The sequence below is a fragment of the Musca vetustissima genome, unplaced genomic scaffold (genome assembly GCF_032173495.1).
Source record: "Musca vetustissima isolate MV318-11 ecotype Yass unplaced genomic scaffold, APGP_CSIRO_Mvet_v1 utg22990, whole genome shotgun sequence".
Classification (NCBI taxonomy): domain Eukaryota; kingdom Metazoa; phylum Arthropoda; class Insecta; order Diptera; family Muscidae; genus Musca; species Musca vetustissima.
This window is the reverse complement of record NW_026883958.1, coordinates 268,658-340,746: the sequence shown is the minus strand read 5'-3', so window position 1 is coordinate 340,746 and position 72,089 is coordinate 268,658. Positions and strand designations below refer to the sequence as shown.

The 72,089-nt window shown below is 34.8% G+C and overlaps 4 protein-coding genes across 4 annotated transcripts in view; 1 reads left to right on the top strand and 3 right to left on the bottom strand.

Annotated features, from left to right (window-relative positions):
• Nucleotides 1–9,767, bottom strand: part of LOC133330951 (dual specificity protein phosphatase 18-like) — an 11,950-nt gene extending 2,183 nt beyond the window's left edge. The window contains exon 1 of the mRNA XM_061539349.1: nt 9,652–9,767. Coding sequence (XP_061395333.1) covers nt 9,652–9,767 — 116 coding nt within the window. The remainder of the gene's footprint in view (nt 1–9,651) is intronic.
• A 9,796-nt stretch (nt 9,768–19,563) lies between these two features.
• LOC133330950 (sialin) lies at nt 19,564–36,337 on the bottom strand. The gene is made up of 6 exons (XM_061539348.1): nt 36,290–36,337; nt 22,063–22,366; nt 21,810–21,923; nt 21,312–21,738; nt 20,974–21,250; nt 19,564–19,894 (listed from the first exon to the last, which is right to left on the bottom strand). Exons 2-6 carry the CDS (start codon nt 22,357–22,359, stop codon nt 19,564–19,566), a joined length of 1,446 nt encoding a protein of 481 aa, XP_061395332.1. The 5' UTR covers nt 22,360–22,366; nt 36,290–36,337.
• A 13,382-nt stretch (nt 36,338–49,719) lies between these two features.
• Nucleotides 49,720–53,833, top strand: LOC133330949 (dynein regulatory complex subunit 2; the record flags this gene model as incomplete). Its single annotated transcript, XM_061539347.1, has 5 exons — nt 49,720–49,875; nt 49,940–50,053; nt 50,112–50,250; nt 50,859–51,481; nt 53,438–53,833. Coding segments are annotated over exons 1-5 (1,428 nt in total), but the record flags the coding sequence as incomplete, so codon positions are not given.
• An 88-nt stretch (nt 53,834–53,921) lies between these two features.
• LOC133330956 (uncharacterized) lies at nt 53,922–55,884 on the bottom strand. The gene is made up of 3 exons (XM_061539353.1): nt 55,698–55,884; nt 54,308–54,506; nt 53,922–54,244 (listed from the first exon to the last, which is right to left on the bottom strand). The coding sequence occupies exons 1-3, from the start codon at nt 55,851–55,853 to the stop codon at nt 53,922–53,924; spliced, it is 678 nt and encodes a 225-aa protein (XP_061395337.1). The 5' UTR covers nt 55,854–55,884.
• Between the last annotated feature and the right edge of the window lie 16,205 nt (nt 55,885–72,089).

The following is a 72,089-nucleotide window of genomic DNA, read 5'->3' as shown; positions in this document are numbered from 1 at the left end:
GATCGCATTTTCCGACCGAATTCGCTGAAATTTGGTACTTTGTGTTCTTATTGGATAGTAAATCTCCCTACCAAAAATTATAAATAACGGTCCATTTTTTCGCATAGCCCCCATATAAGGGTACCCCCAAATTTTCGGTATTTTGAGGTTCTTGAGCGCGTTTTTTAACTGAATTCGCTGAAATTTTGTACATTGAGTTCTTATTGGGTAGCAAATCTCCCTACCAAAAATTATAAATAAAGGTCCATTTTTTCGGATAGCCCCCATATAAAATAACCTCCAATTTTCGGTATTTTGGGGGTTTTTTTATTTTAAATTCACTGAAATTTGGTACTTTGTGTTCTTATTGGGTAGCAAATCTCCCTACCAAACATTATAAATAAAGGTCCATTTTTTCGGAAAGCCCCCATATAAGGGCACCCCCAATTTTCGGTATTTTCGGGTTTTTGGGCTCGTTTTATAACTGAATTCGCTGAAATTTTGTACATTGGGTTCTTATTGGGTACCAAATTACTCCACTAAAAATTATAAATGTAGGTCCAGTTTTTCTGGTAGTACCCATATAACGGTACCCCGAAATTTTTGGTATTTTGGGGGTTCTGATCGGATTTTTCGACCAAATTGACTGTAATTTAGTACGTCGAGTTTTTATTAGGTAGCACATCTCTCCATATAAATTATAAATATTGGTCAATTTTTTCTGGTAGCCCCCAGGTTTTGAGGTTCTTGAACCAAATTCTTTTTTCTGGTACAGGGTATTATGTTTTTGTGCATATGTTTGTACCATGCAAAAATAATCGAGATAGACCCATGGCTCCTTTTGAGAATATGCATAGAATCACTTTTTGAGTCGATTTAAGCACAAATTTGGCACAGCGTAGCAAATTAGGTCTAGAATGATGTGTGTAAAGTTGCCTGAAATCGGTTCAGATTTAGATATAGCTTCTATATCTGACCATATGAACAATTTAGTATCGGTTGCAGAATGACGTGTTTATGGTTCCAATTTCATTTTACTGGTCCTTTAAAAATGCGACTTCTGTTAGGATTCATCTGTTGAATATACTCAAAGTGGTGAAGGGTATCATAAAGTCGGCCCCGTCCGACTTTACTACTTTCCTTACTGGTTTAATGATACGAAGTGGTTGATGAAAAAATTAAAATATCAAACGATCCTTGGATATATCCCTTTATATGTATTTTAGGCATATGTGACTATATTTTGGCATCACGAAGTGGAAGTGGGCAAGATAAGTCCAGCCCCCATACAGAGGCCAAGAACCATTATCGCCATGAAATATCGAAATATATCGATCTTCCATGTTTTTACATAGCCCCATCAGGCGATGAAATATCGAAATATATCGATCTTCATATCTTGACTAACTGAATCGATCTAGCTTGGTGTGTCGGTCCATTATAATTTGCATGTAGGTCCGTATCTGGTCAAATGCAAACTTGTAAGTTCAATGGATCTTTGGTTATATCCCAAAAATTCAGCTCCAACTATATGGTCAAGATAAATCCAGAGGCCAAGAGCCATATCGAAATTCCATTCTTTAACATAGCCCTTATCAGAGGACGAAGTGTAGAAATATTGATCTTCATATCTGTAGGGTCTGACATGGTCGGCTTCGTTCTACTATATTGCTCCGCTCAGTGGTTGTATATATTTATTTATTTGATTTTTTTTTTTGTTTGTTAATGACTCATCCCTCAACCTGTCAAAATTATTTGCTATCTATTAATCCTTTAGTTTATTGAATGGATCATTCAACAAAAGATTTATTTAATTGAAATATTTGCAAAAAAATGAAACAAATTAGGTCATCAAGAAATAATATAATGTATTCAATAGTCTCATGTATATAATGTCAAGAACACTATAATATATTATGGCAATTTTCATAAATAAAAAAAAAAATCGCATACCACACGAATTTTTATTGTACGACATAGAGACAGAAAAAACACTTTAAATTTTTCTATGCCAACAACAAAAAAACATCGGACCTTGAAAATAATGTTTTTCTATGTTATCATTTGCAAAAAAAAAAAATTCTTAAATTGAAAATAAAAATTAATTCAATTAATTCGGGGTCAAATATAACAAAAAAAAATCTTTTTTTTTTTAATTTCCCCATAAAAAAACAAAGACAAAATTTATACAATTTGTTAATCAAAATCCAGGGTCACGGGAAATTTATTTCCTCTGTTCAAGAAAAATTCAATACCAAACAAAATATAACATTCGAAACAAATTAAATGCTTGTTATTGAAAAATATAGCTGCACAACAAACACACAAATGATGTACAATTATAGATAAAACATGTGAGCGGAGCAGTCGGATGGGCCGACCATATGATACCCTACACAACTGCCACGGAACTCAAACTTTCTGCAGATCTATATTCCAAGAATGGGCAATATTTGCACCCTTTTAACCGATTAGAGGTCAATATCTTCTATTTCTTGCCATGACATCTATTTCGAATTATGTTTTATATCATAATATCCAATTTTTTCATTTTACACCGAAAGGTCTTGGATGACTTGACCCGCTGAATAGTGACAGATCATTACAAAAGCATATCAAATTATTTGGCCAGATTAATTTTCCAGTGTAATATTCGGCTTAAAATTGTGGCATATAGATCGACTTGAAAAAAAAACACACAATAAAAATAAGTTTCGGTCCACTTCAACCCAAAATTATTATCTGATCATCACCGCAAATTATAGGCGTTGTCCTTGACCATAAACGGAACCGTTTAAAAACGATCAGCGCTATATTTCTGCCCAACAGTGTGGTAATGGGTTACTAAATAATATCTGACTACGTAAGCACCTGTAAATATTTAAGTGTAACTCTCATATCCGAGCACATACGACAATATAGTTGGTATCAATTTAAAGGCCAACAACTCCTCTTGGATATACTATCGGGTCTATGTCCTTCAGGAGTAAATATATATGCCATAGAATGCAAATTTTGTTCTTTTTCACACAAAAATTTGGGTCCATTTGACCCGCTAAATATTGACCGATCATTATCAAAACAGGCATGCTTATTCTTTGGCCCGATCTCCAATGTTTGGACCGATTCGCGATGTTTGGACCCTAATTGCGGCCTCTGGAGCGACCAGAAAATCAGACAAAAATAAAGTTGTTGGTCCATTTCCTCACTTAAATATTAACTGATCTCTACCAAAAAGAATAGGGGTCTTCATTGGCCAGAACCCATCCTACATGCAAAATTTCGTGAAGATTGGTCCATAACTGTGGCCTGTATCGTGTTTACAAATTATAATGGACAGAGGGACGGACGGACGGACACACATATCTAGATCGGGTCTAGGACCAATATTTCGCGGCGTTACAAACTTTTGGGGCTGTAAAAAGCTATAATACCCTGACAACATAGTTGCGTAGGGTATAAAAAATCACATATGTATGCATATGTATATATTTGGCCAAATTAAATCATTCATCTGCCCACATTAAATTGAAAATGAAATAATTTACTATGGTGCCTCTCTTTTTGAATATTTTAATTATATACAAATTTAGATTTTCCATTGTTCATTGACTTTTGTTCGAAATTGGTTTGGAATTTATCATCACTCAGCCCGCACAATTCGTCATTGGTAGTTTATCCAAAACAATTTGTGGTTCACACAAACATACACACATACACATGAACAGGCGGCAGACTGGACAATTTCCCATTCACAATTTTCCAACCATAAAACGCTCTTTTTTATTTAATATATTTTTCTTATGTTTTTCCAATCTGACATTTTGTTTACCTCTTGTTTTTTCACAAATAATTGCGTATTGTCGAATTATTATTTGTGGTTGGGGAAAACAAAAACAAACAAATAAAATAAAAATGGCAAAACAAAAACAAGACATGACCTAACAACACAACATCGTCAACTGACGTCAAAACGCCCTCAAAATTGGCGACGTCAAATCAACGGTGAGATAATTATTATTATTATTTGACTTGTTCCATTCTATGTTTGTATGTCTATATTTTCCAATTTCAAAAATAGAATGGAATTTTTTTGTTTTTCAGTTTTTAGATAAAAATATAACTTTTTCTGTATCCGATCTCTTCCTTTCGTTCCCAGCCCTAAATATAGAATAACGTAAATATGGAACTCGCACACACACTGACATCCCCAACCATCATAAAATTCATTCAGGTTAAAGAATTCCCATTCGTTCGCGGTGAAACTCACGTACCCACACAGAGTTTTGAGAACTTTTGTTGTTGTTGCTGTTTTCCTGTTTTTCTGGGGAAAGCGGGAAAATTTCTTGAATTTTTTCCCCCCAATTCTAGTGATCCGTTTTCCAATTTCATTGTTGTTGTTTTTTGTGTTTGTTCAGCAGGCCAAACGATCATGGACGTCATAGATTACTTTGAGTTTTCACTTTTCTTTTCAATTGGAAAATGTGTAGATGTTCGAGTGTGTGTGTGTGTGTGCGTATGTGTGCCTGTCTCAACAACTAACAACAAATAAAATTTATGTTTTCATTTTTCATTGTGGAATTTGTACAGTGGATGCTACAGTTTTTGTAGAGGTATATTCACATTGTTAGAAATTTAAAAAAAAAAAAAAATTATAAAAAATAAGAAATAAAAATTATTTATAAATGCGCCAACGAGGTCGATTAAATCCAGCCCTAGGATGATTCTATGGACAATTCTAAGAAACTTTGGTGATGGAACCATAGGTCTAACACGATTTTCGAGTCTCCCACTTTTCAAAAAATAATTTTTTCATTATAACACGATTTTGATAGTCGTAAAGTCGATCAGGACCGATTATATGATGCCCTACACAACTACCATTCAACTCTATCTTTCTGGCATATTTTCCGAAAACCGTTTTGCAGGAAGGTGAGGGTTCGTTTTTTTATTTTACACACAAAAACTTGGCTAATATCACCAGCTAAAAATTGACCGCCTGTTTTGATAATCAGTCATTAATTAGTTGGTCAGATTTCTTTCCCCGTGACCTATAATGCGATTAGAAAACCATACAAAAATTAACTATCGCCGGAAGTTATAGGCGCCATCCTTGATCGTAACCCGAACATCCTGTAAAATGTTAAAGCGATCAGTGCGATATTGCCGCCCTCTTATGTGGTAATAGAAATACTAAGCAATATCACAATATGTAGACTCCTGAAAATATTTGGATGGCAGGAACATTACATGGGTACAATATCCATACATATTTATAATTTTTGGCAAGAAAATTTGCTATCCAAAGAAAACCGAAAATATCAAATTAAAGCCAATTAATTAAAAAAAAAATATCCAATTGGGGCTATCACAAAAAGTTGGGCCAATATTGACACTTTTTGATAGGTATATTTTCTAATCAATGAGATTCCAAAACTTGCCAAATGTCGGCAAAATATCGAAATTTAGAAGGTACCGCTATATGGAGGATACCCTAAATATGGACCAATATTATTAAAATTTGGTAGAAATATTTTACACGGAATGAGAATAACGTCCCAAAATGTTGGTGGGTAAAAACGAAGACCAATATATCCCATTTTCTATATTAAACATTCTAGGAGTGGTAGCAGTTTCTTGTTCCAATTCCAGGTTAAAAATAGATTTTGGGTCATATAGAGATATACAAATATATTGTGACTAAATACATATTTTTTTTTTTTTTTTGAAGAGATAATGATGATCAATTTTGTCGGTGACAAATTTGATAAATAAAAAAACATTTTCACCTATGTTTTCTATGATATCTCTATGTCTAGAAACCACTAGAATTGTTGCTAAGTTGTCGACCTGTATAATTTCCTTATAATAGAAGAAGGAACAATCGTGTTTTTCTTCTAATTATAACGTGTTGCACCCGTGTTTAATCTGGCAAAAACCCTATTTCGAAAAATAGAATTTGAATTTATGCCAAAATGAAATAAATGCATGTAAATATTTCTAGAAAGTTCATCGAAGTCACATTCGGAATTCATGATAGCAAATTTGTCATTATTTGTCTAAAGTGTCAGACAATTGAAAAATAATTATATACATATGTTTGGCAAACCTATTCGTAACAATTTGTTGATATCAGAGACATAGTCGACGAAAATGTTAAAGAGAGAGTTTAGGGGTCCACATTTTTATACCCTACACACCTATGTTATTAGGATATTATAGCTTTGTGCAGCCCCAAGTGTTTGTAATGACGCGAAATATTGGTCCTAGACCCACCCACTAGCTGAGTCGAACTAGACATGTATGTCCGTCCGTCTGTCCATTATAATTTGTAAACACGATAGAGGCCACAGTTATAGACCAATCTTCACGAAATTTTGAAGGATGGGTTCTGGCCAATGAAGACCCCTATTGCTTTTGGTAAAGATCGATTATTATTTAGGGGATGAAATGGACCAAAAACTTTATTTTTGTCTGATTTTCTGGTCGCTTAGAGGCCGCAAACCGAAAATGTATTGTACCCTTCACCACACTGTGCAACAGGGTATTATGTCTTTGTGGATATGTTTGTAACAGGCAAAAAGAAACGAGATAGACACATGGTTCCTTTTGAGAATATGCATAGATTCACTTTCTATGTCGATTTATGCATATCCGACCGTCCGTCTGTTGGTGTAAAATTGTAAACAAAGTACAGGTCGTATTTATAATCCGAATTGAATGAAATTTGGCACAGCTCATTTATTTGGCCCAAGGACGAACCCTATTGAAATTGGTAAAAATCGGTTCAGATTTAGATAAAGCTACCATATATATTTTTGTCTGAATGGTGCACCAAAGTCCCTATATATCTTTCGATTTCCACGAAATTTAGAATGACGTACTGAATTGAGCCTAGAGTGATGTCTGGCAAGTTTCGTGAAAATCGGTCCAGATTTTGGTATAGCTCCCATATATAGTTTCGTCCGATTTAATGTAAATGGTGCATCAAAGTCCATATATATCTTTCGATTTGCACGAAACATGGCATAAGGTGCTGAATTAAGCCTAGAATGATGTCTGCCAAGTTTCGTGAAAATCGGTCCAGATTTAGATATAGCTCCCATATATATATATACGTCCGATTTAATGTAAATGGTGCACCAAAGTCCCTATATATCTTTCGATTTGCACGAAACTTGGCATAACGTACTGAATTAAGCCTAGAATGATGTCTGCCATGTTTCGTGAAAATCGGTCCAGATTTAGATATAACTCCCATATACAGCTTCGTCCGATTTTATGTAAATGGTGCACGAAAGTCCCTATATATCTTTCGATTTCTACGAAATTTCGCATAACGTACTGAATTGAGCCTTGAATGATGTCTGCCAAGTTTCGTGAAAATCGGTCCAGATTTAGATATAGCTCCCATATATATATATATATATATATATATATAAATATATATTCGTCCGATTTTATGTAAATGGTGCACCAAAGTCTCTATATATTTTTCGGTTTGCACAAAATTTGGCATAACGTGCTGAATTAAGCCTAGAATGATGTCTGCTAAGTTTCGTGAAAATCGGTCCAGATTTAGATATAGCTCCCATATATATATATATATTTTCGTCCGATTTTATGTAAATGGTGCACGAAAGTTCTTTCGACTTCTACGAAATTTCGCATAACGTACTGAATTGAGCCTTGAATGATGTCTGCCAAGTTTCGTGAAAATCGATCCAGATTTAGATATAACTCCCATATATAGTTTCGTCCGATTTTATGTTAATGGTGCACCAAAGTCTCTATATATTTTTCGGTTTGCACAAAATTTGGCATAACGTGCTGAATTAAGCCTAGAATGATGTCTGCTAAGTTTCGTGAAAATCGGTTCAGATTCAGATATAGCTCCCATATATATATTCGTCCGATTTTATGTAAATGGTGCACGAAAGTTCTTTCGACTTCTACGAAATTTCGCATAACGTACTGAATTGAGCCTAGAATGATGTCTGCCAAGTTTCGTGAAAATCGTTCCAGGTTTAGTTATAGTCCCTATATATCTTTCAATTTGGACGAAATTTGCCGAAGCGTACTGAATTGAGTCTGGAACGATGTGTGCTATGTTTCGTAATTTAACGGGCATGTTCTGGCATTCACTTCAACGGCAGAAGTGTATCGAACACACGCCGAGGTGTTCTGTAACACACTTTACACCCATTTGAGGTGTATTCTTTACACTTACATTTCCATAGTGAGAGTCGGGTGTATTCCTGTTTTTTCATATAAAAGAAAATCTTTTTTGAAATAAAAAACGCACATTATGATAGATTGATTTGTTATTATTGCGTATAATTTGTTTAAAATCACAAAATGAACATGAAACACCATTAACAACAAATTTTAAATAGATACTAAGGTTTGTCTTAAATTTTCTTCAATTGAATTTCTTGCTTGACACAAACAACTGATTGAAGTAAGGCCGAAAAAGATAGGGTTACCAAATGTTCCGTTAAATCAATCAAGAAATTAATGTTATTACAGAGGTTTCATACATATATTTTATGTTGCGAATAAAAAAATATTAAAAAATAATAATAAAATTGTCGTTAAAATTAACGAAATTACTAAAAAATTACAGAAACAATGTTAAAAACAAATACAGTTTATATTGAATGGCAACACTATTTCTGCAAAGTACCATGTCGACGTTTATTTTTGTCGCAGTTCAAAATTTCAATTCACGTGAGAAGCAGAACAGGAGGTAGCTTCTGAGGTGAAGTGTATGTGTAAAGTGAAAAGAACACGCCGTGAGTTCCAGAACATACCCGTAAAATTTATTTTTTTCCTCCAAATATTAATTTCCCATCTCTGCTCCCATCAGAGACATTGTAGCGTATATCTGGCAATCCGTATTGACCGGCAAATAATTATTTTTGTATTCCGTTTCTAAAATAAACAGTTTCGAATGTTGGCGTACAAAATATGTGACTATTTTTAGTAAGTCAGGTGGATGGTTTGTTGATGTTTATTTGGTCGCCAGAATGAGCAATAAAATCAACGACATCATCATAACCACCACCCACCACCTCCACCAATTCCTAATCTGCTGACTGTAAACATTAATTCCTAGCGACTAAGTGAATATTAGACGCCAAACATTTTCACTGCTTATGACCATCAAATTGCCAAAAAGGTGGAATGTGGGCAGAAGGGCCAGCCAAGCGGGGACACTTATTTTATATGACTTTTTTTACAGCTTATGAATTCGCACATTCGCAACAGAATGACAAACATTTGCTGCTGCTGCTGACTAACAAACAAAAAGCATATTTTCTTCTTGTTCCGTTGAATGGCCATTCGATTTGTTGTGCGATTTTTTGGGCATTTTTTCGATTTTTGTTTTTGGTCAATTGCCAAAAGAAAATTATTGTTGTTGTCATTAAGGGGTAACGACGCATACACTCGTTGGTAGGGGGAAACGGCAGAAAATTCTTGTCAATAACAACATTGTTGTTGATATTTGTCAAAAGTAGCAACAACAACACCAAGAAAAAACCACTTTCACTGTTAATTGAAGAATGTGGCGGCCTGACGCATACTAATCGCGGATAAGAACTGGGGTGGGGGTGGTGTTATGGACCACACCATTACACATGTTTGTAATACAATGAACTGCCAACTTACCTTGGTGGAATTTCTTCGGTTTTGTTGTTATTGCACGCCGAGGTGTTTTCATATTGCTGGAAATTTTCAGGGCCTGCCGATGCCAAAACGGGGTCCCTTTGTTCCAGAATTTGCATGTTTTGTTGCGGTTGTTATATATTTTTTGACGATTTTTTTTTTTAATTTTTTTTCAGGTGTTTGGTAATTTTGTTTTATTTTTTTCTCTGTTTTTTTTTTTTTGCGAAAATTCACGATTATTCTTTTGTTGTTTTCAAATTTTTATTTCGTTTTGCTTTTGGCTTCTTTTCAATTTAGCACGTCTTTACGGCTCTACGTTTAAAAGTGAACTGGTCTGGTTGGCTGGCCATCATCATCATTCATACATCTATTCACTTGGGTATGCGGAGAGCACAAAAAATTCGAAACAAGAACAACAACAAAACGTAAATGTTTCAAACAAAACATTGCTGACGTTCTGTTGCTGTTGTTTTTGTTGCTCACGGTTACAATTTTTACTACCAACCAAAAAAAAACGAAAAACAACAAAGAACTTTGAGAGTCATGAACCGAAATTCATGTTAAGGGGGTGGTTTCGATGGCTAGATTGTTTCGTGGCATAAACAAGCACAGTGTTCTGAAATTGGACTTTTCAAAGCTCTTTGATAAAATTTGAAAAAATATGTTTAAAAAAACCTTAACCGGATGGGGCCGACTATATGATACCCTTCACCACTATGGGTACCAATCTGAAATTTATTAAAAATTGAATGTCAATCATCGAGCAAAATATGTAAAAGATCTATATATAAATGGACACAGTGCGCTATCCAAAATTTATCTCGATACAAAATCCAATGCATGCATCAATCTAGACCTAATTCAGAACTCTGTGTAAAATTTTGTCTCAATCGGACAAACATCTATAGTATGGTAAATCGGCCTAAATTTGACACTTTGGTGCACTATTTACCTAAAATCGGATGAAACTATATATGGAAGCTATATCTAAATCTGAACCGATTTCAACAAAACTTGGCATGTATCAATCTAAACCTAATTCAGCACTGTGTGCACAATTTTGTCTCAATCGGACAAATATTGTGGGTTTGGTGCACCATTTACCTAAAATCGGACGAAACTATATATTGGATCTATATCTAAATCGGAACCGATTCCAAAAAAACTTCGCATACATCAATCTGGGCCTAATTCAATAGTCTGTGCAAAATTTTGTCTAAATCGGAAAAAATATTGGGAGTTTGGTGCACAACTTACCTAAAATCGTACGAAACTATATATGGGAGCTATATCTAAATTTGAACCGATTTCAATAAAACTTGGAATGTATCAATCTAGACCTAATTCAGTGCTGTGTGCAAAATTGTGTTACAATCGAACAAAAATTGGGAGTTTGTGTTCCATTTATATAAAATCGGACGAAACTATACATGGGAGCTATATCTAAATCTGAACCGATTTCAACAAAACTTGGCATGTATCAATCTAAACCTAATTCAGCACTGTGTGCAAAATTTTGTCTCAATCGGACAAATATTGGGGGTTTGGTGCACCATTTACCTAAAATCGGACGAAACTATATATTGGAGCTATATCTAAATCGGAACCGATTTCAAAAAAACTTCGCATACATCAATCTGGGCCTAATTCAATAGTCTGTGCAAAATTTTGTCTAAATCGGAAAAAATATTGGGAGTTTGGTGCACCACTTACCTAAAATCGTACGAAACTATATATGGGAGCTATATCTAAATCTGAACCGATTTCAATAAAATTTGACATGCATCAATCTAGACCTAATTCAATACTCTGTGCAAAATTTTGTCTCACTCGGACAAATATTGGGAGTTTGGTGCACCATTTACCTACAATCGGACGAAACTATATATCCAAGCTATATCCAAATCTGAACCGATTTCAAAAAAATACTTTGCACACATCAATCTGGGCCTAATTCAATACTCTGTGCAAAATTTTGTCTCAATCGGACAAATATTGGGAGTTTGGTGCACTATTTACCTAAAATCGGACGAAACTATATAGGGGAGCTTTATCTATATTTAAACCGATTTTCTCCATTTTCAATAGGGTTTGTCCTTGGGCCAAATAAGTGACCTGTACTTTGTTCACAAAAATACATGGACGGATAGACGGACGTACATAAATCGACTCAGAAAGTGATTCTATGTATATTCCAAAAGGAACCATGGGTCTATCTCGATTATTTTTGCCTGTACTACAGTGTGGTGAAGGGTATAAAAAATAAGTTTTCGGTCCACTTCATCCCAAAATTTCATCTTCCAATATTAATGGGTTACTAAATAATATATGAATACGTAAACACCTGTAAATATTTAAGTGTAACTCCCACATCGGAGGACATACGACCATATAATTTGTAAGCACTTAAAGGTCAACCTCTTGAACATGCTATCAACTTCTCGGGTCTAGGTCCTTCAACGGCAAATATATACGCCATAGAATAAAAATTTTGCCATTTTTCACACAAAAGTCAGGGTCCATTTGACCCGCTAAATATTAACCGATCTTTATGAAAACAGGCATGCTTTTTCTCTGAACCGGTCCCCTTCTGCATGTAAAATTTCACTATGTTCGGGCAATAATTGTGGCCTATGGAGTGACCAGAAAATCCGACAAAAATTTAGTATACAGGGTGGGATGAAAAAACTGCAACCAACTTTAGACTGCTGTCATTTCTAAGCCATTCGTCCGAAAGCTGTTAACATTTTTCCAGTGACAGCTCATTATATTGTTAACAAGCGTACAAAAGCATTTTGGTAAGAATTTTTCAGAAAAAAGTTATTTGTGTTGGAACAGGAAGAAAATAGACTGAAAAAAGCTAAAGAGCATGGCCGAAAGTGGTGAACTGCCGAATTTGGTTTTCTTCGATGAGAAACCTTTCGTTGTCCAGCAGTTTGTAAACAAAGAAACTGATCGTGTTTACTTGCCGAAGAGGTCAACTGAAAATGTGAACCATCGGTTGGCCACCAAAACTCAAGCGCCGGCCATGGTGGTGGTGTGGGCCGCCATAACAGCCGATGGTAGTTCTTCGCTCGTATTAATCGAATATCATCAGAATAAATGCTGAATATTATCGCAAAATATTCTGGAGGGTGTATTAAAGCCTTGGGCATGCAAACATTTTGGCCGCAGACCTTGGACATTTCAGCAGGCCCATCCCGAGTGCGATGGTGGACGCGCCACCCAAAAATGTTTACAAAATGAGGTTCCTCTCTTCATTTCCATGGTCACCAACATCTCCTGATATCAATCCGTTGGACTAATGTGTCTGGAGTATTTTGGAAAGCAAAGTTGGCACAAATACCAAAGTGTCGATCACCTCAAGCAAGCGCTTCGCTGGGAATGCACCAAAATACCGCAGAGCAACAATCGAGCAGCGTGTGATGGTTTCATTGGCCGTTTGAAGGCCACAATTCGCGCCAAAGGTGACCAATTCAAACAAATGTAAACTTATTCTAAAATTTGACGTCATTTCCGACATTTTAGCTTACATTCAATAAAGTAAAAAAAGCGTAAAAATTATGGCGCTTGACTTTGTTGCAGTTTTTTTTATCTCACCCTGTATGGTCCAACACAACATAGGGGTCTTCATTGGCCATAAGCCATCCTAGGGTCTATAACTGTGGCATGTATCGTCTTTACAAATTATAATGGACAGACGGACGGACATACATGTTTAGATCGAATCAGCTAGTCGAGATATGATGATCGGTATACATAAAGGTGAGTCTACGACCAATATTTCGTGGTTTTACAAACCCTGGGGCTGCACAAAGCTATAATTCCCTGGCAACATTGTTGTGTAGGGTATAAAAAGTTAAAAAATTCCACATTTTTGCTGATCTCTAAACACTGTGGCCTGTATCGTGTTTACAAATTATAATGGACAGACGGACACACATGACTAAATCGATATATGATGATCGGTATACTTAAAGATGGGTCTGGGACCAATATTTCGCGGCGTTACAAACTCTTGGGGCTGCACAAAGCTATAATACCCTGACAACATAGTTGTGTAGGGTATAAAAAGCTAAAAAATTTCACATGTTTGCTGATTTCTAAACACTGTGCACATAATGCAACGGCGCTTAGTCAGCCAAAGTAAACTCAGACATTGAGTTCCGTGAGAGGGGCGACATTTTTTGGGTTGAGGGTTCGAAATTGTGGGAGGCAAAATAATGTCGGTGGCATGTCAACAGCGTATGTCGCTCGTTTGTCGTTTATCGTTTTGCATGCAAGCGTATCGATTTTAGCCAGGTATTCAACGACAACGAAAGAAACAAAACAAAAATTGGTTTTTATTGTTGTTGTTGTTTGTTCAAACACCTTTTGAACGGGTATGGGTGCAACACATTCGCATGTTAGCTGAATGATGTAATGTGCATATAAAAATCTCAAAATTTGTATTGCAAATTTAGAACGATATCGAATTTCGTTTTCATTTAGAATAAATAAAAAGTAAATTACTTTATGTAAGTATTTGCACACACAAACACATACATACGTAACACCTCTCATCACTTCCAACTCTAATGAACTGATTCAAGGCCAAATGCCAACATATCTGGCGAACAGCAGGAGCAAATTTAAATGTCTGTCTAGATATTTATATAAATACATTTACGAAAAATATATATTAAGTGTAAATATGTGTTTTTTTTTTGCACATTCCTGCCAGCAAGCAAATTAAGCCGTTTGCCAATATTTCTCATTTTGTGTTATTTTGAAACACATCTCAACGTCTGACACATTTACCTTTTGAATACGCTCGTCATAATATGTTTTCACAGATTTGTTTTTCTTTCTAAATGAAATTCTTTGTTTTGTCTACATCTCAACTACATTCCATGCATATTTCAATTGTTATTCATAAAAATTTAATTATGTCTTTTTTCAAATAATAATAAAACACTGTGGGTCAAAAGTATGTGATCGGACCACAAAGCATTAAAAAAAAGTATATGCTTAAAATCCATGCCTATATAAGTGGCTTGAAAAAAATATTTTGGAAAAATCCAAGGCAATATTAGTGATTTGAAAAAATATTTTTAAAAAAATCTGAACCTACATTAAATATATTTTGATTGTGCCTGAATACTTTTGCATTGTAGTGTATTGAATCTTATTGTCTAATTAACTTTTTCTTTGACAGCAACACTACCCACACAATCATAATTATGTACATACACATAGTCAACCAAACAAACATCCCCATATATCTATAGCTAATTTTGCGCTTTTTTCGTAAAAGGAATGCTAATGAATTTTCCTTGGCTCATCCAACATTCAGATATACCGACCATGTAAATGTACACAAATTTTCGTATGGATCCAAAAAAACAGCAGCAACAACAACAATATATATATGATTTTTTTGGGGTACAATGTACTCACTCTCGTACACCTTAAGAATTTCAGGAATTTTGGCTATTAATTTCAATTAAATTTATCTTTGGCTATGGGCCAAATTAAAGAAAATTCCAATAATGTTTACAGCGTGAAGAAAATCTGTATCTGTGAACTGAGAACAGGGAGGGAGAGAGTGGGAGGTCTGAGAGCAACAGCACCAGTAGTGTCAGTTTGGATATGAAAAGATGTTATTAATTTTATGTGCAAGAGGAGAGTGTATGTGCCCGTGGGGTGGGTGGGTGACTGAAATTGGGTGAAATATAAAGTAATCAAGTCAATTCGTAACGTATCGAAAATTGCTTATGATGCTGAGGAATTTCTTTGATGTTATTTAAAAACAAAACATGGAGAATTGCATTCTGGTGTGTTCTTTGCAGAGTGTGCAAAGAGTTTTGAAAAAATATTTTTTTCAAGTCATGTTTTTCGATTTCTTACTAAAATTTTTTTCAGGCCGCAAATAAAGGTGTGGATTTTAAAAATGTTTAAATGATAAAAATGTTTAAAAATATTTTTCAAGACTCATTTATGGGCGTGGATTTTTATAGCCTTCACCGCACTGTAGTACATGGTATTATGTCTTTGTGCATCTGTTTGTAACAGGCAAAAGGAAACGAGATAGACACAGGGTTCCTTTTGAGAATAAGCATAGAATCACTTTCTAGGTCGATTTATGTCCGTTGTTCGTCTCTGTTGATGTTAAATTGTAAACAAAGTACAGGTCGCATTTATGATCCGATTTGGATGCAATTTGGCATAAGGACGTACCCTATTGAAATTGGAAAAAATCGTTTTAGATTTACTTAAGTCGGTTCAGCGTACTGAAGTCAGCCTAGACTGATGTGTGCAAAGTTTCGTAAAAATCGGTTCACATATATTTTTGTCCTAAATAAGGTAAATGGTGCATCAAAGTCCCTATAAATCTTCCGATTTGGACGAAATTTGGCACAGCGTACTGAATTAAGCCTAGAATGATGCTAAGTTTCGTGAAAATCGGTTCAGATTTAGATATAGCTCCCATATAAATTTGCGCCCGATTTAAGGTAAATGGTGCACCAAAGTCCCTATATATCTTTCGATTTGCACGATATTTGGCACAGCCTAATGAATTAAGAGTAGAATGATTTGTGTTAAGTTTCGTAAAAATCGGTTGAGATTTAGATATAGCTTCCATATATATTTTCGTCCAATTTAATGTAAATGGTGCACTAAAGTGCCTATATGCAATTTTTCAAAGATAAGAAATGACGTGTGGTATTTGGTCCACACATTTAATTTCGTCATTTCTTCAGGATATTGTACATATGAGCATCTCTTGTATTTACCCAAAGTGGTGAAGGTTATCATATAGTCGGCCCCGTCCGACTTTACTACTTTCCTTATTGGTTTTTAAATATTTTTCAAGGCTCATTTCGACGCCTCCGAACCATAGTATGCAAAGTCGACTTAGCATGTTTTAAAGTTCTTTACGTTTTTAGATACTACGGTCCTTAATTTAAATTCACTGAAATTTTTGTAATCATCGGCTAATCCAAACCAAAATTATAAGCAACCAGTAAGGAAAGTAGTAAAGTCGGACGGGGCCGACTATATGATACCCTTCACCACTTTGGATATATTCAACAGATGAATCCTGACAGACGTGGAAGGACCATTAACACGAAAATGGATCCATAAACACACATATATATATATATATATATATATGTGTGTGTGTGAACCGATTTTAATGATACTTGCCAGAGATTGACTTATATTAACTACAGTTCATTGTACAAAATAGCAAACTGGCAATCGGACAAACATTGGGTTTCCAATGCACAATTTATATAAAATCGGAAGAAAATATATATAGGAGCTATATCTAAATCTGAACCGATTTTCACGAAACTTAACACACATCATTCTAGAACTAATTCATTACGCTATGCCGAGCAAATCGAAATATATATATTGACTTTGTTGCACCATTTTCATTAAATCGGACGGAAACTTGACACACATCAAATATATATATGAGCTATATTTAAATTTTCATTAAATCGGACGAAAATATATATGGGAGCTATATTTAAATCTGGACCGATTTTCAGGAAACTTGACACACATCAGTATAGACCTAATTCAGTACCCTATGCCAAATTTCGTGCAAATCTAAAGGTATATAGGGACATTGGTACACCGTTTACATTAAATCGGAAGAAAATATATATGTGAGCTATATCTAAATCTGAACCAATTTTTACGAAACTTGGCACACATCCCTCTAGTCGTAATTCAGTACTCTGTGACAAATTTCGTGCAAATCGAAAGATATATAGGGACTTTGGTGTCCCATTTATCTTAAATCGGACGAAAATATATATGGGAGCTATATCTAAATCTGAACCGATTTTTCCCAAATTCAATAGGGTTCGTCCTTGGGCCAAATAAATGACCTATGCCAAATTTCATCCAATTCGGATCATAAATGCGACCTGTACTTTGTTTACAATTTAACATGGACAGACGGACATGTGTAAATCGACTCAGAAAGTGATTCTATGCATATTCTCAAAAGGGACCATGTGTCTATCTCGTTTATTTTGCCTGTTACAAACATATGCACAAAGGCATAATAACCTGTACCACAGTGTGGTGAAGGGTATAACAATGTACTTAGCATGACACGTACGATTAAAAAAACTTCCATACTTTGAAAGCTTCTACTGAAAAACTCACTTTTAAGACTTAGCATACTATGGTTCTGAGGCGTCGATTTATAGGCATGGATTTTAAAAATATGTTTTAATGCTCATTTATAGGCTTGGATTTTTATACCCTACAGAACTATGTTGTCAGGGTGTTATAACTTTGTGCAGCCCCATGAGTTTGTAACCCTGCGAAATATTAGTCCTAGACCCACCTTTAAGTATACCGATCGTCATATCTCGACTAGCTGAGTCGATCTAGATATATGTGTCCGACCGTCCCTCTGTCCATTATAATTTGTAAACACGATACAGGACCACAGTTATGGACCAATCTTCACGAAATTTTGCATGTATGATTAGTTCTGGCCAAAGAAGACCCCTATTGTTTTTGTTAATTTTTGTCGGTTTTTCTGGTCGCTTCAGGGGCCGAACTTGGGGAAATGTTACATGGAGAACGGGATCGGGCAGCATGACCGTTTTGATAAAGATCGCTCAATATTTGGTGGGTCAAATAGACCCTGACTTTTGTGTGAAAAATTACAAATTTTTATTCTCTGGTTGACCTTTAAATTTGACACAAATTATATGGTCGTATGTACTCAGATGTGGAGGTTACACTTAAATATTTACAGGTGCTTACGTACTGAGATATTATTTAGTAACCCATTACCCCACTAGAGGGCGGAAATATAGCGCTGATCGTTTTGAAATTTTTCATGATATTCCAGTTGTGATCAAGGACAACGCCTATAATTTTCGGCCATGATCAGATAATAATTTTGGGTTGAAGTGGATCGAAAACATAATTGTTTGTGTTTTTTTTTTCGAGTCGATCTATGGGTTACAAATAAAAGCCGAACATCAGAACACAACTCACGGTGAAGGTAATCTGGACAAGTAATAAGAAGGGCTGTACTGAATATTAGTAATATTCGGAATATATATCAGTGTAAGGTAATCGGGTAAGAGGGTGCAAATAATACGAAATATTGCCCGGGCTCGATATAAACATCAGCAGAAAGTTAGATCTCCGTGGTGGTTGTGTAGGGTATCGTATGGTCGGCCCCATCCGACTATACATCTCCGCTCACTGGTTTAAAAATATTTTTTCAAGGCTCATTTATAGGCATGGATTTTTTAAAAATATATATTTTTTCATGACTCATTTATAGACGTTATTTTTTTTAGTCCCTTATCCTTTTGAATTAAATATTTAATTGAATATTTTTTTATTTCGATTCGATTACTTAGCATCTCTAAGTGTTTATTATTGTTGTTGTTTATTTTTGTTTTGTTTTTATTTTGGTCCAACCAAAAAAATTGAGCAACACTTTCAACAGTGTATTGACCCAAAACACACAACTACATGTGTATGTGTCATAATAACAAACATTAAATTTGTACATACATAAATATTATTGGCAATACTGAAATGACCAACGGGGAATACATACATTCACGTACATATATATGAAATATAGTCATTGTACAAATATATATTTTTTTTCTGAAACGTTTCTATTTTCTTTCGTTTTTGCTTAAGGCACACGCATAAAAAATATGGGAATGTGATTAAATAAATATTTACAAAATAAAACAGCTCAAGCGAATAATAAAATAATTATAATAAAAAAATTAAAAATAATAATAACACTGCCCGGCCCATTAGCTTTCACAGCAGAATTCATGAGGAATGCGGGTGTGTGCTGTACATATCGAGACGTACAGATGTTGTTGCTATTGACGATTCGACTGGTGTTCATCATCATCTTCACTTCGTCTCTTCCTTGACATCCAATGCCTCATTGACGTAGGCATTATTGTTGCCATTGGCGGCTTTGTGTGTCATTTCCAGTGCCTTTTGTTCATCGGTCTTGGCCCATTCTTGTAATTCACCCGATGCCCACATCCAATAGATAACACAGCCAATTAGATAAATACCGGCAGAAATAAAGAAGACTGTCTTCCATTCCTCGCTGGTTTGATTCACAACCAAATAACCGGTCAACATTGGACTGACAATACCGGGTATGGTGGCAAAGGTGTTACCGATACCCATCAGGACACTGGCATGTTGTGGTGCAATATCCAAGTGGTTGACACTGAAAGAAAAACATAAAGCTATATTTTCAAATATGTTTAGCTGAGTCGATTTTTTAAACATTTGTGTCCGTCCGTCTGTCCATTATAATTTGTAAACACGATACAGGCCACATTTATGGACCAATCTTCATGAAATTTTGCATGTAGGATGGGTTCTGGACAATGAAGACCCCTATTGTTAAAGCTCGGTAAAGATCGGTTAATATTTAGGGGATAAAATTGAACAAAAACTTTATTTTTGTCTGATTTTCTGGTCGCTCCAAATTTTTACATGGGGAAGGGGATCGGGCCAAATAATAAGCATGCCTGTTTTGATAGAGATCGGTCAGTATTTAGCGGGTTAAATGGACCCTTTCTTTTGTGTGGAAAATCACAAATTTTGTAGTCTATGGAGTATATTTCTACTCCTGAAGCACAGAGAAGTGTATGGTGTATCCAAGAGTAGTGGTTGACCTTTAACTTGATACCAATTATATTGTCGTGAGTACTCGGTTGTGGGAGTTACACTTAAATATTTACGGGTGCTTGCGTATTCAGGTATTATTTGGCAACCCATTACCACACTAGAGGGCGGAAATAGCGCTGATCGCTTTGAAATTTTCCAGGAGGTTCCAGTTATGGTCAATGACGACGTATTTAACTTTCAGTGATGATTAGATAATAATAAGCGGACCTAAAACCATTTTTTTGTTTTTTTTTTTCATGTTGATCTATAGGCACAATTATAAGCCGAACATCACCAAATAAACCACGGTGAAGGGAATCTGGACCATTAAATAGAAGGATTGTACTGAATATTAGTAATATTCCGAAAATATTCCGAAAATAGGTCAGTGTAAGGAAGAGGTGCTGTTCACCTCTAATCGGGCAAGAGGGTGCAACTATCACAAAATATTGCTCAGGATCGGAACAAAAAAATCCCCAGAAATTTAGAGTTCCGTGGTAGTTGTGTATGGTATCGTATGGTCGGCCCCGTCCGACTATACTGCCCCTCTCACTGGTTTTTTAGCTATTTTTCGAGCCCTATCTAGAAGTAACTGGCAGTAAATTATCAATTGAAATTATGAAAAATACTTACGCAAATCCAGACCAGGCAAATGCACCCAGGCCCACAGCAATGGTAATACAAACTACCGACCAGGTGGGATCCAACAAATAGGCTGTGAGCACCATGAAAACTGTTTGGGCCAAGAAGGCACCACAATTGAAGTTACGTCTGACTTGGGTGGTTGTCCAAATGCCCTTGACTTGCAGCCAATCGGCCAAATAACCCGATACACCCAATAGGATACCCATGGCAAGATACGGTACGGCAGATAGGAAACCAGTTTTGTCCAAATCAAAGTTGAGGGAATCTACAAACAAAAAATAAGAATTAATTAAATACAAATTTCAATCAAATTTAAAACTACTCACCCTTCAAGAACGATGGCAATTGAGTCAGTAAGGTATAGAAACCCCAATTTTCCGAGAAATGTGATGCTATTATAGCATAAAATGGCAGTGATGTGAATATCGCCTTCCATGGATGTTTGATGTTACGCTGACCGACAACACCGATTGACTTCATAATATAGTCACGTTCATTGGGCGAACAGAAACGATCCTTATCGGGTCCAGAGCGTACAATCAACAACCATAGAATAAGCCAGAGACAACCGATGGCACCGAAGACATAGAAAACACTTTCCCAACCATATGCCGATGCGAGGAGACCCGATGAAGGCATAGCTATGACGGTACCAGCATAATTACCCGCAAAGGCAATGGAAGCCATACGAGATCTTTCGAGGGGTGGCGACCAGCGTGACCATACGGCGTGAATACAGGGGAATGTGACACCCTATGATGGGAAATTTTGATAATTTTTTATTATATATTTATTAAGAGGATGAGAAATATTTTTTGACTTACTTCAAAAATACCTTCGATAATGCGCACAACCAACAAGGTTTCCAAACTATGGTTGGCTGCCAAAGGTGTGAAGAGTGTCAATATCGCCGTGGCTCCAATGCCAATACCAAAGACCTAAACACGAAATAAGTAGTACAATTAAAATTTTTAATCCTATATTGTTTGGATTTAATCGATTTTTTAAGTACTTAAAATTTTTTTTTTTTTTTTTTTTTTTTGAAAATTATCAATTTAAAGAATTTATCAAACTCACCAAATTACCACCAATCTTTGCTCCGATAAATCCACCCAAGAATTGTGTCAAAATATAACCGTAGAAGAATGAACTCAAAATCAGACCCTTCTGTTTCGAATCCCAGGGGAAATCTTGTTCCCATGATTCATTGCCATTCTCGTCGATTACGGTGCGATTTTCTGTCATCGCCACAATGGCCACACTCAAATTGACACGCATCGAATAGACATTGAAGAAACCGAAGAAGGCCAACAAGACCACAATGTAACGACGTTTGCGCCAAAATCTCCATGTTAGCGGCTCATCTTCGACCATGTTGGCACTACAAGAGATGGGAGAGAGAAAAGAAAGAGGAAATTTAATTAGCTGAAAGTTATTTCATCATGCAAAAAAAAAAAACTAAGCTACTGAACTTTACAAACAAATGTTTGTGAAAACAAAAAAAAAAAAACACACACACTTTCAATTTTCTTTGTCAGCTGTAAATTTTTTTTACGAAATGTATATTGTTTGTTTCTTATTTGCCTTGTTTTGGGTTTGTTTTACTCGAGTATTTTTCCTATTGTTAATAACAAGGTCAAATTACCCATTCGCAAGCCATTAATTAGGGTCTTCAACACCACAACCATCATCCTTTGGAGTTAAATCAAATTTGTGTCTAACACTTTCTAGTGGAAGTTGCACCACTATGAGCTAAATGACCATAAAATTAGGCTTAAAAAAGATTTCTTATGACTTAAATAATACTTTTTTGAATAGAGACATGAAAAAATATATTTTTGTTAAATGTTCGATTGGTTTGATACATAAACAAGTAAAATCTCCAATAAGTTCGGTCGGCCAGAATTTTTTATACGCTTCACCATGAAGTGGACTTTCGAAATACCTAAAATCTGTCGGGCGTTAGGCCATGGGAAATTGCTACTAGAGAAGAACGAAATGCCATACAACAGACACTCAGGTTGAAAAATTGAGCTAGAACCTTAAATAACCCGAAAATGAACGCGGGATCTTTATATGGGCGCTATGCCATGGTAAATGGCTGCCAAGAGAAAACGGAATACCAAACTATGGACACTCACTTTGAAAAATTAGACTAGGATCTTGAACCATCCGAAAATGCCCCGTGACCATGGGGGGCTATGTACAATTTTGGACTTGAATTAAACATGATGTTTGAAGCAGTTGAGTGCCCCCTAAGGTCATGAAATGCCAAACTATTTCCACTTCGAAATGTTAAAATATAGTCACTTCGGTTGGAATATGCGACTAGAACCATGAAAATACTTATAAAAAAGTTGATCATTAATTTTGAGGTTACGCCGAAAGATCGACAGATATATGTAATTTTTGGTATAAAGATTTGCTACTCAATGACAACTCAAAAAACGAGTGAGCGGAGCAGTATAGTCGGACGTGCCGACCATATGATACCCTACACAACTTCCACGAAAATCTAAATTTCATGGGAAATTGCTACTAGGAGAAAACGAAGTGCCACACAACTGAAACTCAGGTTGAAAAATTGGGTTAAGACCTTAAATAACCCGAAAATGAACACGTGACCTTTCTATGGTGGCTGTGTAGAAACATGGACTTATGTTGAGAATGTTCTCTGACTTTTATATGGGCGCTATGCCATGGAAAATTGCTGCCAGGAGAAAACGGAATACCAACTATATGCACTCAGTTTGAAAGAATTGGACTAGGACCTTGAACCATTCGAAAATGACTCGTGACAATTTTGGACTTGAATTACAAATAATGCTTGAAGCAGTTATGTGCCCACTAAGGTCCTGAAATGCCAAATTATTTCCACTTCGAAATGTTAAAATATGGACCATGAAAATACTTATAAAGGGGTTGATCTTTTCTTGTGAGGTTACACCGAAAGATCGACAGATATATGTAATTTTTGGTAGAAGGATTTGCTACTCAATGCCTACTCAAAAAATAAACTAGTGAAAAAGTGTTAAGTTCGACCGAGCCGAACTTTGAATACCCTCCACCATAGATATACTGGCAGGTACATGAAATTATGTAAACCATAATGAAAACCATAAACCGATTATGTAAAACATAATGTAAACCATAAATTTTTAATAGAAAATTATACCCTCAGCCTTATGGCTAATTAGTGTGTATTTGTTCTAGACCCCATGTTTCTTTGGACCAAATCCGTTTCAGAAAATTTTAATTTATTCCATCTTATTATTTCTTCCAAACTTAGTTCAAATCCGAATTTGGGGAATATCGGTCCATGCCTTCTGGTACTTCCCACACAGGGGCTACGGCTAGGCCTAAATGCGGGCTACAGTTCACATATAGTTCATTATCGATCCTTACGTTATAGTTTTTTAGTTTTCGGTTGAAAAACGCGCTCAAGAACCTCAAAATACCTAAATTTGGGGGGTACCTTTATATAGGGGGCTACCAGAAAAAAATGGACTTATATTTATAATTTTTAGTGGGAATATTTGGTACCCAATAAGAACCCAATATACCAAATTTCAGCAAATTGGGTTGAAAAACGCACTCAAGAACCTCAAAATACCGAAATTTGGGGGGGTACATTTATATAGGGGGCTACCAGAAAAAAATTGACTTATATTTATAATTTTTAGTGGGGATATTTGGTACCCAATAAGAACCCAATATACCAAATTTCAGCGAATTCGGCTGAAAACGCGCTTAAAAACCCCAAAATACCGAAATTTTGTGGGTACCCTAATATACGTGGGCTACCGAAAAAATGGATTTATATTTATAATTTTCAGAAATGATTATTTCGATGAGTTACAAACGGAAAACAAAATTAATATACCCTCCATACTATGGTGGAGGGTATAAAAAGGAGCCACCTCGTTTGGAAAACGTGTTTGAAAACCCCAAGATACCGAAAATCGGCGATAACGTTATGTAGGGCCTATAGCAAAACGTGGAGCGATATTGTTTGATTGATTGATAATAAAATTTGCTACCCAATGAGAACTAAAAATATCAAATCAGAGTCAATTAGGTTGAATGAACTGGCCAAAACTTAGGAAATTGTAGCCAATCCGAGTAAAAAAAAATGAATATTAGAGAGTACCGTTGGAAATGAGCATTACAAAAATGTTCTATAAAAATTACACCATTAAGGGGACCCCACCATTCTCGGGGTCAAATCTACACTAATTAAAGAATGTCCCTACAAAATTTCAAGTGAAAATCTCAAGAACTCTTGAAGATATATCCGATTTATTGTGTCAACATCAAGTGACGGCTAAAGGGCTTCTCAAACTTTAAACGAGTTTTTCTCTAAACATTTTTTTGCGAATGGCGGGCACGATAACTTAAAAACTAATAATCCAATCGGTTCCAAATTTTGCAACGTTTCTCTGGGAGTGTATATCTCTCGTATGAACTAGGATAAAGCCAATCGGTGAAGATCTTCCTTATTTTTTAACTTGGTTTTTGGTAAAAAATCGGCGATTTTCCAAAAATATTTTGTCAAAGGTCCACCATTTTGTTAATTTTAGAGCGAAGTCTATAATCCTAGTTCATACGAGAGCCACACATGTACTCTTTCTAACACCGTTGGAATTTTCGGATTCCGATGTTCCAGTGAGGAGTTATCATGCCCGCCATCAAAAATAAGGACTTTTCTTTAATTACAAAAAACAACAACAAAACAATAACAAAATTTTTTTGTAAATTATTTCTCTTCTTTTTTAAATCTTCAATTATATATGTGCAAAGTTACAAAACTTAACAAGCATTGGTATTGATTTACCAGCCCATTGAAAATCTTCAAAAATTAAAATCGAGAATGGGTGGGGTTCCCTTAAATGGATTTTTTTTCTTGTGTATTCTCTAGAAAAAAATCAGGCTTGTTTAAGCCTTGGACAAGATATCCTTGAAAGAAATCTACTCTTCTATGGCTTGGAAAAACATTCGTTAGAAAATGTTGGCATTGGATAAATTAAAAAATAAAGTCTTAAAAAATATTTTTATAAAAAAACTACGCTTTGTCTTAGAAAAATGTTTTTATAAAAAAACTACGCTTTGTCTGGTAAGTTCCAGTTTCAACTCGAAATAAAATATGATGCAATACCAAATGATTGATCCATTCCCCTATATAAGTAATTGCACATTTATGTTATAATTAATTTGAAATGTTTTTTTTTATCATCCATCTTATCTTTCTATTAATTTTTATTTTTTCCCTCCCTTATTCATATCAAAATTAAATTCATTTTGTATTAAAAATTAAATGTAAATATTCAAAAGATATGTTAATTTTTATTAATTTTTGATGGCTAACTCTTCAATTTACATTCGCCGGAACGAACTAACCTACCCCAATGTGTTTGCGACCTAACCAAATCAAACCATAACCAACTCTTGGATAGTCAAGCTCATAGTCAGTCTGCCGTTCGTTCGTTAGTCATTCACTTTCGCTTTCACAATACGAACGAGTAAAACCAAACCGATGATGGTGTTTGGTTGCTTGCATGGAGGAAATACGTCGTTCGTTCAATGTTTGCTGTTGTGGTGGTGGTGTTGGGGATGTGGAGTGTGACCACAAACAAACGTTGTTCGAATGTTCGTCAGCTGTTGTGCCACCATACTAATGAATGTTTGAACACACGTGTCGTTTGGTGTGATGATAATACACTCAAACAAATTTTGTTCGTAATAAAATAAAAATACTTAAATTAAGAAATGTATTTATTCAAGAGCCAACAGAAGAACAAGATTGGACAAATAAATGCAGAAGCGATGATTTTTTAATATAAATTTTATATTAAAAATTATTTCAAGACACGTATCGTGATTTTATAATATATTTTCAAGGGCCGAAAGAAACAGAAGATGAATTTTCTTAAGAGCAATCATTATGGATTGTTTAATATCTTTTTTTTTCAAAGTCTCTCGGAATCATAAGCTGAGATTTATCAAAAAAAAAAAAAAATTTTTTACATTATTAATACAAATAACTTCAAATTGAACTGAGAATATGGAACAACCAAAAAAGCAAAAACCATATTTTGTATTTTTCGGCGTTTGGAATAATAAATTGTAACATTCAACACCACACGCTACAATGAATCGACTTTAAAATGTATTTCCAAATTTAACAAAGAGAAAATTGACGTAAAAATTCACTCACGTGCCACGGCTGTATTTTAAACGTTCATACATACACATGTATGTATATAAACTTGCTTAAGTTCATTACCAATATTGCCTGTCGATATATATTAAATAACATTTATTTTTGATGGATCTCATTTGGTTTATTATACCCTACACAACTATTTGGCATGTAGGATGGGTTCTTGCCAATTAGGGGATAAAATGGACCAAAAACTTTATTTTTGTCTGATTTTCTGGTCACTCCAGAGGCCACAATTATCGCCCAAACATCGCGAATTTTTACATGGAGAAGGGGATCGGGCCAAAGTACAAGCATCCCTGGTTTGATAAAGATCGTTCAATATTTAGCGGGTCAAATGGACCCATACTTTTGTGTGAAAAATAATTTTTCGTGTTTTTTTTTCGGGTCGATCTATGGGCTACAATTGAAAGCCGAACATCACAACACAACTCACGGCGAAGGGAATTTGGACAAGTAATTAGAAGGGCTGTACAGAATATTAGTAATATTTGTTGAAGGAGCAAATATCCCGAAATATTGCCCAAGTTCAGAACTACACCGCAGAAATTTAGACTTTCGTGGAAGTTGTGTAGGGTATCATATGGTTAGCCCCGTCCGACTATACTGCTCCGCTCACTGGTTTAAAGAATATATATTCCAAGATCGACTTGATTTTTTTTTTAATTTTTTAAAAAATATTTTTCCAAGACTTGCCTTGATTTTTTAAAGAATATTTTTCCAAGACCTGCCAAACCGCGGATTTTTGAAACATATTTTTTCAAGCCTTGTAAGTGGTGGAAGTTTTAAAAGATTTTTTTCCTAACTTTGCCAGAGTTTCTATTTAAACCAGTAAGGAAAGTAGTAAAGTCGGACGGGGCCGACTATAAGATACCCTTTATCACTTTGGCTATATTCAAGAGATGCATCCTAACAGACCGCGCATTTTTGAAGGACCATTGACATGATAGTGGACTACTTTGAATATATGATATTTGTCTATATGTGAACCGACTTAACCGAACGATTAATAACGTGGTACATTTGTAAATTTATATTAAATTTGTTTGTTCGGTATATAATTCATCGGAATAATCACTTCCAATCCTATAAAATACAATGGGTATCAAAGGGGATTCTTGAGCGTGCTTTTCAACCGAATTTGGTGAAATTTGGTACAATGGATTCTTCTTTGGTACATCAATCCACACACATGTTCTCGGTATGCTATGCCGAAGTACATGTAATTAGGGCAGATTTAGATTCGTTTAGAAAATTATGTAAATCGATTTAAATCAAACGATATATGATGCTACAACACAGAGCGCTGTGGCAGATATAATCTCCAGTTCATTCACAATCATCAGTTCAGTATTTAGTGCAATCTTTAATTCTTTAGTACACATCTGCTAAAAATCGGACGAACATATATATGGGACCTATATCTAAATCCAAACCGTATTCAATAAAACTTGCAACACTTTAGGCTATCAATCGGACTAAATGTGACTCTTTGGTGCTCCATTTGCAAAAAATCGGACGAAAATATATATATATATATGGGAGCTATATCAAAATCTGAACCGATTTAAATAAAACTTGGCACAAGTTAGGCTATCCTAGTATCAGTACCTTTTGTAAAATTTTATGCCAATCGGCCTAAATTTGACTCTTTGGTGCACCATTTGCTAAAATCGGACGAAAATATATATGGGAGCTATATCTAAATCTGAACCGATTTTCCCAATTTCAATAGGATTTTCCCCTAGCCCAAATAAATGAGTTGTGCCAAATTTCAACCAATTCGGATAATAAATGCGACCTGCACTTTGTTTACAATTTAACATCGACAGACGGACGGACGGACGGTCGGACAGACGGACATGCATAAATCGACTCAGAAAGTGATTCTATGCATCTTCTCAAAAGGAACCATGGGTCTATCTCGTTTCCTTTTGCCTGTTACAAACATATGCACAAAGACAGTGTGGTAAAGGGTATAACAACTCCTGGGCTTGAAGCTTTGGTAGAGCTGAATTTGTAAAATAATACTTTTATTTTAAAAAAAATAATTCTTGGATGGTTTTTATGTTTTTTTTTTTTAATTGATCGCGATTTTTTTCAATCTCTCTATGACCACTATCATTTGTTTTGAGTGTATGGAAATTATTTTCGCACTGTTTCTTATACCACCAGAAACACAAAATTTGTATGGTTTTGCCGGTGTTCATTAATCAAAGAAACAGCAGTTTCTTTGCAGCTGGTTTGTGGAGACAACAACAAAAACAACAATAAAGAAATACAAAACTTGTATTTTCAGTTATTACAGTTAACGAGTTTGAGATTTAACTGATAGTCAACAGCTGACAGGGGAATTCCCTCCTTCTACACCCTCAAGCGATCACCCACAAACCAAACAAACAAACAAAAAACGAATATTTGATTATGTTGCTGATGCAAAAAGACATGGAATTATTTAATAATTATAAAAAATAACGAAAATAAAAAAATGTGAACACCGACAAATGGGTGGGCACTTGTGGGAATTTCGTTTATAAATGAGATTGATCATATAACCATATATAAGGTTTTCAAATGCAGACACTACGGATGAGTTTTAAAGTTTTTGAAAAATCTTCATGTTAAATCTATTGATTATTTGTTATATGCGATTTTGACAGATGACAAACAATCATATAAAATGTAAAGCCAATAATATTAATAAAAAATATATTAAAAAGTCACGAATCGCAATGTTGATGTGTAACCGAATATCATTGTGTTTTTTAAATATCATCCATGTGTTTCAGTCTTGAGATCATTTTAATTTCGACACTTATCTGACAATGTAAAGCCCTAAAAAAAACAATTTTTTTTTTATAAAAAATTCCTAACTATTTTTTTTTGTTGATAACAGTCAAAATATTCCCTTAGATATTCGTTTGGTGAAAAGTTTCCCTAGACACTTTCCGTTATTAACAGATCAAAACGAATAACTCGAATTATTTTCCGTCACACAGCGAACTCATTAATGTTATTGTTTTATTATATTGTTTTCATTTTGTGTGATGGGTTGTTTGTGTTGTTGTTGTTGGGGACTTATTGTTTAAATTGTCAGGTGACAATATTTGTGCAATAAACAAATGTAATATATTTTTTGGGGGAATTTTTCATTGACATTTATTTGAGGGATAATCCGTAGAAATATAATGACAGAAGGGTGAGGAATTTTATTAATTAAGGTTGAAGTTGTACAATAAACATTTTTTTTATTTAATTTTTTTATTTCAAAATAGTCGAAAATTTGTTTAAGGTTATGGGAAGCTTGGTAGTTTTATATGGTGCCCGTCGTCTACCCCTACTTGAATGCCCGATTCTATCCAAACTTTACTCTAATATTTTACCAAACCTTTATCTCTTTGGTACCTCCCAATAAAAAAATAATAACCCCTAAATGTAATTTCGTATAATCCGCAGACCATTGACTAAGGATATGTATCTGCCGGTAACATCGACATACAGTTTTTTATTCGTTTTTTTTTTCAAAATTCAGCAAAAGTGTGGATTTTGTAAAAACATATTTGAAGATCATATTGAGAATTTTCTTAAAGCAGATGTGAATATTTAAAAACAAATATATTTTTGAACAGGTTATATTTGGCATTTGCAGACTTCTTTAAAGGAATCTTTATATATACTAGTGTATATGAGTTTTTATTTGGTCCTTTATAAGCTTATTTCTTTATAAGCCTTAAAATAAATATTTTTAAATTCTTACAAAGGTTTCATCATATGCGTCCATACATCAGTATTTATAGATTTCTTCCTTGTGGGTCTATAATGTCTCCTATGTGTCTTTATAGTTACCTATAAAAGAATCTCTACAGGATGGCTTTTCTATATTTATAATTGATTTACAGACCTTCTAAAAATTTCTATAAAAAAACGACACTTATGTAAGCCATACCCCTTTAGAAAAAATCTTTCAAAAATTCACGCTTATGTCATTCACACACCTTTCGAAAACTTCTGTAAAAAATCTACGCCTATATCAGTCACAGAACTTTTGGAAAAATTCTTTAAAAAAACCACGCTTATGTCAGTCACAAACTTTTAGAAAAATTCTTTAAAAATCCACTCTTATGTCAGTCATAGGCCTTCTAAAACGACATTTTAGTAAAGAGAATACATAATGGCGCCCAACGTGGGACAATATAAAATTAACCAGTTTTTATCTTATTTGTCACATGAAAAATGTAATCTGATCTTCTTCTCTGTGATATTCCAAAGAACTCAGCTATGTCTATGTTTATTTTTTAACCTGTGAGCGGAGCAGTATAGTCGGACGGGGCCGACCATACGATATCCTACACAACTAGAACGGAACTCTAACTTTCTGCGGATGTTTATTCCGAGCCTTGGCAATATTTCGTGATATTTGCACCTCTTCCTTACACTGACATATTTTCCGAATATTACTATTCATATTCAATACAATCCTTCTAATTAATTGTTCAGATTCCCTTCACCATGAGTTATGTTGTGATGTTCTGCCTATTATTAGCGTCGACTTGAAAAAACACAAAAATATAAGTATTCGGTCCACTCCATCCCATAATTATAATCTGATCATCATCGAAACTTATAGGCGTTGCCCTTGACCATACCAGGATCCTCATGGAAAAAATCAAAGCGATCTGCTCTATATTTCCGCCCTCTCGTGTGGTAATTGGTTACTAAATAATGTCTGAGTACGTTTGCACCTGTAAATATTTAGTGTAACTCCCACATCCGAGTACATACGACAATATAATTAGTATCAATTTAAAGGTCAACCAATCCTCTTGGATATACTTTCAACTTCTCGGGTCTATGACCTTCAGGAATAAAAATATACGCCATAGAATACAAATTTTGTCATTTCTCACACAAAAGTCAGGGTCCATTTGACCCACTAAATATTGACCGATCTTTATCAAAACTGGCATGCTTATTCTTTGGCCCGATCCTCTTCTCCGTGTAAAATTTAGCAATCTTCGGACCATAATTGCGGCTTCTAGAGCGACCAGAAAATCCGAAAAAATGAAGCATTTAGTCCATTTCATCCCCTAAATATTAACCGATCATTACCAAAAACAATAGGGGTGTTGATTGGGCAGAACCCATCCTACCTGCAAAATTTCGTGAAAATTGGTCCATAACTGTGGCCGTGTTTACAAATTATAATGGACAGACGGACGGATATACATTTCTACATCGACTCAGCTAGTCAGGATATGACGATCGGTATACTTAAAGGTGGGTCTAGGACCAATATTTCACGGCGTTACAAACTCTTGGTGCTGTACAAAGCTATAATACCCTGACAACATAGTTGTGTAGGGTATAATTATATTACACAGTCATTATGGCGGCCAACATGTATAACAGAATCTTATTACGATATTAAACTTTTATCGTGTCTTCTTAAAAGGCTTCCATACATCTGTATTTATAGATCTCTACAAAGGAGCTTTTATATGATCCCAAGTAGATAATTTATAACTACAAGACCTTTCAGTTAGCATCCATGGGTCCTATTGAATCTGAAATCCCCTTCGGAGATATTTTTCACCAAAAGCAATTGCATTTGTATTCGTTCGATAAATTTTCTACTTTAGATAAAATACCTTTACCCGGGCTTCTAAATCAAGAATATATTCTATGAATTTGTAACATTTGACATTTCCATTCTTATGCAAGTGTTTACGTTTTTCAAAATTCTTTTGCATTCACTTACAAACAAAAAAATTACACGTCAATCCGGTTTCCAATGTATTTGGGGCCAAGCCTCTTGTCTTAAGTGAAACTAACAACAAAGAAACCCCCATAGAAAACACACACACAGTCATTTTTTTCTATTATTCACCTATTTAAACAATTAAGAACTAGGAAACAAATTGTAAAAAAAAAAAATAAATAAAATAAAAAACACTCAAAATCATTTTATTTTGTTATTCACATTGCCGTGGATGAGATAAATACAATTAGGAAGGGACATTTTTTTATCAAAATTTGCACTTTTTGTTTACCATCGCATATTATCATTACACAAAAAGTTTTGTTTTTTGGGGTTAAGTCACTTGTTTTTTTCTCATTTTTTCCATTATTACCTTGCAAAAATGAAGAAAAAAAACTTTTCCGTTTCCCAAAAAAAAAAAAAAAAAAAAAAAAAAAACAAAAAATATATAAAATATTACCTTCATTGAAGGCAATCTCTGATAAGAGATCTACAGAAAGTTTATCAGCATTAGCACACATTTATGATCTCGACACCCGCATACCCCTCCACCAGCCTACATGCTCCCATACCTAGAAATTTGTGATAACTCATCATCAAAACATCACTTATCTTCTTAGCAAGTTAATGACTGACTGACATTCAATTACCTAATTTAAAGAAAAAAAAACGAGATTTTTTTGTCTTTAGAATTCAAAAACACAAACACCAATTTACGTAGGCGTTTGAGCAAAAAAAAAGTGCGTGTGTGCATCTACATTTTTTTTTTTTTGATTAATAGAACACGAGCCGGTAAATGTAGGCAATTTTCGTGGTCATTGTCATTATTATTGGTGGCATGTGCCGGTTCAACAAATTAATGTCACTTAAGCTAATCTGGGGGCAGGCAAATTAACAATGCCGTAAATTTAGAGTAGGGATGCAAATGCAAAAAATGGACTAATCAAATGGACACTTCAGAGAAAATTCCATCAATAAAAGTAGGCTATTTATCAACATGTGTGACTTTGGAACTTCCGTTACGTTTTTAAACTGTACCAGCATAATCATGAATGATCATGGTGATTATTACAAAGGAGTTTTATAAGTTCCTATGTGAGAACCTTTATAAGCACCTAAAAAGCACCTATAGGCTCCTATATAGGAGTCTTTATAGGCTCATATGAAGGATTTATTATAGTTCATATAAGGAAGTCTTCTCAGGGTCCTCTAAGGAGTCTTCAGAGGAGTACTTTTAGGTTACTATATAGGAGTCTTTATAGGCTCCCATAAAGTGCGTTTTTTTGGCTTCCATAAAATAGTCTAATGCTCATATAAACAAGTCCTTATATGCATCTATTAATAAGTCATTATAGGTTTCCATTAAGTAGCCTAGGAAGGAGTCTTCATAGCCTCCTAAAATTAAGTATTTATAGGCTCCTATAAAGGAGTATTTTTATTCTCCCATAAAATAGTATTTAGCTCATATAAATAAGTCCATATGTACAACTATAAAGGAGTCTCAATAGGCACCTATAAAGGAGTCTTTATAGGCACCTATAAAGGAGTCTTTATAGGCACCTATAAAGGAGTCTTTATAGGCACCAATAAAGGAGTCTTTATAGGCACCTATAAAGGAGTCTTTATAGGCACCTATAAAGGAGTCTTTATAGGCACCTATAAAGGAGTCTTTATAGGCACCTATAAAGGAGTCTTTATAGGCACCTATAAAGGAGTCTTTATAGGCACCTATAAAGGAGTCTTTATAGGCACCTATAAAGGAGTCTTTATAGGCACCTATAAAGGAGTCTTTATAGGCACCTATAAAGACTCCTTTATAGGCACCTATAAAGACTCCTTTATAGGCACCTATAAAGACTCCTTTATAGGCACCTATAAAGACTCCTTTATAGGCACCTATAAAGGATTCTTTATAGACACCTATAAAGGAGTCTTTATAGGTTCCTTAAAGCCATATAAAGAAGTATTTTCAGAATGGCATTAATAAATTGTAAATGCTAGAAGAAAGTAGTCTCCGTAGGCTCCTTTAAATGAGCGCCCAATACGGGGCACCATAAATCGAATAAGTTTTCAGTACGGTCCACTCATATACCTTCAAAAACATTATACTGTTTTTTTATTATTTTTAAACTCTATTCTTTTGTTATTACCACAATGGCGCCCAACGTGAAATTTAAGCAGGTGTAGCCTGAATGATGTCGCTCAACGGTAGGAACTGTTTCCGATCCAATTTGTAGTATATTTTCACTTAGCAATATTTATATCTTATGGAATCTTCAATTTTTTGTGGCGTCCACTATGGATAAATATTTTTATCTCCTAACTTTAAGGTTGAGTGGCGCCCGACTTAATAAAAAATCTGGAATTTAGTTACAATTCGAACTGATATGACCACATAGGCAATGGCGCCCGACGCCATCATTTAGAAACCAGATTTTTTCTTAGATTAAATTATTTTTCGTAGAAAATGGCGCCCAATATAAATACAGATTGACTATTTTCAATTTGTCTAATTTTATGAGGTCCATCGCTATTGATTTCTAGGATTACGTTTAAGATGACGCCGAACGTGTGAACTGATTCAGATTTTTTGTAGCGTTTGGGGCAAGAAATATTTTCTTATTTGTTATGTTCGCATAGGCTATGGCGCCCAACGCTGAAAACGTTTATAAAAATAGATTTTTTTCTTAGAACTGATTATTTTTCGTGGAAAATGGCGCCCAACATTAAGGCATATTGACTTTTTTCAATCTGTCTAATTAGGTCCCTACCTAGTTATTTCTATATCTGAATTAACGATGTGAATACAATTTCCATTTATTGTGTATCTTAATCTGAGGAAGCATTTGAAATTTTCTTTTAAAACCAACATATCGCACTCAAAAAAAAAGCGATTTTGCAGAAAATGTGTTTTAAGTTTTCACGTTTTTTTGAGTTATATCTCTCTTGCAGCAAATGAGCGATATACATTTGATTTGCGTTGGGCGCCAGTGAATAGTTAGCGAACAACATAATACCGCACTGAAAAGTTACTAACGTCTCGTAAGTATTTCCTTTACAATTTTCAATTAATGGAAGGAAATATTGGAATTTCATGCTGAGCATAACACTTTAGAATTTGTATGCAATGGCGCCCAACGTGATATAACCGAGCTTTTTGTAGCATTTAACTAAAAATGTTCAAATATGTAAATGCATTTTTGTGATTATTATCTTTGTGATGGCGCCCAATGTGAGGTACCCTTAATGTTTCAAATTTTTATTTAATTTATTTCTATTTTATAATTTATTTCATCTATTTTGTTTTCATTTTTTTCAATACTTACGGATCATATGTTGATGCCTCCAATTGATGCTGGCCATTTTCCTTTTCCATATTTGATGTTGTTTTTTTCTCTACTTCTTATGTTGTTTCATAAATTATACTAACAACATCAACAACAAAAAATTAAAACATAAATTGTTGCAGCTACAGTGTTGAAATACAGTCGTCCATGCAAACTAAATCAAAATTTGCGAAAAACACGCACAACTGCCAGGGCGGACGGTAACGATGATGGTCAGACGTAATCAGCAATTGATCTGGAATAATAAGGCGAAACAAAACAACAAATAATAATATTAACATTTTAAAGTTATTTAAAACAACGAACACGAACTGCATTAACGACACGCAAATCAGCATCATTACCACCAGCTAACAAATGATTGTTGTTTTTGGTTACAGATATTGAGTAAATAAAATTAAATTTAATATTTGTAATGGTATTTATTTTTAAATTGTTAGACAAAAGGGAGAGAGGAAAAATGGGCTAATATTTAGCATATCTTTTTATATTATTTGTAGATATTAGATAATTAGATAAGGAACAATTTTAAAACCCAATTTTTAAAATAAAGTTTTTTAATGCATAAATTATAGGCCTGTAATATTTTAAACATTTTTTCGATCTTACAAATATTTTTTTTTCAAAACCATAGTTTGTTATTTTTCCAAGCCATACATTTTGGTGTGGATTTTTATACCCCTCACCACACTGTGGTACAGAGTATTGTCTTTGTGCATATGTTTGTAACGGGCAAAAGGAATGTGGTTCCTTTTGTGAAAATGCATAGAATCACTTTCTGAGTCGACTTACGCATGTCCGTCTGTCCGTCCGTCAATGTATTTTTGTTAACAAAGTGCAGGTCGTATTTATGATCCGATTTGGATAAAATTTGGCACAGTTCACTTATTTGGCCCAAGGACGAACCCTATTGAAATTGGAAAAAATCGGTTCAGATTTAGATATAGCTCCCATATATAGTTTCGTCCGATTTTATGTAAATGATGCACCAAACACCCAATATTTGTCCGATTGGTATAAAATTTTGCACAGCGCACTGAATCAGGTCCATGCTTATGTCTGTGAAGTTTTGTTGAAATCGGTTCAGATTTATATATAGCTCCCATATATAGAGTCGTCCAGTTTTTTGTGAATGACACACGAAACTCCCACTATTCGTCCAATTGAGACAAAATTTTGCACAGAGTACTGATGCTGATGTATGCGAAGTTTTGTTGAAATCGGTTCAGATTTAGATATACCTCCCATATGTAGTTTTGTCGGATTTTTTTGTGAATGATGCACCAAACTCCCACTATTCGTCCAATTGAGACAAAATTTTGCACAGAGTTCTGAGTTAGATCCAGACTAATGTCTGCGAAGTTTTGTTAAAATCGGTTCAGATTTAGATATAGCTCCCATATATAGTTTCGTCCGATTTTTTGTGAATGATGCACCAAACTCACAATATTTGTCCGATTAGAATAAAATTTTGCACAGCGCACTGAATCAGGTCCATGCTTATGTGTGCGTAGTTTTGTTGAAATCGGTTCAGATTTAGATATAGCTCCCATATATAGAGTCGTCCGATTTTTTGTGAATGATACACCAAACTCACAATATTTGTCCGATTGGTACAAAATTTTGCACAGAGTACTGAATCATGTTCAGATTGATGTATGCGAAGTTTTGTTAAAATCAGTTCAGATTTAAATATAGCTCCCATATATATTTTCTTCCGATTTTAGGTTAATAGTGCAACAAAGTCCCTATATATCCTTCGATTTGCACGAAAATTGGCACAGCGTACTGAACTAAGTATACAAGGATGTGTGTTAAATTTCGTGAAAATCGGTCCATAATTAGATATAGATCCCATATATATTTTCGTCCGATTTTAAGTAAATGGTGCACCAAAATCCCTATATATCCTTCGATTTGTACGAAATTTGGCACAGTGTACAGAATTATGTCTAGAATGATGTGTGTTAAATTTCGTAAAAATCGGGTTAGATTTAGATATAGCTCCCATATAAATTTTCGTCCGATTTTAGGTAAATAGTGCAACAAAGTCCCTATATATCCTTCGATTTGCACGAAAATTGGCACAGCGTACTGAAATAAGTATAGAACGATGTGTGTTAAATTTCGTAAAAATCGGGTTAGATTTAGATATAGCTCCCATATAAATTTTCGTCCGATTTTATGTAGATGGTGTAACAAAGTCCCTATATATCCTTCGATTTCCACGAAATTTGGCACAGCGTACTGTAATAAGTATAGAACGAGGGATGTTAAATTTCATGAAAATCGGTTCAGATTTATATAGCTCCCATATATATTTTCATCCGATTTTATATAAATTTTCGTCCGATTTTAGGTATATAGTGCAACCAAGTCCCTATAAATCCTTCGATTTGCACGAAAATTGGCACAGCGTACTGAATCAAGTATAGAACGATGTGTGTTAAATTTCCCATATAAATTTTCGTCCGATTTTAAGTAAATGGTGCACCAAAATCCCTATATATCCTTCGATTTGCACGGAAATTGGTACAGCGTACTGAATTAAGTATAGAACGATGTGTGTTAAATTTCGTGAAAATCGGTCCGGAATTAGATATAGCTCCCATATATATTTTCATCCGGTAAATGGTGCACCAAAGTCCCTATACATCCTTCGATTTGCACGAAATTTTGCCTGGGGTACTGAATTAAGTCTAGAACTATGTGTGTTAAATTTCGTGAAAATCGGTCCAGAATTAGATATAGCTCCCATATATATTTTCATCCGGTTTAAGGTAAATGGTGCACCAAAGTCCTTATATATCCTGCGATTTGCACGAAATTTGGATTTAGAAGTAAATGAAGAACTCATAATGTGGCCGAATGCACAAGACATAGTGAAGTAAGTGTAACCTAGCATGTGACAAGTTTCGATGAAATCGGTTTAGATTTCGATATTTTGCTTTAAATTTATTTACAATTGGTCTGCTCCCGTACTGCAAGAATCTACTCGAGTTTACTATTTTCTTCGATATCATAAAGGAAAATTCGTTATCGTAGTAAAAAGTAGTAGATTCTTGCAGTACGGGAACAGACCAATAATTTTGTCCCATTGTAAAAAGCAAATCTATATCTGACCAAAATTTAGTATAGGTTGTAAAATGACATGTTTAATTTCATGTTAATCGTCCTTCAAAAATGTGACGTCTCTTAGGATTCCATGTATCCAATATACCCAAAGTGGTGAAGGGTATCATATATATTCGGCCCCGTCCGACTTTACAACTTTCCTTACAGATTTAAGACGCGTGGATTTTTATAAAAATATTTTTTAGTGTAACTACTCTAGGTTGTATTTCCAAGGCACCACTTATGATAATAAATCCAGATCACACCCTCTAAATCCTTATCGTTAATTAAAAAAAAAATCGAAATATTTTTTTCTCGTGATGTCGATCAGATTTTATGCCCCCCCAAACTATATAAACAAAGAATAGCATCGGGGGAGGTATCTTAATTGGTTAATTGCCCCTGTATTTACTTTCTACTAAAGATTTCTTTCTGGAGTCATAAAACAACAACGTGGTTGTTTTTAAGTTAACTTTTGATCCGCATTTAATCTTTATGGATACTTCCACGTAAATAAATAAAAAGCGAATTTTTGTTGTCAAGGTTGATAGATGGATGGCTGGATGACTGAATTATGAAGGAGGAGGCCATAATTCCGCACATATGAACAGAATTTTGTAGCTTTCTAATTTTTATTTCCTCATCTTGTCAATTGGTGTGATTATCTTTATGACAGTTTTTTTGTTTGTTTGTTTGTTTGTAATAACTCATAGCTTTGTTATATGTGTGCAAGATTTTGTTTAAGTCATACCGGTTGTGTTCTTCAAATCTTTTGCCATTCTCTTCGGTAGTTAATTTTTTTTTTTGTTTTTTGAAAGAACATATCGTAATTAAATTTGAATAACGAAATTAAAAAAAGTAGAGCAATGCTATAAATAAATAAAATTTATATTAACAGCCTGTTTTTGAATTCCAACGAAACGAGTAAAAAAGGTTTTGAAAAATATGTCATTTATTTTTGTTTTGAATCTTTATAAACATAAAAAAAGTTTGGTCTTATATTAAAAAATTTTACAAAAACAGTTAAAAGTTACTAACAACAAAAACAAAAAAAAAATAAAATTTGCTCTCACAGAAGTGAAGGTAAATAATGTCAGCCCTCAATAATAATTTCCGTACTCTTTGCTATTTACAGTAGGAACTCGATAAAAACTCCAAATTAAATCAAAATTATAAGAAAATTAATCATTTTATTTGTAATTCGATTTAAATTCAGAAGTTCAATTCAAAAATAATAGCTTTGCCCCCAGGTGCCCCTAACGAATTCTTGAGATTCCACTGTATATATTGTTGTGCATGCCATATATACTACGATCCGCTATATTTATCCTTAATCAAACGTTTATCATAACAATTTCCAATTTGTCAATTATTTAAGTTAATATTAACAATAGAAGCGGTATTTTCATTTGTTGTTGTTGTTTTTGCATTCTGTTGACAAAAAAAAAAAAAAAATAATTGAGCTGTACTAATGAGGTGTACACACAGAAATGATGTGTGGCCTCTGGCCACCCCCCAGCGGGTGATGCGGCAGCTCCGTGGGGGGTTTGATGTGTTAGGTGAGAATCAAATTGGAATTATATGATAACAATAAATATAACCATATGCGCGATTATATACTAAAATTGTCACATGAATTTTAATAATTCCTTAGGTCAATATTTAGATAAATTAAAGAAATAAAAGAAAAGAAATCTATTCTTAGTGTATAAAATTTGGAGGTTAATTGATTGCGAAAAGTGGGAAGAATCTATTGGTCCTAAGATGACCCACTTTTTTTAAATATTTTTTTTCAGTGATCAAATGTGGGCGAACATTAAAAAAAATTATTTACACGGATGTTCGACGGGCTTGACCGAATATAGGCGAAAATTAAAAAAATCATGGATGGTCCGCAGTCAGGATTTTTTTTTAATTATTTTTATACCCTTCACCACACTGTGGTACAGGGTATCATGTCTTGGTGCATATGTTTGTAACATTCAAAAGGAAACGAGATAGACACATGGTTCCTTTTAAGAATATGCATAGAATCACTTTCTGAATCGATTTACGCATGTCCGTCTGTCTGTCCATGTTAAATTGTAAACCAGTGAGTATAGTCGGACGGGGCCGACCATACGATACCCTACACAACTTCCATGAAAATCTAACTTTCTGCGGTTCTATATTGTGAGATTGGGCAATATTTCGCGATATTTGCACACTTTTGACTGCCTAGAGGTCAGCAAATGTTACTAATAATCAGTACACCACCTCTAATTACTTGTCCATATTTCCTTCACCATGGGTTGTGTGTGTGATATTCGGCTGTCGACTCGAAAAATAAAAATAATTAAGTTTTCAGTCCTCTTCACCCGAAAAATTATTATCTGATCATCACCTAAAAATTTAGGGGTTGATCATAACTGGAACCTCATGGATCCTTTCAAAGCGATCAGAGCTATATTTCCGCCCTCCAGTGTGGTAATAGGTTACTAAATAATATATGAATACGTAAGCACCTGTAAATATTTAAGTGTAACTCCCGCATTCGAGTACTACGACTATATAATTGGTATCAATTTAAAGGTCAACCACTCCTCCTGGATATATGATCAACTTCTCTGGTATATGTCCTTCAGTGGTAAATATATACGCTATAGAATACCCATTTTGTCATTTTTCACACAAATGTTAAGGACCATTTGACCCGCTAAATATTGACCGATCCTTATGAAAACAGGCATGCTTATTATTTGGTCCGATTCCCTTCACCTTGCAAAAATTCGCGTTGTTTGGGCCATAATTGCGGTCTCTGGAGCGACCAGAAAAACCGACAAAAATAAAGTTTTTGGTCCATTTCATCCCCTAAATATTAACAGATATTTTCCAAAAACAATAGGGGTCTTCATTGGCCAGAACCCATTCTACATGCAAAATTTCGTGAAGATTGGTCCATAGCTGTGGCCTGTATCGTGTTTACAAATTATAATGGACAGACGGACGGACGGACACACATGTCTAGATCGACTCGGCTAGTCGAGATATGACGATCGGTATACTTGAAGGTGGGTCTAGGACCAATATTTCGCGGCGTTACAAACTTTTGGGGCTGCACAAAGTTATAATACCCTGACGACATAGTTGTGTAGGGTATAACAAAGTACAGGTGGCATTTATGATCCGAATTGGATGAAATTTGGCATAGGCCACTTATTTGGCCCAAGGACGAATCCTATGGAAACTGGGAAAATGTGAGTTAAGTTTCCTGAAAATCGTTTCAGATTTAGATATAGATCGCTATATATTTTTCAATTTGCACGAAATTTGGCACATGGAAATGAATTAGGTCTAGAATGATTTATGTTATTATGTTTCCTGAAAATCGGTTCAGATTTAGATACAGCTCGCATATATATTTTCGCCCGATTTAAGGTAAATGGCCGAATTAAGGTAAATGCCAAAGAAAGAACATTTTCGATTTGCACGAAATGTGGCACAACGTAATGAATTAGGTTTAGAATGATGTGTATTAAGATTCGTGAAAATCGGTTCTGATTTAGACATAGCTGCACTAAAGACCCCAAGTTTGTCCGATTGCCACACAATTTTGTAGCAAGTCTCATTGAAATCGGTTCAGATTTAGATATAGCTTCTATATATGACCAAATGAAAAAGTGAGTATAGGTTGCAGAATGGCATGTTTATGGATCCAATTTCATTTTACTGGTTCTTTAAAAATTCATCTGTTGCATATACCCAAAGTGGTGAAGGGTATCATATACTCAGTCCCGTCCAATTTTCTTACTGGTTTAAATATTAAAAAATTATTGCCTATATTTGATCTCTGAAAAAAAATGTTGTTGTTTGTTGTAATTAAAGAAAAGTCCTTATTTTTGATGGCGGGCATGAGAACTCCTCACTGGAACATCGGAATCCGAAAATTCCAACGGTGTTAGAAAGAGTACATGTCTGGCTCTGGTATGAACTAGGATAATTGACTTCACTCTAAAATTAATGGCGACCTTTGAAAAAATATTTTTGAAAAATCTCCGATTTTTTACCAAAAACCAAGTTAAAAAATAAGGAAGATCTTCACCGATTGGGTTTATCCTAGTTCATACGATAGCTATACACTCACAGAGAAACGTGTAAAAATTTGGAATCGATTGGGTTATTAGTTTTTGAGTTATCGTGCCCGCCATTCGCAAAAGAGAAAAACGTGTTTAAAGTTTGAGAAGCCCTTTAGCCGTCACTTGATGCTGACACAATAAATCGGCTATATATTCAAGAGTTCTTGAGATTTTCACTTGAAATTCGGGGTGGGAGGTCCCCTTAAACAATCCACGTGTATATGTGGGTACACTGGAAAAATATTTTTAAATACAAGCACACTGAAAAAAGATAAAAACACTCCAAAATGATGTCATTTAAAAAAATGATTTTGAAAAAAAACATGCTTTTATTAGGCTTATGAAAAAATATTTTCCAAAAAAGGCCTATATATGGAGTCACAAAAAATGTTTTACAAAACTCTACCCCTATAAGGGGCTAGGCGACGGTTTTTAAAAACATAATTTTCAAAGAAGACCCACAATCATAAATGCATTTAAAATATATTTTTCGATGACCAAATATAGGCGAAAATTAAAAAAAAAATAATAATAATAATATTCATGGATGGTCCGCAGTTTGGGATTTTTTTAAATTATTTTTCAAGGACCCTAAATTTTTTATTTCATTTTTAAATAAATATATGTAGGTATTTTTTTACCACAATAATTAATTGATTTATCTCAAAAGATTTCGGTCAATTAAACCCTAAAAAACTGGGGTGTGAACATAATTAAAATATTACTTATCGTAAATCAAACATTATGATATCTCGTAAATACATTTGTCGTCTATATCGATATCGATTAATAGAAATACACACCCGTACAAACTAATATTTAGTTATTGGTTGATGTTGATTGATTTCTGATAAGAGCTAATCATAATCGATTTAATTTGCAGTAAATAGCACGTCATAATGATAACCAACATCTTTTGATCGTATCTCAAAAATTGTGGAATTTTGGGACGAAGCCAAAGATTTATGACGACTTGGGGATTTTTAAGAAATATTTTTAAGAGCCTAAAAGAGGCCTTGCGAGGTGTAAATTTTTTTAAGGCCTTCCAATACGTAATTTTTTAAAGAAGAATTTTTAACGCCAAAAAGGATAATTTCAAGGTCTAATTCAGGCGAGGATTTTTTTAAGAATATTTTTTTTTCGGCCTAATATGAGGCGTTTTTTTAAAGAATATTTTTTCAAGACCTAATATGAGGCGTGGAGTTTTTAAAGAATATTTTTTCAAGGCCTAAAATGAGGCGTGGATTTTTTAAAAAATATTTTTTCAAGGCCTAATATGAGGCGTGGATTTTTTAAGGAATATTTTTTCAAGGCCTAATATGAGGCGTGGATTTTTTAAAGAATATTTTTTTTCAAGGCCTAATATGAGGCGTGGATTTTTTAAGGAATATTTTTTTCAAGGCCTAATATGAGGCGTGGATTTTTTAAAGAATATTTTTTTCAGGGCCTATTATGAGGCGTGGATTTTTTAAAGAATATTTTTTTCAAGGCCTATTATGAGGCGTGGATTTTTTAAAGAATATTTTTTTCAAGGCCTAATATGAGGCGTGGATTTTTTAAAGAATATTTTTTTCAAGGCCTAATATGAGGCGTGGAGTTTTTAAAGAATATTTTTTTCAAGGCCTAATGTGAGGCTTGGATTTTTAAAAAATATTTTTTTCAAGGCCTAATATGAGGCGTGGAGTTTTTAAAGAATATTTTTTTAAGGTGGGGGTCGATCTGCATCAAAATGGCCTTTGGTTGTATTAAAAAATACATCCAAGGACCTCTTCATTAATTTTTTTGGAGGATAATTCAATTTTTTGTTTTGAGTTCTTTAAAGTTAACGAAACACTTGTTCTGGGTTTTAAGCCACATTTCATGTTAATTTTGTTTATAACATTTAGTTTCATATAAACCGAACTTGTTAATTATTTTTTTTATTAATTGTTTTTTAACAACAAAAAAAAAAATCCTCAATGACTGGTGCTGGCGTTGGTGCATTTTTTCTACCACTCCGGTTTTCTTGTTTACCTTGAAAGACTGTTGCTGCAATTCTAGCTCTAGACGATCAGTTATTTGAGGGATTGATATTACTTAGCGAATGGTTGGCTACAGGTTCCTGAAAACTAAAAACACTTTCTCGAAACTTAGCGGTTTCTTGCCTTTGATTTGACGATGTACGCGTTAGAGCACAAACCGCTTGTTTAGCCAACACTTGTGATTTTTTTTTTTTAAATTCCCGTTTTGGTTTTTTCGTATTCGCTTCAAATACCGTCCTAAGCTTTCGAGTCACCGTCAACGACTGAGAGTTGTAGTGTGCGTTACTTGTGCACATGGACTCGCTCACTGACTGACTTGTATAGCTAGCTGGCTGACTGCCTGGCTGGGCTATTCGAACGATTAACGTTTATTGCAAGAGTCGCAAGACAGCGTCGCAATTGAATTTTGCCATTAAAACGGAGCAGCTCAGCTACGACGCTTCGCACGCAACAATAACAATACCTCAGAAAACGCTGACGTTACCGCTACTGTCATCGCCATCACCACCACAGCCATCTAATCTCAGTCAAACTCCATACAATCCAACAGCAGCTGTTGCGGGTTTTCGAAATTTTCAACTAGTCGAAATTCGGTTTCACTTATTACGATTGCTGATCATTACACAAAAAACCGAAGCAAAGCAAAAAAAAGTAACGTTAAACGGTTAAAGCTTATCGTACGACAATTTTTTTCTCTGCTGCCGGGATAACTTTTTTGCTGTTGTTGTTGTCACTTTATATCTGTCTCTGTGAGGCCTTCTCTTAGTGTCGTTTGGAAAATGCATTGAGGTGTTTCTTTGCTCCCCAACTTTTTTTGCTGGCGGAGCTGATTTTATTATCGTCTTGTGGTTTATCTTTTGTTTGGGTGTTGTTTTGTTGTTGCTGTTGTAGTGGCTAATAATACGGTAGCAATCTAATGAAAATACAAATTTTCGATTTAACACCGATTAGACGACATTGATCGGTTATTTTGTGTTTTATGGTGGCGAACTATTATCGGCAAAAAAATAAATAATAAAAAGTAAACGCCAAACATTTATCAGGAAACCACAGGTGGACAGGGTTATTCTAGCTTCGTAAGATCGAATGACAGACCCTGGTCGAGAATTTCAAGGTATACGTAGGCGTGGATTTTTTAAAGAATATTTTTTCGAGGCCTATGCAGGGCGTGAATTTTTTAAAGAATTTTTTCAAGGCCTAAACAAGGCGTGGATTTTTTAAAGAATATTTTTTCAATGCCTATACAAGGCGTGGATTTTGTAAAGATATTTTTTTCTAAACAAGGCGTGGATTTTTTAAAGAATATTTTTTCAAGGCCTATACAAGGCGTGGATTTTTTAAAGAATATTTTTTCAAGGCCTATACAAGGCGTGGATTTTTTAAAGAATATTTTTACAAGGCCTATACAAGGCGTGGATTTTTTAAAGAATATTTTTTCAAGGCCTATACAAGGCGTGGATTTTTTAAAGAATATTTTTTTCTATACAAGGCGTGGATTTTTTAAAGAATATTTTTTCAATGCCTATACAAGGCGTGGATTTTTTAAAGAATATTTTTTCAATGCCTATACAAGGCGTGGATTTTTTAAAGAATATTTTTTCAATGCCTATACAAGGCGTGGATTTTTTAAAGAATATTTTTTCAATGCCTATACAAGGCGTGGATTTTTTAAAGAATATTTTTTCAATGCCTATACAAGGCGTGGATTTTTTAAAGAATATTTTTTCAATGCCTATACAAGGCGTGGATTTTTTAAAGAATATTTTTTCAATGCCTATACAAGGCGTGGATTTTTTAAAGAATATTTTTTCAATGCCTATACAAGGCGTGGATTTTTTAAAGAATATTTTTTCAATGCCTATACAAGGCGTGGATTTTTTAAAGAATATTTTTTCAATGCCTATACAAGGCGTGGATTTTTTAAAGAATATTTTTTCAATGCCTATACAAGGCGTGGATTTTTTAAAGAATATTTTTTCAATGCCTATACAAGGCGTGGATTGGAAAAAAGCTAAAGTTTTATGGAAAATTTAAGTTTTCTTGATTGCCATCACTTCCCAGAGTAATGACTTTAAGAATTTCCTGTTCTAAATTAATTCTAACTTAAATTGAATACTCGTGTCATGCTTCCGACATTTTGAATTTACATTGATTAAAATACTCATTGTTCTTATCTCGTGGACATGAAATCGACAAGATACAAACAGTTATTGCCTCGTACAGCTTACCCGCATAGAAAACCTCTCTCCACCTTCTTCTCTAGAAATAGCTGTTAATCTAAATATTAAATTAAGACTAAGATTTACAGGCGTGTTAATGAATCCGTAAATAATGTGAAGAGAAACCCAGTAAGGAACGTAGTAAAGTCGGACGGGACAGACTATATGATAGCCTTCACCCCTATGACTATATATTAAAAATATACATACTAACAGAAGGGCCAATAACATGAAATTGGATGAACTAAAATATGTGACTTTGGTGGACCAATAACATTAAATCGGACGAAATTAAATATGGGAGCTATATCTAAATCTGAACCGATTTACAGGAAACTTAACACACATCATTCTAGACCTAATTCATTACGGTGTGCCAAATATAGCGCAAATAGAAAAATATATTGGGACTTTGGTGCACCATTTACATTAAATCGGTCGAACATATATATGGGAGCTATATCTCAATCTGAGCCGATTTTCAATAAACTTAACACACATCATTCTAGACTCAAGTTAATACGCAATGCCACATTTCATGGAAATCGAAAGACATATAGGGACTTTGGTGTACCATTTACATTAAATCGGTCGAACATATATGTGGGAACTATATCTAAATCTGAACCGATTTTCAAGAAATTTCACACACATCATTCTACACTCAATTCAGTACGCCATGCCAAATTTTGTGCAAATCGAAAGATATACAGTGACTTTGGTACACCATTTACCTTAAATCGGTCAAATATACATATGAGAGCTACATCTAAATTTGAACCGATTTTCAAGAAATTTTACACACATCATTCTAGACTCAAGTCAGTACGCTGTGTCAAATTACTTGCAAATCGAAAGATATATTGGGACTTTGGTGCACCATGTACATTAAATCGGTCGAACATATATATATATATATGGGAGCTATATCTCAAATCTGAACCGATTTTCAAAAAAGCTTAACACACATCATTCTAGATTTAATTCAGTGCGATATGCCAAATTTCGTGCAAATCGAAAGACGTATAGGGACTTTGGTGCACCATTTACATTATATCGGGCGAACATATATATGGAAGCTATATCTCAATCTGAACCAATTTTCAAGAAACTTAACACACATCATTCTAGACTCAATTCAGTATGCCATGCAAAATTTTATGCAAATCGAAATATATACAGGGACTTTGGGGCACCATTTACATTAAATCGGTCGAACATATATATGGGAGCTATATCTAAATCTGAACCGATTTTCAAGAAACTTAACCCTTGTCATTCTATACTCAAGTCAGTACGCTGTGGCAAATTTCGTGCAAATCGGAAGATATATAGGGACTTTGGTGAACCTTTTACATTAAATCGGTCGAACATATATATGGGAGCTATATCTAAATCTGAACCGATTTTCAGGAAACTTAACACACACCATTATAGACTCAAGTCAATACGCAATGCCAATTTCGTGCAAATCGGAAGATATATAGGGACTTTGGTGCACAATTTACATTAAATCGGACGAAAATATGTATATATGGGAGCTATATCTAAATCTGAACCGATTTTTACCAATTTCAATAGGGTTCTTGAGCCAAATAAGTGAACTGTGCCAAATTTCATCCAAATCGGATTATAAGTGCGACCTGTACTTTCTACATGGACGGACGGACAGACGGACATGCGTAAATTGACTCAGAAAGTGATTCTATGCATATTCTCAAAAGGAACCATGGGTCTATCTCGATTCCTTTTGCCTGTTACAAACATATGCACAAAGACCTAATCTACCTGTACCACAGTGTGGTGAAGGGTATAAAAATAAAAATTTCACTTTCTAAATTTGCATAGAACAGACCTATTGCATATTTAAAAATAAAATTGTCATATTCCACAAAAAGAAATATTTTTATTTCCCATAATACACATATTTTTTCGCAGAAATGGCCCTTCCAAAACCCTCTGTAACCTACGTGGACTATATACAGGATGAGGAACCACCAACCACACAAATACCCAAAAAGAAACGCCTGACAAAAGCCGAGAAAAAGGAACAAAAACTAAAGGCTCAAATGGAATTTCGAAAACTGGAAATGATTGTATGTATTAAATTTTAATTGGAGTTCCAAAAATGTCCACCAACGTAAAGTATAATTTTGCCAGGACCACTTGAAACGAGAGCTGGCTTTGTCCAAGAAAACTTCTTTGCGGAATCAAAAAATGTGGATGGATATGTGTAGGGAAATCAAGTTGGTACAAATGAAAGAGGAACTAAGGGTAAGGGTCCCGATATCCTTTTTCGATTTTTTTAATATAGCAATTTATTGTTCCATAGTCCTGGGAAGTAAAGACCAATCGGGTCCTAACACAAAAGGATGAGAAAATTGCTTTAATTCTAAAGGAAATCAACGAAACTGAGGAAATGCATCAGCGGAACTTTGGCAATCAAATGAAGACCATGGACTATTTAGAGGGTAGGTATTTGGGTCTCGTGCGAAATGTCAAAAAGATGGAACAGAAGTGTGGATCCTTTATAGAATATAATTTAGGAGTATTCCGAAGTGTAGGTTTTTATAGAATATTTAAAATAATAGATTTTTAAAGAATATTTGCTCAAGGCCTAATATGAGGCGTAGATTTTAAAAGAATATTTTCTCAAGACCTAATATGAGGTGTAGATCTTTAAAGAATATTTGCTCAAGGCCTAATATGAGGCGTAGATTTTTAAGCAAATTTTTTCAAGGCCTAATATGAAGCGTAGATTTTTAAAGAATATTTATTCAAGGCCTAATATGAAGCGTAGATTTTTAAGGAATATTTGCTCAAGACCTAATATGAGGCTTCGATTTTTAAAGAATATTTTTTCAAGGACTAATATGAGGCGTCGATTTTTAAAGAATATTTTTTGCAAGGCCTTATTTCGAGGCTTATATGAGGCGTAGGTTTTCAAAGAATATTTTTTCAAGGCTAATATGAGGCGTAGGTTTCTAAAGAATATTTTTTAAGGCCTTTTTTAAGACTGAATTTTGTATCTAGTTTGAAATTTAAACAATTTTGAAAACTTTCTATAATTATTTCCCAGCTATTTTCAAGCTATTCCAAAACGTGACCCGGCTTCACTATGAAGATCAGGCAAGGGAAATACTCCACGACTTCTTCAACGAAACTGAAGAAAGCAAAAAAATTGTAAATGCTTATCAAGCGAACTGTGAAAATATTCTGCATGCCACAAATCTCACAACCTCGCAAACCCTACAAGAAGACTTCGAAATCTATCTGGACAAACGTAACGATCTGGTCAATAATGAAATAGAAAAACGTTACAACTTACGTGATTCGGTGGCAAAGAAAATGGAAAAATTACACAAACAATTATTGGAGTTTTTAGAAGCACTACATAATGCGTCCTTGGATCCGCATAAGGATCTAAAGGTCCGAACATTAATGGAACGTCAAAGGACATTTGTCAGCGAATCGAAGAAGTTGAATGACACGGAGTCGCAATTTACAAGACAGAATGAGGAACTACAGGGGGAACTGAGGAGAGTGGAAGCTGAGGCCGAGTTGAAAATCAAAGAATTAAAATTGGAACAAAAATATTTCACGGATTTACGCAAGGATATTGAAAGCCGCATGCACGCGGATGGTTTGCAGATGCATGAAAAATTGAAAATATTGACCACAGAATGTTATGGAATTTTGAAGGTGAGCACAACAGGGGAAAGAGAAATATTAGAAGAAAAAAAAAACATTTAAAAAAAATATATTTGAAAAAATAATTAAAAAATAATAAAAAAAATAAGAAAAATATTTTTAAAAAATATTTAAAAAAACCAGTAAGGAAAGTAGTAAATTCGGACAGGGCCGACTACATGATACCCTTCACCACTTTGGATATATTCAACAGACGAATCCTAATAGACGTCGAATTTTTAAAGGACCAGTAAAATAAAATTGGATCCATAAACATATCATTTTGCAACCGATACTAAATTTTTCATTTGGTCAGATATAGAAGCTATTTCTAAATCTGAACCGATTTTCCTGAAACTAAACACACATCATTCTATACCAAATTTGTGCCAAATTTCGTGCAAAAGGAAAGATATTAAGGGACTTTGGTACACCATTTACCTTAAATCGGACGAAAATATATGTATATAGAGGCTATATCCAAATCTGAACCGATTTTCAGGAAACTTAACACACATCATTCTAGACCTAATTCATTACGCTGTGCCACATTTCGTGCAAATCGAAAGATATATAGGGACTTTGGTGCACCATATACATTAAATCGGACGGAAATATATATGGGAGCTATATCTAAATCTGAACCGATTTTCACAAAATTTAACACTCATCGTTCTAGACTTAATTAGGTACGCCATGTCAAATTTCGTGCAAATCGAAAGATATTAAGGGAACCTGTTGGAACATTTACATTAAATGTCACGAAAATATATATTGGAGCTATATCTAAATCTGAACCGATTTTCAGGAAACTTAACACACATCATTCTAGACCTAATACATTACGCTGTGCTAAATTTCGTGCAAATCGAAAGATATATTGGGACTTTGGTACACCATTTACCTTAAATCGGACGAAAATATATACTGGAGCTATATCTAAATCTGAACCGATTTTCAGGAAACTTAACGCACATCACTCTAGGCCTAATTCATTACGCTGTGCCAAATTTCGAGCAAATCAAAAGATATATGAGGACTTTGGTGCACCATATACATTAAATCGGACGAAAATATATATGGGAGCTATATCTAAATCTGAACCGATTTTCAGGAAACTTAACACACATCATTCTAGACCTAATTAATTACGCTGTGCCAAATTTCGTGCCAATCGAGGAATATATAGAGACTGTGGTACACCGTTTACATTAAATCGGATGAAAATATATATGGGAGCTATATATGTAAATCTGAACCGATTTTCAGGAAACTTAACACACATAATTCTAGACCTAATCCATTACGCTGTGCTAAATTTCGTGCAAAAACAAAGATATTCCGTGCCAATCGAGATATATAGGGAATTTGGTGCACCATATGCATTAAATCGGACGAAAATATATATGGGAGCTTTATCTAAATCTGAACCGATTTTCAGGAAACTTAACACACATCATTCCAGACCTAATTCATTACGCTGTGCCAAATTTTGTGAAAATCGTAAGATATATAAGGACTTCGGTGCACCATTTACATTAAATCGGACGAAAATATATATGGGAGCTATATCTAAATCTGAACCGATTTTTCCCAATTTCAATAGGGTTCGTCCTTGGGCCAAATAAGTAACCTATGCCAAATTTCATCCAAATCGGATCATAAATGTGACTTGTACAAAAATACATGGACGGGCGGACGGAAAGACGGACATGCATAAATCGACTCAGAAAGTGATTCTGTGCATATCCTCAAAAGGAACCAGGTGTCTATCTCGTTTCCTTTTGCCTGCTACAAACATATGCACAAAGACATAATACCCTGAAAATCGAAATTCCCATAATATCAAAAACTGGACCCGACTGAAAAAGCTTGTTTCCTTCAGTCTCTAAAATTCTACATATTATCTTCCTCATTCATTATCTCTCCCTCTCTTCTTGTCTCTTTCCCTCTCTCACTTCATTTCAGTCATACCAACAACTACAAAAATATGGCGAACTTCTATTATCGCTGGCGGCAAATTGTCGAAAACTTCAAACCGAATCCGAAAAAGTGGTGCCTTGGGGTGATTTTCGTGAAACAGAATCGGATAATTTTCCCCAGGAAGATTTCACTCTACAAACTGTGGATCTACAATCTCATGTCGATATAAATGAAGGCGACTTAAAACAGCAAATTGAATTGATGCGTAACTTTTGGCAACGTCAGGCCATAGCCGAGGCTCAGGCTATCCTATTGGAAAAACAAAAACACGAATTACTCCATGAGAATGCAATTTACATAGAGAAAATTAAATCGCTCAGTAAAACCGATAATGTTGAGGACCTGCGAAAGACCTTACATGTTCAGTGTGTACTCGAGGAGGTACCAAAGTGTCAAAATTTTAAAGATTTGTAAATTTTCACTTTATTTTGTTTTACAAATTATACAAAAAAAAATATAAATATAAATTTTAAATCCTCGGATTATAATGGAAAACATCAAACGAGAGAATTTTATAAAACCCCACTGCCCAATCCTTATCATTGGCATAGCGTTGGGAATGATGTGAATAATAGCTATCAGAATCTGCCGAACAATCACGACGAAATCGTATGAAAATTTCAGCAAATACAATGCGATGAGGTGCTGTGATGGTCTCCTCCTGGGTTATCCTCACCTCAGCATCCAAAGATTGTAATATTCGATTGACCTCCACAAGTTCTTCAATGCTATCGAAATCTTTGGTATTCCGAAGGCCCACAAACATCATATCTATGAAACAATATTTTCTACCTATTTTCAAAAAGAGAAATTACAATATATTATATTTCTCCTCCCCTTTAGAGGATTTCTTACCATAATTCAGTCTGGTCACAACCTTCATTGGTATGGCCCTCCGAATATGTTCCGTCTGGAATCTCACCAATTTCAAACGCACATCATCCCTTGAGAGACGCATGTCTCGTGTGATTTGTTGATAGCCCAATGGTGTGGTGAATTTACTAATTCCCGATATATTTTGATTGCGTATTATATCGGTTAAGACCACAGCAGCCTGAAAGTATGCAACAAAAATTAGAAAATAAAAATTATTTAAATTATATTTTTTCAAAGACCCCCAAAGACGAGAATTTTTTCATATATATTTTTCCAATATGAATTTTTGAAATATATTTGTTAGGGCGTCTATTTTTTAAAAATAGATTTAGACTCCCAAAAATTGCATTTTTTTAAATATTTTTTTTTCAAGCTCTCACAATCGTCGAGGATATTTTAAAGCGTGGATTTTTTAAAAATATTTTTTCGACCTTAACACAAGGCGTGGATTTTTTAAAAATATTTTTCTGACCTTAACACAAGGCGTGGATTTTTTAAAAATATTTTTCCGACCTTAACACAAGGCGTGGATTTTTTAAAAATATTTTTCTGACCGTAACACAAGGCGTGGATTTTTTAAAAATATTTTTCCGACCTTAACACAAGGCGTGGATTTTTTAAAAATATTGTTCCGACCTTAACACAAGGCGTGGATTTTTTAAAAATATTTTTCCGACCTTAACACAAGGCGTGGAATTTTTAAAAATATTTTTCCGACCTTAACACAAGGCGTGGATTTTTTAAAAATATTTTTCCGACCTTAACACAAGGCGTGGATTTTTTAAAAATATTTTTCCGACCTTAACACAAGGCGTGGATTTTTTAAAAATATTTTTCTGACCTTAACACAAGGCGTGGATTTTTTAAAAATATTTTTCCGACCTTAACACAAGGCGTGGATTTTTTAAAAATATTTTTCCGACCTTAACACAAGGCGTGGATTTTTTAAAAATATTTTTCCGACCTTAACACAAGGCGTGGATTTTTTAAAAATATTTTTCCGACCTTAACACAAGGCGTGGATTTTTTAAAAATATTTTTCCGACCTTAACACAAGGCGTGGATTTTTTAAAAATATTTTTCCGACCTTAACACAAGGCGTGGATTTTTTAAAAATATTTTTCCGACCTTAACACAAGGCGTGGATTTTTTAAAAATATTCGGTCTCCATTCAGTTCATATATTCGGTTGTACAGCGTTCCAAGCAATATGTATGGTTTTTGTCTTCGCTGGCAGTGGTCTCAAAGTTATAATTCCACCACCATATGGTATTCAAGGACAATAACCTTTTGGTACTATTGTGAATTGCCGATTCATTTAACCAGTCACAATAATGACAAAACTATTTTGCTTAAGTTTTTTTATTTACCTGTTTAGCACCTCTAATAAATTCCTGTTCGACAAATTCCCGATCCCAAAACAATTGCATTTTCAGCAAATTGAATTTGGCCGCCAAATAAGTCCACGGATTATTTAAATACACCAATTTGGGTATAACTTTACGTCGCTGTTGGTTCAGCTCCATTTGACGTTTCCATTGATGATTTTGCCGTTGAAATTTGAAGTGCGAAGAATTTTGAAATTTTGGATACAATTTCGAATATTTTGTTAATTCATTGCCAAAGAAAAAATTGAAATTATTTGGAATTTTTATAAACATATTTTTTGTTGGTTTTATTTTTACTAAAAATTTCGTTTTTGGTTGTAAATGTCAAAATAATGGATGGAGTTGCCGTATATTTTGTTTTTTAATTGTCCATAGGAGTTTAAAAAGGCGTGGATTTTTTATATATTTTTCTTCCCTTTTTAAAAAAGTCGAGAATTTTTTTTTATTTTTTTTTTTAATCTTAAAAAAATGCGTGGATTTCTTAAACCATTTTCTTTTCAATCTTTAAAAAAGGCGTGGATTTTTTAAATATTTTTTTTTCTAATCTTTAAAAACATTTTTTTTAATTTTTAAAAAGGCGTGGATTTTTAAATGATTTTTTCAATTTTGAAAAGGCTTACTTACTTACTTAGCTGGCTTGTGACAGAACTTTCGTTCCATAAGCCGAGCTTAAAAAAGATTTCCAGACGTGTCGGTCTTTTGCGCAGTTTTTCCAATTTGAAAGACCATATTCGGTAATGTTATCTTCCACTTGATCTTTCCAGCTTATTCGTGGCCTTCCCCTTCTGCGTGAACCATCAGCTGGTTCGCTTTTATATGCCTTCTGGGCATCTTCATCCATTCTCACAACATGCCAACGTAGTCGCTGCAGCTCAATATGTCTAACAATGTCAATGTCCGAGAATAACTGGTACAACTCATGGTTCATTCGACGGCGATATTCACCGTAAACTCAGATCGGCCCATAAACCTTTCGGAGAATTTTTCTCTCAAACACTTCAAAATCTGTCTCAACTGCTTGCGCAGCCACCCATGCATCAGATCCATATAACAGCACGGGTAGTATTAGCGTCTTATAATGTGTGAGTTTGGTCTGACGGGAGGTGGCCTTGCTTTTGAGTTGTTTGCTCAGACCATAGTAACATCTGTTGGCCATCACTATCCTTCTCCGAATTTCAAAACTGATGTCATTAATTTTTTGTTTATGGCGGTACCAAGGTATATAAAATCTTTGACTACCTCGAAGCTGTAGTTGTCAAGTTCCACAGTTGGTCCGAGTATACTGGACGTCTTGCGCATTGATTCCATCAGCTTGGTCTTCTCGCCGTTTACTGCCAGACTACTTTGGAAGACTCCTTCTCGTTTTGTTCAAAGGTGGCTGTTACCACTGAGAGCGGCTCGACCCATTATGTCGATGTCATCGGCGTAGGCGAGTGCCATTTCTGTTCATTTTTGCCTCTCGTATGACCTTTTCCAGCAGGATGTTAAAACGGTCACACGACAAACTGTCACCTTGTTTGAATCCTCGTTCGGTATTAAAGGGCTCCGAGAGATCCTTTCCGACATTAACTACTGATCTTGTGCCAGTTAAAGTTATCCTGCATAGCCGTATTAATTTTGCAGGAATGCCAAACGGAGACATGGCTTTAAACACCTCTGAACGAATAGGGCTTTCGAATGCGGGTTTATAGTCGACGAATAGATGGAATGTGTCGATGTGTTTTTCGTGGTTTTTTTTCCAGGATTTGGCGCGAAGTGAAAATCTGGTCAATAGTGGATTTGCCACATCTGAAGCCGCACTGGTATGGTCCAATAATGCCATTGGCTTTAGTCATTCACACAGCACGCTGGATAGCACATTATATGCGATGGAAAGGAGACTTATTCCTCTATAGTTGGAACATATCCTCTTGTCTCCTTTTTTGTGCACGGGACACAGGACGCTGAGGTTCCAATCATTGGGCATGCATTCTTCTAGCCAAAGTATACTAATCAGCTGGTGCATGCTCCTTACCGGCATCTGACCACCAGTCTTGAATAGTTCGTCTTGTAACCCATCGGCAACTGCTGCTTTGTTGTTCTTGAGCCGATTGATTGCTATTCTGACTTGGTTCTGGGGTATCCTCTTTACCGCTACTATTTGATACTAGAAGTTTTTTCAAACTGCTCCTTCCAGATCCTCAGCACGCTGTCTGTATCTGTCACCAGGTTTCCTTCTTTATCTCTACAGGAGGATGTGCCTGCACCAAAGCCTTCGGTTTCGAGTTTTATCCGTAGGTAGAATTTTCGGACTTCATTCTGACTCCTGTACATCTCGATTTGCTGACGCTCACGTTTTTCTTGTTCTTCCTTCTTTTTTCTGAAAATGCCTTTCTCCTCTCTCCTTTTCTCCCGATAGTTCTCCATCGCATTACGTGTTGCTACTGTCCGCAGGGTTGCCCTATACGCTGCGTTTTTCATATCACTAGCATTACGACACTCCTGATCGTACCACGGATTTCTGCCACTGTGCTTCTATATTATTATCGGAATAAGGGGTACTTTCGTCAAGCAGTGGGGTAAGTTGAGCGGAGTAGGCTTCTGCTATCTGTTGTGTTTGCAGCATTTCGACGTCAAATTTCCGTGTTACATTAGATCGCACCTTTGCTACTACATTAAGACGATTGCGTACCTTGGCTGCCACAAGGTCATGGTCCGAATCGATATTCGCTCCTCGGATCGATCGAACGTCTAAAAAACTGGATGAATGCCTTCCGTCTATCACAACATGATCCATTTGATTTCTCGTTGTTCGATCAGGAGAAATCCAAGTGACCTTGTGTATATCGAGATGCTTGAATCGGGTGAGGCTGACTACCATGTTTTTTGCTGCCGCGAAGTCAATCAACCTCATGCCGTTGTCGGATGTTTCTTCATGAAGGCTGAATTTTCCGACGGTGGGGTCAAAGATATTTTCCCCTGCGACTTTTTGCATTAAAATCTCCTAGCAGAATTTTAATGTCATGGCCAGGGCAACGGTCATATGCTGTTTCTATGTCTTTGGTATGTTCATCTTTATCTTCGATCGGAGCATGGGCGCAAATAAGACTGATGTAGAAGAACTTTGCTTTTATACGGATTATAGCAATTCGCTCATCTACTGGAGTGAATCTGGAGACGAGGTCTTTTATTCTCCTATTAATCATAAATCCGCAGCCAAATTCATGTCTCGTTTCATGGCAGCTATAATACAGGGCGTAATCATCTGATTTACTAACGCCAAACCCTTCCCATTGCACTTCCTGTAATGCCATAATATCGGCTTTGTACTTCTTGAGTACATCCGCTAAAGCGAACACTGCGCCTGTGCTGTACAACGTGTGCACATTCCAAGTGCAGATTCGCAGATCGTGGTCCTTTGCGGGGGTCGTCAACATTAGCTTGAAAAAGGCTGGATTTTTTAAATAATTACGATTTTTTAAATAATTTTCTCAACGAACCAAAATGGCGGAGATTTTTTTTAAATAATTTTTGTTTTTCTATCTACCAAAGATGCGTGAATTTTTTAAATAAATTGTTTTCAACCTACCAAAGACTATTTAAATATAGTGGACCTTCTATATCCATTTTACCTTGCATTTGCCTCAATGCCACCAAAGAAGTTTTGAAGTCGCAGTCATTTCCATTCTTCAATTTATTCGCATGTTTTTTTTTTCTTTCTTTTTTTACGGAAAAGATCAAAAGTCCAAAAGTCATTTTTTCTTCTTCTTCTTTTTTTCATTTCCATTGAAATCCAGTTTTGGTATTTAAAAGCGAAGAAAAATCACACTGATCCTCAAACCCCCAAAGGAATTTCTGTACTCCATTTGCTAGGCATGCCTATTGGAGTGTCGGTTTGTATTGTCTATTTTCTGGTCCGTCCGTCCGTCCGTCTGTCGGTCTATCTTGTGTTCCCATCATGAGTCATGGATAGCCTTGAATGGTTATATTTAGAGACGCCACATTGTTGGCTTATTACACGACTTAATGACGATCTCTGGTTCTGGCCTGGGCAACGACAAAAAACTGCCACAGTTGGATGGTCGTTAACGCTGTCCATGATGATGATGAGGATGATGTCGTTGCTGCTTCGGTTCCATCTAGTCCCCCAAATTGCAATTTAGCATTAAGAGCCAAGCCGTCAGTCAGTCAGCAAGCCTGCCTGCCAACAATCCAGAATTTAAAATCAGAGGCCGGTCTTTACAGCAAATGGAGGGACAACCGCCTCGCAGTCAAAAAAACAAGTTTCTGTTTTTCAGTTGTGTGTGAATTTTTAGATTTTTATTCATTGTGGCCAAAACGGCTTGGAGCAGCAGGATCCTTTTTTTAACCGCGTACACACTGTCTGTCCTACCGTCCATGTTGTTGGTGTTGTTGTCATGGTAGTTGTGGTCCAATGTGAATATGAAATAACGTCGAACTGTTGCCGCTGATGCTGCTGCACAGATTAGCTTTAAGAACAAAACGAGGCTTGAGGCTATCTTTGGAACTTAGGCGAGCAGAAAATACAAGAAGTCAGGCATAACGTGAATAAGACAAGTTTGAATGCTGAGAACAGAGCAGAAATCCAGTTTGTCCAGCAAAAGACAACGCGTAACTTCTTGCCATTTTTATTTTCTTTTTTCTTCGACATCCATTATTTGGTTGTGTGGACTTCTTTGTGGACTTTTTCTCATTTCTTCTTTTGATTTTTGTTGTTATTTAAATTAAAAAAAAAAATATTGAAAATAAGATTGAACGTTCATTAGCCTCTGGAAGGCTGGGGACTTATTTTTTTTAATCCTTGGCAAAAAAACCAAAATACATGTCTGTTGCAAATGATTAAAAAATAAATCTACGCTCATAGGGAAGCTGAAAATGCTATTGAAAATATCGACACCTCAAAATTAAATTTAAAAATTCCACCCCTCCCTTGCCCTTTGGTAGGTGGAAAAGTTACATATAAAAATTCACGCCCATGGCTTTTTGGAAGGATGGCAAATTCTACATAAAAATCCACTCCTATGGTAGTTGAAAAAATCCACATCTATGGTTGCCAGAAAAATTATATATTTAAAATCAACAGCAGAAAGAAAAAAATCCCATTTGATTTTTATCGTTTTAAATTCAAAATCCGAACATTTTAAATACTTTTGTGTAATGCCGAACGGTCGTTATGGTCAGACACCATATGACCATGTCCGAATGTAAGTATGAGAATTAATTTTCAGTTGTTCAACAAAAACAAAATGCTGAGCACGTTCAATATCTACATTTGCAATTTTATTAACTTGTAGACTGGATAAATACATATATAAATATTTATATTTATACAGAACATGCATTTATTGTTTTATTTTATTTTAATGTTGATTTAATTTGGAAATTTAAGGGTATGCGATTTTATGTCCCCGAATGCAGTGGCAGTGATATGGAAACACACACACAAACAATTACAGTGGTGGTCATAAGTACGAATCAGGTCATATTTATTATTTTTCAAAATTTCACACAGCTCATTTATTTGGCCCAAGGACGAACCCTATTGAAATTGGGAAAAATCGGTTCAGATTTAGATCTAGCGCCCACATATATATTTTCGTCGGATTTTAGGTAAATGGTGCACCAGAGTGCCTATATATTCTTCGATTTCCACGAAATTTGGCACAACGTACTGAATTAAGCCTAGAACGATGTGTGTTAGGTTTCGTGAATATCGGTTCAGATTTAGATATAGCTCCCGTATATATTTTCGTCCGATTTTAGGTAAATGGTGCACCAAAGTGCCTATATATCCTTCGATTTGCACGAAATTTGGGATAGCGTACTGAATTAAGTCTAGAACGATGTGTGCTAAATTTCGTGAAAATCGGTTCAGTTTTAGATATAGCTCCCATATATTTTTTCGTCCGATTTTAGGTAAATGGTGCACCAAAGTGCCTATATATCCTTCGATTTGCACGAAATTTGGCATTCCGCACATAATTAAGTCTAGAACGATGAGTGTTAAGATACGTGAAAATCGGTTCAGATTTAGATATGGTGCACCAAACTCCTAATGTTTGTCCGATTAACACGAAATTTTGCACAACGTATCAAATTGGGACTTGAACGGCGTTATTGCGTTTCGTTGAAATTGGTGCAGATGCAGCCATAGCTTCCATATGTATTTCGAACGGGTGTCTGATTGAAATTACATTTTTAACAGTGCGGCGTACCGAATAGTATGTATCAATTTTGCTATAAATCGTTTTCCATAAATTTGTCCCATGGTACGCAGACGACTCTAAATCTGCCCGAATGAAATTAAATTTACCACAGGTTGCAGAAAGACATCCAGAAAGACATGTACAATATACCCAAAGTGGTTAAGGCTATCATATAGTCGGCCCAGTCCGACTTTGTGCAGCCCCAAGAGTTTGTAACGCCGCGAAATATTGGTCCTAGACCCACCTTTAAGCATACCGATCGTCATATATCGACTATCTGAGTCGATCTAGACATGTGTGTCCGTCCATCTGTCCATTATAATTTGTAAACACGATACAGGCCACAGTTATGGACCAATCTTCGCGAAATTTAGCATGTAGGATGGGTTCTGGTCAATGAAGACCCCTATTGTTGTTGGTAAAGATCGGTTAATATTTAGGGGATGAAATGTACCAAATACTTAATTTTTGTCGGTTTATCTGGTCGCTCCTGAGGCCGAATTTTTACATGGAGAAGGAGATGTGGCCAAAGAATGAGCATGCCTGTTTTGATAAAGATCGGTCAATATTTAGCAAGTCAAATGGACCCTGACTTTTGTGTGAAAAATTACAAAATTTGTATTCTATAGCGTATATATTTACTCCTGAAAGACACATACCAATTATATTGTCGTGTGTACTCGGATGTGGGAGTTACACTTAAATATTTACAGGTGATTACGTATTCAGATATTATTTGGTAACCCATTACCACACTAGAGGGCGAAAATATAGCACTGATCGCTTTGAAATGTTCCATGAGGTTCCAATTATGGGATGAAGTGGATCGAAAACTTAGTTTTTTGTGTTTTTTTTTTAGATTCGATCTATAGGATACAATTATAAGCCGAACATCACAACACAACCCAAGTAATTAGAAGGGCTGTACTGAATATTGGTAATATTCGGAAAATATCAGTGTAAGGAAGAGGTGCTGTTGACATCTAATCGGGTAAAATTCCCAGGCTCGAAATAAAAATCCGCAGAAAGTTAAAGTTCCATGGTAGTTGTGTAGGGTATCGTTTGATCGGCCACGTCCGACTATACTGCTCCGCTCACTGGTTTAAAAAATATGTTTGTACCCAACTGTTAGGCAACAACAATGCCAGTTTACTTCCGTAAACAAAAATGTAAATGTAGTGCAACAGAGAGTACTTGTCCCCATGTAATACTATTACGTACTAACCATTGAACGTAGGGGTTAATATTGAAATCCAAAACAAATCGGAATAGACAAACATATCGACACACACACACATTCAGACTGGTCATTTCGACTGACCAGACAATAAAATTCAATTGAAATTGAAGTTGCAATGGATTTAGGATTTGTTTGCAAATGAGGGAATGAGGTTAATGGGGTGGATGGTATGGGTCGGACGAGCGAGCAAACGAACAAACTGAGTGGGTGGTTGGTAGGTTGGTTGGCTGGCTGTTCGAAATGTAAGTGGAATAAAGTGGTGCTGTGATGAGCTCTCTTAATGAATTCAAGATGACCCATCATAGATTACCGATGCAGCGGCAAAATCATTGCTGCATTGTTGTTGCTGTTATTTTATTGTTAATAAAAATTATTTGGCACATTGTTAAATAAACAAAACAAATGAATTTTGTTTTTGTCGATTGACTCGTTTGAATTGGATTTTTGCCCTCTTACTTAGACAGAATGTGTATCTGTGTGTGTGTGACTGAGTGTGTTGTTATAGTTGTTGCTACTATTGTTTTCATTATTTCTATTGTTTATTTAAAATGTAATCGGAGTATACAGACATACACACACAGACTCATATGTATGTCAGTCAGTACGTCAGTATGTCTATGCATTTCAATGAATGTTTATTTATCTTAAATCGATGATATAATATATGAATTGTTGCTGTTGTTGTTGCTGTACGTAGAACACAATAACCACCACTTATGTACATACCAACCTATCACCCACCCGCCACACTTAGAGCTACAGATGTCCCCTACCTTATTATGGGATTTGGCCAGGGTAGAGTGTGTGTGTATAGCTGTGTCTAATTTGTTTCTTCCTCGCCACTGTTATGATATGCTGCAGATGTCTGAGGATAAATATAGCAATATTGTGCAGCCTCCTCTCCCCCTCTTCGATTCCCGGATATATGAAACCGACCAAGTACTTAGAATACAATAAAATTGAACAATTTTTGTACGGAGAACAGCGGCGAGAGTTGTAGCAGAGTGCACAACTCTTTATCTACTTCTCTTCCAATTGGAAGTTTGAGTTGTTGGTGGTGGTGGTTGCACAGTCTGTATATTTTCAGGAATGATGTTTTTCCAAATAAATCCAAAGGTGAGGAATTTTTAAGAAATATTTTTAAATGGAATAGCTTGAAAAATATTAATATATATTTTTAAAAAATCCCGCCTTGGGAATGGCTTGCAAAATCTGGATATATATTTAAAAAAATCCACGCATTGGGAATGACTTGCAGAATCTGGATATATATTGTAAACCAGTGTGCGGAGCAATATAGTCGGACGGGGCCGACCATACGATACAACTACCACGGAACTCTAACTCTCTGCGGATGTTTATTCCGAGCCTGGGCAATATTTTGTGATATTTCAACAGCACCTCTTCCTTACACTGACATATTTTTCGAATATTCCCAATATTCAGTACAACACTTCTAATTATTTGTCCAGATTCCCTTCACCGTGGGTTGTGTTATGATGTTCGGCCTGTGGCCTATAGACCGACTCGAAAAAAAAAACAAAAAATTAAATTTTCGGTCCACTTCATTCCAAAATTATTATTTGATCATCAGCGAAAATTATAGGCGTTGTCCTTGACCATACATGGATCCTCATGGAAAATTTCAAAGCTATCAGAGCTACATTTCCGACCTCTAGTGTGATAATGGGTTACTAAATAATATCTGAATACGTAAGAACCTGTAAATATTTAAGTGTAACTCCCACATCCAAGTGTGGCATACACACCATATAATTGGTATATATGTGATTTAAAGGTCAACTAACACACATCTTTTAGAATATACGCTATCAACTTTCGTGCTCGATATATGGTCTATGTCCTTTGGGAGTTAATATATACGCTATAGAATACAAATTTTATAATTTTTCACACAAAAGTCAGGGTCCATTTGACCCGCTAAATATTTACCGATCATTATCAAAACAGGCATGCTTTCCATGCAAAAAAGACCAGAAAAACCGACAAAAATAAAGTTTTTGGTCCATTTCATTCCCTAAATATTAACCGATTTTTTCCAAAAACAATAGAGGTCTTCATTGGCAAGAACACATCCTACATGCAAAATTTAGTGAAGATTGGTTCATAACTGTGGCCTGTATCGTGTTTAGAAATTATAATGGACAGACGGACGGACACACATGTCTACTTAAAGGTGGGTCTAGGACCAATATTTCGCGGAGTTACAAACTCTAGGGGCTGCACAAAGCTATAATACCCTGACAACATAGTTGTGTAGGGTAAAAATCCACGCCTTTGGAATGGCTTGAAATATAAGAGGAAGAGACCAAAAAACATTAAAAAAATCCGCACCGATACAAACGCTTAAAATCCACAGAACAAATGTACATTTTTTTATATAATAAAAATTTAAAGAAATTATTTATGTTACTGAAAATACACATTTAAAACTTAATTCTGCTTTTTATTTCATTTAAATAGAACAAGTATTGAAGAAGTTATCGCAATTTAAAAAAAAATGCCTTAAAATTCTTTTGTTCTGCACTACTGTGCAGAGTTCTACATGCATTTGGTATACATTGTTGTTAATATAACAACAACAGCAACAACAAACAACATTAACTGCACACTCACTGGGATGCCGGCTAAAACACTTGAGTAATTACAAATACAAAGTGTGTGTTTTGTTTAACATATGAACAGAACATGCTCCCCCCAAACTCCAATGCAGTGAGCGAGAGAGAATATACAAACAACAGCCATACGTGAAGGAGTGCATGTGTGTGACATAGCATTCCTTTTGGGGGAGTTGTAGTCGTTATTTGGGGAGTTTCGTATCGTTTGCCGAATAATGTCATATGTTTCGTTTCCCCGAGAGAGAGTGTCAGAGAATTGGTTCTCCAACATGTATGAGAGAAACAGTAACCAAGTGGAGTAAATTAAAATAAAACATTGCATATAAATCTGTAGCAGGCATTAATGAATATGAATTTGTTGTTGTTTTTCTTCCATGTCTGCGGCTTCTTTGCAATGATTATTCTCTTTCTCATTATAGCCGATTAGAGAGTGTGTTGAAAAGAAATTTAAATTAAAATGCAAATGTAAAAAAGAAAACAAACAACAACAAATCTAGGTGGCTTTTGTTGTAGATGTTTTGAGGCTATAGCCTATATTGCACTGGAATATAATTATGACTTCATTTGTTTAGAATTCCAGAAACATTTTTGTTTTGTTTTCGTTTTTTCTTTTATACTTTATTAAGTGTATATTTCCGCATAAACTCTTAATAGCACAGTGGGTGTGTTAGAATGCATGGATTTTTGTTGTCTCATTAGAAGGGTAATAATTTTCAGAGCGAGTTTTAAGGAAATTTAACAAGCCATTAATTAACAAAAATTATTTTTTAAACGTGTTTCATAATAGTATTTGTTCTATTCTATTCAAAACACAAAAATACCACAAAAATTCCCATTTATTTAAATATTTGTGCATAACAAAAAGTAATTACAAAAAACCGCAATTAAAAATTATTTATTTTTTTCCTCTAAGAAATCAGCTGTGCTTGAAAGACATAATAATAATATAATTAATAATTTTTTAACCGCTAGAATAATTAGAAATTATGTGTCATTAAAACTTTACTGCCAATCACCATGACATTTTAAGAAATTTGAAAAAATGTATTATTAAAAAAATAGATAATAAATTCTTAGATTTTTAGAAGATACATTTGAATTGTTTCCTTATATGTGGATTTTTTTTAATTAAAAAAATACATTTTTTTATAAACGTTGGTTTTTTAAAAATGTGTTTTTAAAGCTTTTTCATAAATTTGTGAATATGTTTCATAACCGTGGATTTTTATAACCTACACAACACTGTGGTACAGGGTATTATCTCTTTGTGCATATGTTTGTAACAGGCAAAAAGAATCGAGATAGACTCAAGGTTCCTTTTGATAATACACTGCGTATCATAACTATAGACGCACCCTTAATTCAATTGGTATGTTAGTTGACAAAAATAAGGGAGGCCCTACCCATTATTTATAAAAGTTATTTTATTTTATTTAAGTTTTAAAAAATATATTTTTCTAATTTTGTAAAAATGCGTCTATAGTTATGCAACACCAGCAATTTTGAAAGTGCAGAATTCGGCGAAACCATAAAGAATAAATTAATTATTTTTGTTGAATAATATGTGTTTTTGATCGTTTTATTGTAAACAATAACTTAATGGGTCCATTTTATATGTCAACTAACATACCAATAGAATTAAGGGTGCGTCTATAGTTATGATACGCAGTGTATGCATAAAACCACTTTCTGAGTCGATCTACGCATGTCTGTCCGTCCATGTATTTTTGTGAACAAAATACAGGTCGCATTTATAATCCGATTTGGATGAAATTTGGCACAGTTCACTTATTTGGCCCAAGGACGAACCCTATTGAAATTGGAGGAAATCGGTTCAGATTTAGATATAGCCCCCATATATATTTTCGTCCGATTTAAGATAAATGGTGCACCGAAGTCCCTAAATATCTTTCGATTTGCACGCAATTTGGCACAGCGTACTGAATTAAGCCTAGAAAGATGTGTGGTAAGTTTCGTGAAAATCGGTTCAGATTTAGATATATATTCGTCCGTTTTTATGTCAATGATGCACTAAACTCCCAATATTTGTCCGATTGAAACAAAATTTTGCACAGAGTACTGAAGTAGGTTCAGATTGATGTCTGCGAAGTTTCGCTCAAATCGGTTGAGATTTAGATATAGCTCCCATATATAGTTTCGTCCGATTTTTGGCGAATAATACACCTAATATTTATCCGATTGAGACAAAATTTCGCACAAAATTAGGCCCAGATTGATTTCTGCGAAGTTTTGTTAAAATCGGTTTAAATTTAGATATAGCTCCAATATATAGTCACACCCGATTTTTTGTGAATGATACACCAAACTCCCAATACTTATCCGAATGAGACAAAATTTCGCACAGAGTACGGAATTAGGTACAGATTGATGTCTGCGAAGTTTTTTTAAAATCGGTTCAAATGTAGATATAGCTCCCATATATATTTTCGTCCGATTTATGGTAAATGGTCCCTAAATATTTTTCGATTTGCACGAAATTTGGCACAGCGCACAGTGGGCGAAAAGACTCATCTAGCGGCGTTTAATTAATAGCGCTTAGGGATTTTGTTTTTTTATTTTTTGTAATATTTTTTTTAGTTGAAAAAAGATTAAGCTACAGATTTAAACCAAAAAAAAATAAAATTTAATTTATATATATATATATATATATATATATATTTTTTTTTTTTTTAAAGTTGCAATTTTTTAATTTTTTAGACATTATTTATTTCATTCAGGAAAACATGATTAAGTTGGAATATTTAATGTTTCTCATTCTTTGGGGCTAAAAATATATTAAACTTTAATAATAAAAACATTTTTTAAACATTTATTTATTAATTTTTTTAACAATATTTTTGGCCTTATTCAGACTTCATACATTTCAATTGTTTTCATAACAAACATTTAATTATAAATACAAAAAAAGGAAAAAATACAAATCGAAATATGAAACTAATATTATCATTGTAATAATAGTTTCTTATTCCGATTTGGATACACATTTTTTTGTTTGCCTAAGTTTGAAATCAAGGGATCTGATAAACACAAAAGCGGATGCATTAAGTCTTTCATTTATTTAATCGGGATGTCTTTCGCGTATGGTGCTCACGGAAATTGCGGTAATCTTCTCCGGGCTACTAACGCTTCTTCCGACATTTTTCCTAATTGAAGTGGTGATACTTTAATTATATCGGCTCCATGTATTAAGATTTTATGTATGGAACACCGCATATAAAACCAAGGATACAATAAGTTCTGCGGTCTGTAAAGCATATTGCCTAAAAGATTCAATATCGACTTTGAGCCCGCAAAAAATGAGATTCTGCTCACTCCGTTCACCAACATTAAATTCTGATAGAAGAATGAGCTTCTTCGAGGCGCGTAACAATATGATCTACCATATCTTTTAAAGGCACTTGAGCTGAATAGTTCGTAAATTGGACTCCATTTGGATAACATGTTAGTTTCGTTTTGATGGAATATTCGTCAAACTTCTTATCGGGTGTTCCGCGATTAGTCATTGGATTAACTAATAAAAGTTATCCGTCTAACCACTACTTGTTGTTTTCTTCAAATTTGTGGCTGCTTCTACGATCGAATTTCCATTTCTCAGCCAATTTTGCTACAAATTTTCTATTTTTTTTTTTATTATTAGATGAAATTTATTAGCATCGCACATGTTAATATTAATAATATTATTAAATATATGAGTTTCAATGACAGAAAATTTTTTAGTAGACATAGGCTCGTTGCGCCATAGTAAATAAACTTCTCGTCTTCGACATTTTTCCTAAAAAATGCAATATCATGTAAAGTTGCAGGTGGCTGCAGATCATTTGGACATTTTACAATCACAAGACGACATAGTAATTTAAAAAAACACATTCTAGCGCGAATACACACGAATATCAGAAGTTCCGGTCTACGGAAGTCTTACTTTGGATTTTTTCAAGCAGATGAGTGGTATAGTACACTTGAACTATATTTTTTCTACAACCCTTAAGCACAGGTCACAAACAAAATTTTTTTTAGTTAATACATACCTCTAACAATAAATAAATCAACTTTGCATTCACTTAATTGAGACAAATGCAACTTTAGAGAAAATTTGGCAATGCAAAGAAAACACGTGCGAATATATATCAAAATCAGTTCAGATTTAGATATATATTCGTCCGATTAAGGGTAAATGGTGCACCAAAGTCCCTATATATCTCTCGATTTGCAAGAAATTTGGCACAGCGTACTGAATAAGCCTAGAATGATATGTGCTAAGTATCGTGAAGATGCGATCAGATTTGGATATAGCTCCCATATATATTTTTACATAAATGGTGCTCCAAACTCCTAATGTTTGTCCGATTAACACGAAATTTTGCCCAACGTTTGAAATTGAGACTTGAATGACGTTATTGGGTTTTGCTGAAATTGGTGCAGATTTATGACTGCATCTGGACCAATTTATTTTCCATAAATTTGTCCCATGGTACGCAGACGACTCTAAATCTGCCTGAATGAAATTAAATTTATCATAGGCTGCAGAAAGACATCAGTATGTTCCTTCGAAGGAACATGTAAGGATACATATGTACAATATACCAAAAGTGGTGAAGGGTATAGGCGTGGATTTTTTTTTGAAATATTTTTCATGCTTTTCCATAGACGTAGATTTTTATAAAAATATTTTTTTTTGCATTTCCATAGGCGTCATTTCTTCCATTTTTTTAAATATTTATTTAGTAAACATTTTTTCAAGCATGTTCAAGTCAGCTGCCTGACAAAAAAATATTTAGAAAATCCTCACTTGTATCATTGACTCTGCTGGCTATGGACATGAGTATTCTACCAAGAATTCAAACAAATGGCAAAAATGTCATCATGTCAAACTCTAGAAAAATTAAAAAAAAAAACAACAACAAAATAAACAAAAATTAGCCATGATGTGTCCAATGTACATTTTTAGCTGATAACCTTGCCTGTGATCGATTGAATGAACAAACGATCGGACAGAACGTTCCATCCACCATAGATTCAACATTTGTTTCAATTGATCTTCTATGGAAGTCAATAAACGTCATTGAGTGTCCATTAAAACTGGAGCATTCAAAGTCAAATTATTTCGCAAATAAAAAAAAACACACACACACACACAATTTGACATTTGGAGTGGGTTGAAGAAAATATTGTGGAATTGGAATTGTCAAGCTAATTTAATAATTATTGTCAAGAGATTTTTTTTGTTCAGTGATAAACCTCATTTTCAGGTGCTCTGTAATAAAAAAAAACAAAAGCATAAAACCCCATTAAAAATTTAAAGTATCTACCACAAATGAACAATGACGATGATGGCGGTGGTGACCTTTATTCAATAGGCATGGTTGTTGTTGTTGGTTGATTGTCGCATTTTGTTGTAACTGCAGTCGGGCAAATATTTAGCAGGCACTTAGTACACAACACCACCATGATTGGCAAAGTCGAGTGTTTAGTCCACACTAAAATACATTCATAATGCATACTTCCATGGCACTCGTACTTACACACACACACACGTGCCTGCATACACATGCACTCATTCGCATAGATGAGTTACAACCAAGTTACACGGCGGCTGGCTCGATTCATACGTTTCGATTCTGCAAGTTTCTTTTACATGGTTTTAGTTTGCCATTGCCATTTTTGTTGTTGTTATTGGCATTTTACTTGTATCTGTCGTTCGTCGTTTGCCGATTCATAACAAAGTGATAAATCTTGTTTATTGTGTTTATGAAGTAGAAGTTGTTAAACAAAAACAAAACTGAAATAAAAAAACAGAATCAAAGCAGCTCCAACTACGACAACCACGGACCGAGCATCCAGCCAACCTCAACAATCAAAAGCGTCTTTTTATCCTGTTTTGTTTTTCTTTTTTTTTTTTTGGTTTTTCTGGGTTTGAAGTCCTCTCAGCAGTAGTACCATCGCCACCTATCTCACGCTCTTTTCGGACATAGTTCATGTTTATCTCTTTCTCTGCATCTCCATTGTTGCTGTCGTCCGTCGTTGTTCCTGTTATTGTGTATGAGTATTGTTTGCATTCAATTGTGTTTTGTTATGATTTTTTTTGCAGAGAGTAGTAGTTGGCTGGCAGCAATAACTTCAATAGTGACAACCCAGCAAACAAAATCGGAGGAGAAAATGTGATTTAAACCATATATTTTTCAAAGACCCTTATAATGTGGTTATGTCGAGGGCCAAAACTAGGGATGAATTGAAAAAAAAAAACATTCATTTAAGGACCTTTATAAACCTG

Coding starts and splice junctions, on each gene's coding strand:
- LOC133330950 (XM_061539348.1), bottom strand. CDS start 22,359: ATGGTCGAAGATGAGCCGCTAACATGGAGATTTTGGCGCAAACGTCGT. Junction 21,739..21,809: donor TTATCGAAGGTATTTTTGAA/GTAAGTCAAAAA, acceptor TTCCCATCATAG/GGTGTCACATTCCCCTGTAT. Junction 21,251..21,311: donor ATTGCCATCGTTCTTGAAGG/GTGAGTAGTTTT, acceptor TTTTGTTTGTAG/ATTCCCTCAACTTTGATTTG.
- LOC133330956 (XM_061539353.1), bottom strand. CDS start 55,853: ATGGAGCTGAACCAACAGCGACGTAAAGTTATACCCAAATTGGTGTAT. Junction 54,507..55,697: donor TTATTAGAGGTGCTAAACAG/GTAAATAAAAAA, acceptor GCATACTTTCAG/GCTGCTGTGGTCTTAACCGA. Junction 54,245..54,307: donor TGTGACCAGACTGAATTATG/GTAAGAAATCCT, acceptor TTTTGAAAATAG/GTAGAAAATATTGTTTCATA.